The sequence below is a fragment of the Zootoca vivipara genome, chromosome 6 (assembly GCF_965207765.1).
Source record: "Zootoca vivipara chromosome 6, rZooViv2.hap1.1, whole genome shotgun sequence".
Lineage (NCBI taxonomy): Eukaryota > Metazoa > Chordata > Lepidosauria > Squamata > Lacertidae > Zootoca > Zootoca vivipara.
In genome coordinates, this window is record NC_142589.1 from 1928779 (window position 1) to 2000281 (window position 71503).

A 71503-nucleotide genomic window follows, 5' to 3' on the forward strand; every position below is an offset into this window, starting at 1 on the left:
CAGGCAAATTTGCCTCGAGCATGTCTTACCTCTCTACTCCCCGAGAGGAAATGCATTTATAGTATTCCTGCTCTTCATATTCTTGCCCCCCCCCCAATTTCCCAGAATTGCCACTGGCCAAAAGCTCCTCTCATTTCTGGCTTACCGGTTTTATGTTGGGGGATCTTAAATGCCATTTCCTTTTTTCTTCATAAAGCCACAATAAAAATGCAAAACTTTTAAATGTGACTCCAATATGAAAACTGGAAATATTTGCATATATTTAGCCAATTTGTAAATGTCTCATATTGCCTCTTATAACAAAGGATATTGTGCCTGTTTCCAACCTGGTGCCCCTCCCCCACATGCTATTGGACTACAACTCCTATCATCCCTGACTACTGGCCATGCTAGCTGGGGCTGATGGGAGTTAGAGTTCAAGGACACCTGGAGGGCACCAGGTTGGGGAAATCTGGGATATTATGCCAGCTCCGGTTTGGGACTGGTGGTGAGTCAAGGTACCTGCTGGGAGCCAGGGTTGTGCAGAATTTTGCTGCCCTGAGTGCAGAGGCCCCACCCAGGCCACCTGCTTTCTCGGCTTTGAATGATGGGCGTGTCTTCCTTCCCAGCATCCACAAGGAATCGATACCTGACCCGATTTTAAATGGTATTGGAAAAAGAAGTTTGTGTTTTGTGTTGGAGACCTTGCACAGAGAATCACGGGGCTGCTGGGCTTGGGCAAATGTTGAGACTGCCTCTCTCCATAGAGCCTTTACTGCAGGAGGGGGGGACCTGCAGCTCCCCCAAGGTTACTGGACTCCAACTCCCACCAGCTCCAGACAGCCTGCCAATGGCCAGGGGTGCCCCCACCCCTGTTTTTCAGAGTAATACAGACGTTTACAAGTAGCCTAAAAAGATTGCCATATGGCATTGGATGTATTTTTCTGCTTCTGGGGTTCTGTTATTTTTATGAAAATCAATATTAATAGAACAATGAAGAAAAAAGCACAAACAAACTCCATTCTTAAATGTATCCTCGATGTATCTCACATTTAACAACAAAATAGCTGAATTTAAGGGGGGTGGGGTTTAGGAAACAGGAAAATAGCATACTTTAAAACTAGAAAAAGCTACCAAAAACAAAATCCAAGGAAAGGGAACAGGGTTAAAATAATCATGTAACTTGTCTCTCCTGGGAAATAAACAGGAACCCAGCAAGGTCCAAGCACAGTTAAAATAACCTGACACATTAATTAGCAACAGTTCGTTAGATTACACTTTTCAGTAAATAACTAAAACAGGGATTGGCCACGGTCGGCCCCCAGAGCAATTTTCATCTAGCCTCTGCTGATGCTATCAAAATTGAAGTCAGTATGCAGTAAAAAGCTTCATTCATAAGGACGATAAAAAGGTTTTCAAGTTGCAATACATATTCCATACTTTAATGCTAGACATCTCTTTTGCTTTCCCTAGGCAATTTGTAAATGTAAAAATTATCGGTATGTAATATGCTGTTCCTGAGTGGTGTCCTCCATAATTGTGAGGCTGTGAATGCTGGATGGCACCTGGGACAGTTCAGTGGATAGCGCCAGTGGCGGAGGAAGGGGGCGGAGGGCGGTACACCCCGGGGGCCAAATCTGAGGAGGGTGACTAGAAGGCACCCCACGGGGGGGCTCACCACACTGCCCCCCGGCACAGCAGCGCAAGCCACCACCATCGTGCTGCCACCACATGTGGAGGATCCTACCGCCATGAGCAGAGGATCCCACCGCTGTCCATCCAACGCTCGAGTGTATCAGCGCCGCGCATGGGCTGCCGGGCAGTTTGCCCCGCCCCTTGACACCCCACCCTGGGTGCTGGAGAGCCTTCCTTCGCCCCTGGATAGCACATGAGACTTAACCTCAGGTTTCGGGGTTCAAGCCCCACATTAGGCAACGTTGGACAAAAGATTCCCACACTGGAGGGGGTTGATCCCTTCCAACCCTACAATTCTATGAACACTCCAGAAGGATCCGTTTCTGCAGCAAAATGCACTTCTTTCCCCTGAGCCTCCCCAACCCAGGTGGCAAATCCAATGGTCAGAAATTAGGGGAGCTGTAGTGTAAAACAAATGGTTGGGGGGGAAGGCTGATTTAAAGAATGCCCCCCCCAAAATACAGACACCAGTCATTTCTGAACTTATTAAACTTACTCTACCCCCATTCTGCCAGTTTAACAATTAACTCTTTCTCTGCTTAATCCTGTACCGTGGCAACACACAGGACAAATGGTTGGAGTGCAACCCAGGCTTCTCGAACTGTTTTGACCTTGGTTCTCCCCTCCCTTCGTCTGCCTTGAGGAGGCAACCAGAACCCAAGTGCTTCCATTTAGTCCACATGAGAGTGTACAGGCTGCACACAACCTTCTGCTGGTTCATGTGATGATCTGTGGACTGAAATACGAGCCGAGCTGTGGAAACAGAAGAGGAGCCACGTGGGGCATTGAGCTCCACCTTTCAACAACCACCTATGTGGAAATTTTGTCAGAAGAAAGCAGCTCTTCTGAATTTGCTTCTTTCAAAATTGAATTGATGAGCCAAAGGGGAGACATTTTTACCAATCTAATGTGAATTAATGAGGGTCCTCTGGCAGGGGACACTGAACTATGATTAGGGGAGAGATGCAATTCAGTTCCCATTTAAAGACAAACCTACCAAATCCATACTTTCCAAAATAAAACACAACCAGACCCTCGTTAGGAAGGACTTCCTGATGTTACAAGCTGTGGAACAGACTTGGAAGGGGGTGGAGACCCCTTGGTGAGGGGGTTCTTAAGCAGAGGCTGGATGGCCTTTCAGGGATGCTGCACTGGGAGGGGCTGAACTAGGGGGGGCTTCTAAGTTCACTTCCAACTCTATGATCCAATGAAATTATTTAAAAACCAGTAAGCATGACAGCATGCAGACACTCAGACTAAAGCTGAGTTTTTGGTTTTTTTTACAGACTACGGTAAAGCTGAGTTGAAATACCTGTTTTTTGTCGATGCTTTTTGCCTTGCCAATAAAAAAGAAAGAAAGAAAGAAAGAAAGAAAGAAAGAAAGAAAGAAAGAAAGAAAGAAAGAAAGAAAGAGATGCATTTCTATTCAGTTATACATTCCATTATACTGCCCTCAGTTACCTACAGTGACGTCATCACACAGCAAAATCTAACTGGCCACCTCCTGCTAAGACACTATCCCATTCACCACAGGATTCCTTACTGGGTAGGATCATCCATATGGATGATTAACAACACCTACCTGTAGAGGTGGTCACTGAAGAAACAGCCAGCAGAAATGACAGAATCAGAAAAATGAGGTTATTCAGAAATCTTACTTTTTTTAGTGAAAACCTACACCCCAGTGACCTTGAAGATTTCTCCCTGAAAACTGGAGAGCATCCAGCACAGCTCTGCTGAAAGTGCTTCCTTTCAAAATCACCTCAGCCAGGGGCTTATAGAATCATAGAATTATATATAAAGTTGGGAGGAACCAAGAGGGTCCTCTACTCCAAGTCCCTGCAATGCAGGAAGCTCAACTAGGTCATGTGTGGCAGGTGGCCATCCAACCTCTGCACCAGATTTAGGGCAGTGCCCTGAGCCAAGGGGGCACAACATTGAGAAGATCCATCAGTGAGAAGATTCATTTGGGGGTGCCAAATTTTAGCCTGGCTGAAAGATTACCCAAATCTGCCCTGGTCCACCCCCTCTCATGGGAGTCTGTTCCAGTGCTGAACAGCTCTTACTGTCAGAAAGTTCTTCCTTCCTGTTTAGTCAGAATCTCCTTTCTTGTAACTCGAATCCACTGGTTTGAGTCCTACCCTCTTCCATGTGACAGCCCTTGAGTTATTTGAAGATGGCTCTCCTATCTCCCCTCAGTCTCCTCGTTTCCAGGCTGAACACACCCAGGAGGATGGCCTGGGCAGGGGTGCATGGCTGAGGAGATGTCTCCCCGATGACAGACAGAGAGGCTTGGAGGGCTGCATTTGGACCTGGGCCTGAGGTTGCCCACCCCTACTCTAAAGGAACAAACATAAAGAAACACCAAGGGATCAAAGTTCAGTGTCCACCAGGGCAGAAGGAGCCATCAAGTCCAAAAGAAAGTCTGTGCAAGTTCAGGGCCAGCAACAAAACAAAAGAAAGAGGAGAAGAGAATAAATGTTCTAATTCTGGCACCATCGGATCATTTGAAGACGGAGTGAAATGTGGGGCACTCGGGACTTTTCATTTTCTTCATGAACTTTTTGAACTCTTTGTTTTTCTTATCCCACTTGTGGATGGCTGTCAGAAGGTACTGGGTCTTCACTTTGCGCCCCATGATGAGAAACTGGTGACTGAGGTTGTCCAGCTGGTGGCAAGGGCAGTCTGCCCCGTTCTTCAAATAGAGCACCAGCTTCTTGAGATCTTTCTTCTTGATGGTGCCCAACTTCAAGGGCTTCTTCTTCTGGGGGGTGATCTTCTTGTCTCCATTTTCTTTTTTTACCTCTTTTATTTTCATCTTTAAAGCTGGAAGTCAAAAGAAATGGGAAAAGGAATTTTTAAAACTCTTACCCATCAGGCCCATGTGATCATAGGGCAGGCGAAAGCGGGATCCCCTTTCACTGTATGGAATGACTTCATTTCTTATACCCCGAAAAGTAATAAGACATGAACACTGATAAAGCATGCATCAACTTGGAAAAAATAATCGTGGGAAAGGTCAAGAGATAAATGATTAAGAGGGTTTAATATATAGGTTGGCATTATGATTTGCAAGTCTTGGTGTCAGCGGTCAGGGAGTGGAATGTGGTCATCTGCTCTCTTCGTAACAAAAGTGGCGGGGGAGATAAAATGTTATTTTCCTGTTGCAACTTCCTGTTGTAGATAGTTTTCTATTGCAAAGCTTTATAATAAAAAGAAATAATTGAGAAATAAATGAGTGCTAGCCTCTTACAGAAAACAACAATAGCCAAGAGTCCTGTGGCCAAAGATGGAGGGATATTGCATATATGTGTGTACATACATTTCACACAATGGCACCTGAATTTAGCACAAACAAACATGTTCAAGTCTACGCTCATGGTCTCTTAAGTCATGATCTTCTGTCAAATGCATTGAGGCAGCAATCAAAAACCCAAGGCCTACCTTAGATCAGCCTGACTTTTGAGTAGGTGGGCATAGGATTGCACTGTGAGCGATCCTAGATATAGGCGCTTTAGTAGCACCCAATCCTTGCAGTTCTGCTTGCAACTTGAAACAGAAGAGCCAATGCCACTCCCAAAGCTCTGGAACCCAAGTGAACTTTTGCAGCCAGCCAGACAGGACTCCCCCTCTCCCTAGACCATAGCTGCCAAGTTATCCCTTTTTTTAAGGGATTTTCCCTTATGCTGAATAGGCTTCCTCACGAGAAAAGGGAAAACTTGGCAGCTGTGCCCTAGACCCAAGCGCTGTATGGGGTGTTTGTGCGCACGTGTGGTGGGGCCAAAAGGTCGAATGTTCCTCTCCATCTCACTGCAGATCTCTCATTTCCAACTGTGACTGCAATTTAGTGAAATTTTAGAGAAACAGATAGTGGCCAACCAAATGCCTGTGGGAAACCCACGTGCAGGACATGAGCACAGGATCACTTTCTCCACCTGCAGTTGCCAGCAATCCAGAAGCATGAAGTAGAGCAGTTGCAGATATTGTCACCCCCAGGTTAGAGACCTTTGGCTTTTGCAGGTTAAGACGAGTCACACCCCCTACTCCACTCATATTTGCCTCCCCCAAAATGCAAGTGGTTCTTGGAAGGTTGTCTTTGAGGTCATGTGTCCCTCTGGCTGATAAGGTTGGTGCCCCGCTCCTGACCTACACAGGGCCACACCTCACCTTCCCCCCCCCCGTTTAAATGCCGGTCAAAATCCACCATTTCTGTGAAGCCCTTAGATTAACTCATTTGTCCCTCACTCCTTTTAGAAACTAAACCTAAGTATGTGGAACTGGGTGTGTCTCATGTTGACAATGCAACAGCAGAGATCATTCAGTGTATAACTCAGGGATTAATTCTGTTGGTGTTAAAGTCAACTAGCCAAGAAGGGGAATGGTGGAGATGTTGCTTAGAAACCAGGCAGAATGGCTTAATCTTTGCTGAGGTGCTGATTGGCTTTATAGTTCTGTAAAAGCTTTTCTTCTGTATGTTTGGTTATATGTCTGCCTGCTATAAACAAGGTCTGCTCCTTGACACCTGGCTTGAGAGCAGTACATGTGAAAAGGATCTAGGAGTCTTGGTAGACCACAAACTTGACATGAGTCAACAGTGTGATGCAGCAGCTAAAAAAGCCAATGCAATTCTGGGCTGCATCAACAGGAGTATAGCATCTGGATCAAGGGAAGTAATAGTACCACTGTATTCTGCTCTGGTCAGACCTCACCTGGAGTACTGTGTCCAGTTCTGGACACCACAGTTCAAGAAGGATACTGACAAACTGGAACGTGTCCAGAGGAGGGCAACCAAAATGGTCAAAGGCCTGGAAACGATGCCTTATGAGGAACGGCTTAGGGAACTGGGTATGTTTAGCCTGGAGAAGAGAAGGTTAAGGGGTGATATGATAGCCATGTTCAAATATATGAAAGGATGTCATATAGAGGAGGGAGAAAGGTTGTTTTCTGCTGCTCCAGAGAAGTGGACACGGAGCAATGGATTCAAACTACAAGAAAGAAGATTCCACCTAAACATTAGGAAGAACTTCCTGACAGTAAGAGCTGTTTGGCAGTGGAATTTGCTACCAAGGAGTGTGGTGGAGTCTCCTTCTTTGGAGGTCTTTAAGCAGAGGCTTGACAGGCATATGTCAAGGATGCTTTGATGGTGTTTCCTGCTTGGCAGGGGGTTGGACTGGATGGCCCTTGTGGTCTCTTCCAACTCTATGATTCTATGATTCTATGATTCTTTCTTCTCAAATTATAGACTGTTTTAGTTCAGTTTGCTCAGTAAAGTGTTTATCGAGGCGTTTCTCTCTGGAGTCTGCCTGTATTAGTTAAGTGACTTTGCTAAACTCCAATCCAGTTGTCTGTTACTCCTCCCTCTGTCTCTCCCCACCCATCCCTGCTGTTCCTTTCTTCCATCATCTGTGAACTCTCCTCAGGGCAGGTCTTTCCCTTTGCTTCCTTTACTCTGCAGAGCACCATGTACAACCAGAAAAGAGTGCACAGGTGATCATGTTTCCAGTTTCCAGCGTGGTGCAATCTGCAGACTGACTAGTCCTGGGGCTGAAGGGCCATATGTGCTTGAGCAACAAACGGAGCCAAGTGGGAGAGAGATTAATGTGCAACACATTGGCATCATTTTTGCCCTATTAAACTGAATTCCATCACACCATCACCCGCAAAGGAACATTCACTGTGGGCTGAAGCTGCAATCAATAACTCAGAGAAAGCACTGTGCCCAGCTGAGAATATTTTCCGTTTAAGTCACAGCAAATTAGCTTCTCTCCCCCCTGCTCCCCCCGCTCAACACACACAAGTCTGGGGCTGGGCCTGCAGTGGCAAACTGTCCCGAGCACCTTCACTCTTGAGGTGCAGAGCAGGGAGGCACAAACGGCATCTTCCCGAGACAGCAGCACCACAGGATGCCTGGCTGTCATCCACACAGCTTTGCCGCTGGCTTGTCAACAAAGCCCAGGCAAAACGGGACCCAAGAGTTGCAGCACCTTAAGCACAAACAACATTTAGGGTTGCATAAGCTTTCATGGGCCAAAGCCCCCCCCCCCCCCGGTCATATGCCTGGAGAACATCAGCCACAGATTGGATCCTCCAGGGCCACATGCAACTCAAGCAACAGAAAAAGCTTAAGCGGTCGAACATCTTGTTCCGTTCATGGTACAATCTGCACTCCCAGCTGTATATATTTCTCTTGCCTTGACCTGGTCCTGGCTTGGGGGGGGGGGAGGCAGATGCCCAGGGCAGGGTTAAGATAGCAAAAGGCCCGTCAGGGTAGGGAGCCAAAGCAGGAAGCTGCCTTACACAGAGCCAAGTAACTAACAACTGGCAATGGAGAGCTTATGTACCTTCATCAGCCAGACTCCGTCAAGTTGAAATGGGTTAGCCCAGCCCTCTTGGCCTCCTGCTTCCCAAAAGCACTTTGCAGAGGGTGAACGGCCTGGCCTGGCCACAGTGGCACCATACCCTGGGTGCAATGGGAACATGCTCCACCGCTGCTCCTACCTGAAACTGCTGCCAGTCAGCGTAGAACAGGGACAGCCGCATGGTGGACTCCAACTCCCATCAGCCCCAGACGGCAGGTCAGGGATGGTGGGAATTGTAGTCCAAAAACATTTGGAGAGCATTACATTGGCTTTCCCTGGCACAGTCTGACTCAATATCAGGCAGCTTCCTATGCTCCTATTGGTGGGATTTCTGCCAGATTTCAGGGGAGGAACTTACATTTTTAGTTTTAGTTTTATTGAATTTATAGTCCGCCCTATACCCAGAGGGACGGGCATGGCGCTGTGGTCTAAACCACTGAGCCTCTTGGGCTTGCCGATCAGAAGGTTGGCGGTTTGAATCCCTGTGACGGGATGAGCTCCCATTGCTCTGTCTCAGCTCCTGCCAACCCAGCAGTTTGAAAGCACACCAAAAGTACAGGTAGATAAATAGGTAGTGCTCCGGTGGGAAGGTAAACGGCGTCTCTGTGCGCTGCTCTGGTGTTGGTGTTCCATTGCGCCAGAAGCAGCTTAGTCATGCTGGCCACATGACCCAGAAAAACTGTCTTCCTTCAGTCTTCAAAAACTGAAGGAAGAATGGGAAATTGTAGAAGTGTAAATGGCAAAATATGGAAAGGAAAATTAAATCAGTGTGAACAGAAATGAGTAATACTCGCAAGGAGAAAAAAGTAAAATAGAAAGAAAAATTATATTAACGCAACAGGAAAATTTAAACATTAAGATTAAAGGAGATGGGTGAGGGAAGTTAGGAGAGGGAGGGGGAGGCAGGTTAAGAAGGGGAGGAGGGAAAGGGGGGAAAGAGTCAGGTTGTTATAAAGTGGTAGGGTTCTTTTGATTTGCATTTATCGACGGCTGTATATTATATTGTGGAACATTCTGTTTATTATATTTTGGAACACTTTGGAATATTTTGGAAGATTTTGTAAAATTATTAAAACTGCAATAAAAAGAATAAAAAGAAAAACTGGACAAATGCCAGCTCCCTTGGCCTGTAAAGTGAGCTGAGTGCCACCACCCCAGAGTCATCTGCGACTGGATTTAACGGTCAGGGGTCCTTTACCTTTACCTTTATACCTGGAGGTGTCAGGGCAGTTTACAGAATAATTTTTTTAAAAAAAGAACTGTTTGCTGCCCCCCCTGCAGTGGAGGAAGGAGAGCTCCAGGCCCTTCCCAACATTTGCCCACCTAGCTTTTCTGTATTTCCAAATGTAGTTGTTTTCCATCCACTCTTGAGGCAAGGCCACTGTCCTGCATGGCCCTCATCCTGCCCAGGTGTTGGTCTGGCTGCTGCAAAGACTCCCGTTATCGTTTTTGCCTGCAGAAGTCATTGGACAAATGGCCAGAGGAGAACACTGGCTTCACTCTCCTCTGGAAAAAAGCCTTCACCCCCCTAACCCTGCACTGCAAGCGCCACAAGGGAAAGAGGAGAGTGGAAATACAGCCACTTCTCATCACAGATGGAATCTCAGCTTTTGGCCTCCAGTGGAGCTGCCAAAGTCAATATCCCATCAGCTCAGCACCCGCTTGAGCATCCTATCCCAGGTGGGATCCCTGAGGTGCAAATTACTGAGAAACTGGAATCCCGTCCAGATGGAGGGGCCTTCAGCCACTCCACTGAACCCTGCACCATTCAGTCATCCTTCATCACGGCCATTATTCACCCAGAAAAGAGCTCAGCAAGAACTTAATTTTAGCATCAGCGTGTACAGGAAATACCCAGGTGGCTGCAGCTGGACAAAAGAAAGAAGAATGTAGGAATGCAATGATTTGCAGTAGGCTATAGGCATCAGAGGACCAGGCAAGAAAGGGATGCTTAACTGTCAGCAGGACTGGCCTGAGACATTTTGCTGCCTTCCCATTCCACATACAGAAACAGATCAAACTAACGGCTGAATCAGGACAGGGTCCGATTCTGCACCTCAGGGCACCAGGCATCTTAAGGGGTGCAGGGTGGTCCCGACGGCACACACAGCCCTGTCCTCCAGCATTTCATCTCACTCACTCTTCCACCTGATGCCTGCTTCCCACTCACTCAAGTAGCAGAGGCTGCTGTGATGCGCAGCCCACTCCGGCAGCCTGGGGGCTTTCCTGGCAGTACTGCCCGTGGTTACCATCCACAGCAGGTAACCCAGGAGGGGGGGTGAGGGGGTGGCATCATCATGTGACCTCCATGTGAGCAGCTCTTTCTACAAGAAGGGATGGGGGTGAACAGCAGCCTTGTGAGCCCCCAACAAGCCTATACCTCCGCAGTTCGCCACACTGCCGGAAGAACCCCTAAGAGGCCAACCTCCAGGCTGAAACTCAGCCCTTTCATAGAATCATAGAGTTGGAAGAGACCACAAGGGACATCCAGTCCAACCCCCTGCCAAGCAGGAAACACCATCAAAGCATTCTTGATCCTCCTGCTTTGCTCGTTTTACTGAAATCTATGCAAAAACGTTATCAACCCCCTTTTATTAAATCTGCAAATGATCATTGGATGAATTTTACGACCTTTTACTGTTCTCAGTTCAAAATGCATCTATCGTTCTTGGAGGAGCCAAGCACTGAGCTACAGCAAGCAAAACCCTTCTAATATTTTTTCATTTTTCTTTTCAGAGTTTGTACCATGATTATCACTTTTTAAATGCTGGTGTCCATTTTTATTTCATGTTCTGCTACTTTTATTTTTTATTTATCCCTATTATACACATCTGTAAAATATGTGCTATGGGCCTCTTTTTGCTTCTTTGATGCTGGTCATTAGCTGTAACAATAAATATTTGATTTGATTCATCCATATTGTTAATATGATGGCTGGCAATGTTTTTATCTTTTTTTTCCCCTTTCCGTCTTATATTTGAAAAATGAATCTTTATTTTAAAACAACAACAACAACCAGAAATAGGCTGATCTGCCCATCCCCCAGCTACTGCCGAGAAATGGGCTCCTTTCATTGGAATCCCTTTCCTCTCAAAAGACTGTGGGGTGGAGGCATCAAGGGGAGGAAACAGAAAGCCCACTTCACTCTTCCATCTCAAGAGAAGGAAAGCTGCCAAGACATCCATTAGATCTGTAAGACAAGAAGGCTTTAGGCAACGACCCGCCAGTCAGAGGGGTAAGAAAACAAAACAGGGTATTGATTTAATTTTAGTTTCCACTGCAATTCATAAGGACAGTACTTCTTTCTGGGTGGCACAGGGGTACACATACCACTAAACATTTTGTGAATTGTACTTTTGTCCATTTACTGTATTTATTTTTCCCAATTTGAACTATGTAATGGTGATTTTCTTGAGTCAAAATGAGAGTACCCCTAAAAAAAAATTTGGGGGAAAAAACCTGCATAAGGACCTAAGAAAAGCGCTGCTGGATCGGGCCAAAGATCCATCAAGTCCGCCCTTTTCTTCTGACATTAGCTGAGCAGATGCCTGTGGGAAGCTTCCAAGCAGAAAAGTGGACAGAGAGATACATTTTCCGTCAGCATCTCCCTCTCCCATCCTCTCTCTCCCTGCGTTATTAATGACATGAGTGCAGTTGCACTCTTGTGAAACCCAGCAACTGCGTGTAGCCATATAGATGTCTAATCTGCTCTTAAAGCTGTCCAAGCTGGCTATCGTTATCATTACATTTTGTGGGAGTGAGTTCCACAGTTTAACTATGTGTTGTGTGAAGAAGTATTTCGAGAATGACTTGCAGCTAAAGGGTAGGATCAAAATGAAAAGGTAGGTAAAAGGTAACGGTAAATGACCCCCTGGACAGTTAAGTCTAGTCAAAGGTGACTATGGGCTTATGGTGCTCATCTCACTTTCAGGCCAAGGGTGTTTGTCCACAGACAGCTTTCCAGGTCATGTGGCCAGGATGACTAAACCACTTCTGGTGCAACGGGACACCGTGACGGAAACCAGAGCCCATGGAAATGCCGTTTACCTTCCCGCCAGAGCGGTACCTATTTATCTACTTGCACTTTGACATGCTTTCAAACTGCCAGGTTGGCAGAAGCTGGGACAGAGCAACAGGAGCTCACCCCATCGCGAAGATTCAAACCACTGACCTTATGAGCCAATAGCAGAAGGAGTGAATTCTGAAAGTTGTAGAGATGGACAGAATATGTGAGAAAGTGTTTAGTAGGTTTCTTGATATTCTGAAGGAGAACCAAGATGCAGAAAAGATGAAGGTGGCAGACCTGGGACACTGCTGGTGGCAGCAGAGTAACAGGTAAATGGATCTGACCAATGAAATACCACCACTGCCTGGAGCTTATCAGGTCACTTTAGTAGGTTTTTTGCCACTAGAACAAAAATATCTCAAGCTGGTTCTGACAGATGAGCTGCTGCAGAAGATCTCCTTTCATTTCTTCCCATGAGTTGCGTAGCCCAGCACCACAGAGCCCAGAGCAGCAAGGACCCTGAGTCTGTGTCCACACTGAATACACAAGGACAGATTCACTAGAATCAGGGGGAAGTTATGGATGTAGTGTATCTGGGTTTCAGGAAGGCTTTTGACAAGTTCCCCCACGGTATTATCGTGAAGAAGCGGGTGACATGTAGGTTGAAGGAGGTAACGGTTAGGTGATTTGTAGCTGGTTGACTGACCACACCCAAAGAGGACTCATTAAAGGTTCCTCGTCATCCTGGGGGAAAGTGACAAATGGGGTGTCGCAGGGTTTTGTCCTGGGCCTGTTACTGTTCAACATCTCTATAAACAACTTGGATGAAGGAATTGGGGTACCCAGGCCCCCAGGGCCGCCAGGAATTAGTGCCAGTGCTCAGAGTTCTTCCAGCTTTACACTTCTATGGTTCCACGATGAGCTGACTTGGCAAACAAACATCTTCTGCTTGCACTGCTTGGCTGCCGTCTCCCCTTGAGGCTTCATTAGATCAGCACCCTGGTGCCCAGAGTATTATAGGCACCAGGAACCCTGGGCCATGTACTTAGTTGCCCTGGAAATGTCCTGCTCCCCCTTCTCCACTCTAGACACTCTGGACAAGGCAAAGGCACTGCAACATTTAGTCTGGAAGGTGCCTCTGGACAATCCACAAACACCCAATGCAGAGCTCAAATGGAAGGGTTCAGAGGATGCCAAGCCCATCTCCTCCCCCTGCTGTCCGTGTGTGTGTGTGTGTGTGTGTGTGTGTGTGTGTGTGTGTGTGTAAGACAAACTGAACACCCTCCCCCCTCAATTCACATATCATAACAATGCAAGCTTTCATTGTATAGACCTGGCTTTCTCCCCAGAAACTGTTACCGGTACCTGCCAGTTAACAGTGTTTACCTTGGTGGAAATTCATGAGAATTTTGAGTCTGGCTAGATTAGAGTTTGTGTTAAGTGCCAGGCATATGGCTTTGCCTGATAAGACACCCACTGGGGAACACTTACCTTCCAAAGAGCTAGCCAGGCTTTTCCAAGCGCTTTCCAAGTGTGGAGCCTGTCCTAGGAGATAGTATTCTTCATGTCCCTTTCTTGCCAATCTGCAATTAGGCATTGAGACCTGTGCAAGTTGACAGGTGCTGAGGGTTTCATTGGTATATGTTGAATAACTTCTCCTTGTCCATTCTGAGAACGAGATGGTTGGACAATGTTCTTGAAGCTACAAACATGAGTTTGACCAAACTGCGGGAGGCAGTGGAAGACAGGAGTGCCTGGCGTGCTCTGGTCCATGGGGTCACGAAGAGTCGGACACGACTAAACGACTTAACTAAACAACAACAATAAGATTGTGCCAAACTTCCAAATAATCTTTTTTTTTGCATTTGAGAGGCAGTGGGGATGAAGTGAGCCTGCATCTATGTCTGCAAGGGAGGAGGGCGTCCTGGGAGTGGCCTTCTCTGTGGCAGCCCCCAAGGGATGGACTCCCCTCCTCACACGGCTGCATCTAGGCAGCTTTGAGCAGAAGAAACCTCTCTTGACCTTGGCCTGCAACACTGAAGCTGTGCGCTTTCGGAGCCCACCATATTGTGAATGTAATATGTTTAACTGTTCTTAACTGTGAATTTTGCATTGTTGCCTGCTGGTGAAAAGCCGGTAATGTATTCATATTATTATTATTATTATTATTATTATTATTATTATTATTATTATTATTATTAATGTTTCTAGTAGCATTGGGTAAATCTGTCAATTTCTGTTTCCCTCATTTTCTCATTTTTTCCAATCTTTAGCTCAATGCTCTACTTTGCCACAGCTTGGGATCATTATTTTTTAAAGTCCTCATAAAAAGTCACCAGCATTCCAGTGTGATTTTCTTCTAAGATACACATGTATCTATGCAATTTCCCCTAAAATAATACATTTTGTATGTCATCCTTACAAATATATGAATTTTTAAGCAGGCTCACATTACTTGGCTGGAGAACTGCGTTGCGGGATTTTGAAAAGCGTGAACTGAGAAGGGCGGCTGTGTTTTGGTTCTTGCCTAGTTTCATAATGTGTATGAAACTATAGGTTCACCTTTAAACGCTACCTAAATCAAACTTCTCCTCTGCCTCTATCTACACAACCTGCCGATGAGCTGCCTATACTTTACAAGGGTGGATCTGGTGACATAATCCCAGGATTACAAACTAGCCACATTTAGCTGCTGTAAATCAATTAAAAAAGCATTTCCAGAGTTGTAGTCAGGTTGGTGTGCCTGAGGCGAGATATGACTCCTGGCCAACAGCGAAGGGAGGAAGGTCCGTTGACTGAGGCCTGGCTTGGCAGGGGTCTTTTGATTCTCCCTTCCAAAAATCAATAGAAGCTATCAAAAGAAAAACAATACGCATAATTGCCAAATAATTCCTAACAGCCCTGTCTGGAAGAAGCCTGAGCCAAGTGCAATTAGGAACGGAAGACGGGGAAAAGCAGCAGCAGACTCTGCCAAGCAAAGGGACTCATAATTTGGTTGCAAACACACACACACCCCAGCTGCTCACCCTGAAGTCATCCCACTGCAGCAGGACTACTCGAGAGGAACTGCTCTCCCAACCATCGCATTCAAAGCAGCTGTTAATCTAAAACATTGCCTTTGGGCCAAACAAAACATGATATGGGACATTTCTTGAGAAACAGCCAGAGTGGGGAGTGAATCTGGTTCAAGCAGCAGCATTGGGGGAGGGGGGACTAACCCGGATCCCCCACATTGATTCTCCCACTGAAAATTTCTCTGATACTTCTATTAGCCCCAGAGGGAGCACCATTTCCGCCCTAAGGCTTCCTCAGGTGTAAGGCTTCCTACAGGAAGAAGTGACTTGGATCAGGGCTGCAACCAGGTTGGGGGGGTTTATACCCTTCTCCTTTGTGCCATGAGGCCATCTCAAATTGACCCCCCACCAGTTGTTTTTGTTTGGGAGTTTTAAAGCAAGAAAAATCATAAAGCTGGGAACATTGGAAGCTGCCTTAGACAGAGACTGAGCGTGGGTCCAGCTAGCTCAGGATTGTCTACACTGATTGGCAGCAACTCTCTGGAGCACGGGTGTCAAACACAAGGCCCGGGGGCCTAATCCGGCCCGCCAGACCTCGTCATGTGGCCCGCATAGCCGCCGCCGACAATAGCCGCTGACAGTAGTTCTGGAGCCTGCGATTGGCCGAGGGTCAAAACCGGGGGCGGGGCTGCAGGCGGAGGCCGGGGCGCTGGAGCCGCGCTGACGGCCTTGGCCAGGGAATTTCAATTTCGAATGAGGCTGAGGGAGGCGGTGGCACAGCGGCCAGACGGGGAAGTGAGATGCAGGAGGAGGAAGCCCGCCGAGGAGGTAGGAAAGCCCTACAGGCGCCGCCGGCAAAGTTGGTGCCGGGAGGTGGGCGAGCGAGCGGGCGAAAGGGATGCGGAGTGAGCCTGAGGGGGAAGTAGGCGAAGCGCAACAGTCGCTCTTTTGATGGAGCCGGGTTTCTCTTCCCTCTTCCCCCATTTTCTCCTCATAGACACTCGGGAGGGTGCCTGGCTTTTGCTCTGCCCCCCACCCCCGGGCCGCCCTTTGGCTTCTCAGTTCCGGCGGAGCTGCTCCCCGGGGGGCGGCCGGGAGGGAGGCGGTGACAACGGCACAGGTTCCTGCTCTTCCCGCTCTGCCGCCGCCTCCTCTCAGCCCCTCGTGATGTAGGGCTCCAGATGGAGTCGCCTCGCGGTTTGAGTAGGTGGGAGGGGATTTGGGGGGGGGAGGTTTTCAAGCCTCCTCTGTCTGCAGTCCCGGTAGGGAGAGGCGGCGGCGAAGACGACAACAGCGCGGGTGGGGGGAAGAGCAGCTCTGAGGTGAAGATGCACGTCTGCTGGGGCTGCCGCCGCCTTCCTCCTCGGGAAATCCGCTGCCCTCCCTCAGCGCGAGGGGAAGGGACTCTGGCGCTGAGGAGGGAGGATGCAAAAGCAAAGCAGGGAGTTGGCGCTGCACCGCATGTTGCTGCCCCTCTCCAAAGCACGGGGTGGGTTGCAGCGTGTGGCATCCTGCCTAGCGGGGTTTGGGTGTGCGCAGGGCGGGAGAGGGAAGCCCTCTTTCCATCTGCAGGTTTTTAATCCCAGCAGTGGCTTTCTCCTTCCTGCTGAAGGTTTAGTTGAGCCCCCCCCCCCGGAAGCTGTCGATCCCCACCTTTTGCTCAAATTTCCCTCGTTTACATCCCCTCCCACACACGCGCCATGACGCAGGAATGTGATCCGCGTGGGGGCGGGAATGAGCTTACATTATTGCAAAAAACAGTAATAATTGAATGCAGTGACAATAATTTATGATAATAAAGAGTGGACACATAGTCCTACAGACACAACCGGCCCTTTGAGGGTGACCAAACTGCTGATGCGGCCCCCGATGAATTTGAGTTTGACACCCCTGCTCTGGAGTTTTCTGCCAGGAGTCTCTCCCAGCCTGACCTAGAGATGCTGGGGGTGGAAAAGTTTCCCCTTTTTTTAAGGGAAATTCCCTTACGCCGAATAGGATTCCTTGTGAGAAAAGGGAAAACTTGACAGCTATGGTAGAAACTGGGACCTTCTGCATGGAAAGCAGGTGCTCTACTACTGAGCTGTGGCACTCCATGTATTCTTTAGTTGTGATTCCTGCATCACAGGGGGTTGGACTAAATGACCCTTAGGGTCCCTTCTAACTTCACAATTCCATGATAAAGCACTTTTTTCTTTTTTCTTTCTTTTTGCATGAAGAAGGTTCCAGGAGCAATCCAACAGGCCTCTCCTTATTGTTCTTAAAAACAGAGTATGTGCCTGATTCATATCTTTTAAAATATGCATTTATTTTATTTTTATTTGCATTACTTTTTATCACACCAGTGTTTGCCACCATGGGCTCCTTTGGGAAGAAGTATGGGAGATAAATTTAAATAAATAAAATCTGTGCCATCTCCAGCATATTTTTTTAAAAAAAAGGATTTGGAAGCAAGTGATGTGAAATACCTTTCTCAGGATCTGTGAAGTGCTGCCCCAGGTGGCTATCTGCTGAACTGCAGGGGGCAGACTGTCTGGGAAGGGCCCTCAGGTGCTGGAGTGGCTCTGGACTTGGCCACACCTTTGCAGTGTGGTTCCGCATTTGCCCTGCCGCTTTCCCCCAGAAAACCCGCTCTTTAGTGCTAAATCAGACCAAACAGCAGTCTGTGGAAAACCCAGTTGCTGTTTGTTCCAGTTCAGCACTGAAGATTGGGTTTCCCTGGCGGCAGGGAGTGGCAGGGCAAATGGAGGTGTGGAAAAGCCCTCTCTCTGCCGATTCAGAGTGGGAAGGAGACTGAGAGGGCTTCCTTCCCCAGCTGACTCCTGAGGTGCACCTGTATGCTTGCATCTTCCCAAGGCACTGGCCTCCCAAGGCTTTGTCTTGGTTTGTTCTCTCAGCCCCACTCACCCCTTTGGTTCTTACTGCTGGCTTTGGACACATGCATGCCACACAACAAAACTGCTATAATCACACCTTAACCAGCCACGACTTTCCCCCTCAAAAACTTCTAGGAGCTGCAGTTTGTTCAGGATGCTGAGAGTTGTTAGGGAGCCCTCATTCTCCTCCCCCCCCCCCCGAGTTACAGTTCCCAGAGCGGTTTAACAGTCCATCCCTCTTCATGGCAAGCTCTTGACATTGTAGCTTTAGGAGGAGCACCAATTCCTCCTTGCCATTGCCCCTCACCTATCACTTCCCCTGCCCGCCCACCACCAGTCAGACTTATGTATGGACTCTAGAAAAGGTTTCCCCAACCAGGTGCCCTCTAGATGTTTTGGACTACAAAATAAAAACATTCCTTCAGTAGCACCTTAAAGACCAACTAAGTTTTTATTTTGGTATGAGCTGTCGTGTGCATGCACACTTCTTCAGATACTTCTTCAGATAGTGTGCATGCACATGACAGCTCATACCAAAATAAAAACTTAGTTAGTCTTTAAGGTGCTACTGAAGGAATGTTTTTATTTTGTTTTATTTTGTTTTGACTCAGACCAACACGGCTACCTACCTGTAACTTGGACTACAAACTCCACTAGCTGGGGATGGTGGGAGTCCTAGTCCAAAACACTTGCAGGCAGAAGGAGGTGCTCTTCACTGGCGGATGCTGGCAGGGCTTCCCCCCCCCCCTGGCTTGGAGCAAAGGGAGCTTAGTTTGCACAGTTAGCCTCCTCAGCTCACTCTTAAAGGGGAGGATGACAAGATGTTGGCAACAGGGCTGGCTCTATGGCAAGGCTCGGTGGCGCAATGCACCAGGGCGCTGCGGTGCCCGCCCACCAGCCGCAGCCTCCTGGCACCCGGCACACTCTATAGGCGCACTGTGCGCATGCATCCGGCAGAGTGCATAGGTGCGCTGTGCACCTGCGCCAGCCAGCCAGCAGCCCGGCGCCCGCCAGATTAAGCGTCAAGGGACTGAACAGCCAACATCAGTCCCTCTGGAAGGTTCTGCAGATTGCGTCCAGAAACAGAGGGCAAGTGGATGGGCAACAGCGACTGTGGGAAGAAGGAGGTAGGCCAACTAAGGCCACCTTGTGTGAGCCCCTCCCCTTCAAAAACCAGGAAGTGCCCAAATCTGAACGTGCTGTCATAGTAATGCTACACAGAAACCCCAGTCTGCCCTGCTACATATTTGGAATTAGGGTGGTGTGTTTTCAGACCAAAATCATAGAATAGAATCATAGAATCATAGAGTAGGAAGAGACCACGAGGGCCATCCAGTCCAACCCCCTGCCAAGCAGGAAACACCATCAAAGCATTCTTGACATATGGCTGTCAAGCCTCTGCTTAAAGACCTCCAAAGAAGGAGACTCCACCACACTCCTTGGTAGCAAATTCCACTGCCGAACAGCTCTTACTGTCAGGAAGTTCTTCCTAATGTTTAGGTGGAATCTTCTTTCTTGAAGTTTTAATCCATTGCTCCGTGTCCGCTTCTCTGGAGCAGCAGAAAACAACCTTTCTCCCTCCTCTATATGACATCCTTTTATATATTTGAACATGGCTATCATATCACCCCTTAACCTTCTCTTCTCCAGGCTAAACATATCCAGCTCCCTAAGCCGTTCCTCATAAGGCATCGTTTCCAGGCCTTTGACCATTTTGGTTGCCCTCTTCTGGACACGTTCCAGCTTGTCAGTATGCTTCTTGAACTGTGGTGCCCAGAACTGGACACAGTACTCCAGGTGAGATCTAGATGCTATACTCCTATTGATGCAGCCCAGAATTGCATTGACTTTTTTAGCTGCTGCATCACACTGCTGACTCATGTCAAGTCTGTTATCTACCAAGACTCCTAAATCATTTTCACATGTACTGCTCTCAAGCCAGGTGTCACCCATCCTGTATTTGTGCTTTTCATTTTTTCTGCCCAAGTGTAGTACCTTACATTTCTCCTTGTTAAAATTCATCTTGTTTGCTTTGGCCCAATTGTCTAATCTGTTCAGGTCATTTTGAAGTGTGATCCTGTCCTCTGGGGTATTAGCCACTGCTCCCAATTTGGTGTCATCTGCAAACTTGCTCAGGATGCCCTCAAGCCCATCATCCAGGTCATTGATAAAGATGTTGAATAAGACTGGGCCCAAGACAGAACCCTGTGGCACCCCACTAGTCACTACTCTCCAGGATGAGGAGGAGCCATTGATGAGCACCCTTGGGGTTCGGTCAGTCAGCCAGTTACAAATCCACTGAATGGTAGCATTGTCTAGCTCGCATTATACCAGCTTCTTTACAAGAATATCATGGGGCACCTTGTCAAAGGCCTTGCTGAAATCAAGATAGGCTACATCCACAGCGTTCCCTTCATCTACCAGGCTTGTAATTCTGTCAAGAAATGAGATCAGATTAGTCTGACATGACCTATTTTTCAGAAACCCATGCTGACTTTTAGTGATCACAGAGTTTCTTTCTAGGTGCTCACAGACTGTTTGCTTAATGATCTGCTCTAGAATCTTTCCTGGTATTGATGTCAGGCTGACTGGGCGGTAATTGTTTGGGTCCTCTCTTTTCCCCTTTTTGAAAATAGGGACAACATTTGCCCTCCTCCAGTCTGCTGGAACTTCGCCTGTTCTCCAGGAATTCTCAAAGATTATTGCCAGTGGTTCTGAAATCACCTCTGCCAGTTCTTTTAATACTCTTGGATGTAGTTCATCTGGCCCTGGAGACTTGAATACATCTAAACTAGCCAAGTATTCTTGTACTACCTCCTTACTTGTTCTGGGCTGTGTTTCCCCTGCTGTATCATCTGCTCCATATTCTTCAGGTCGGGCATTGTTTTCTTTTTTGGAGAAGACTGAGGCAAAGAAGGTATTGAGGAGTTCTGGCCTTTCTCTGTCCCCTGTTCGCATTTCACCATCTTCTCCTCTAAGTGACCCCACTGTTTCCTTGTTCTTCCTTTTGCTACGGACATACCCATAAAAGCCCTTTTTGTTGCTTTTAACCTCTCTGGCGAGCCTGAGTTCATTCTGTGCTTTAGCTTTTCTGACTTTGTCTCTACACGTGCTGGCTATGTGTTTGAATTCCTCTCTGGTGATTTCCCCCTTTTCCATTTTTTGTACATATCCCTTTTAAATCTTAACTCAGTTAAAAGTTCTTTAGATAGCCACCCTGGCTTCTTTAGGCACCTTCCATGTTTCCGTCTCATTGGTATTGCCTGAAGTTGTGCTTTTAATATCTCTCTTTTAACAAACTCCCAACCATCATGAACTCCCTTCCCTTTTAGTATTTCTGTCCATGGGATCTCACCTAGCGTTTCCCTAACTTTTCTGAAGTCGGCTTTCTTAAAGTCTAGGATTTGAGTCTTAGTATTCTTGGTTGCTCCTTTCCGCCGTATAATTAAACTCCAGAAGAGCATGATTATTCCCACCTAATGATCCTGCCACATCTACCCCACTAACCAGGTCATCACTATTGGTTAGGACCAGATCTAAAATGGCTGATCCTCTTGTTGCTTCTCCCACTGAGTAAATTCAGTTCATAGACCTGCAAACCTATGGTGCTTCTGTTTTTAATCTTCTTATTACTTTTCCTCCACCCCTCTCTCCTTTAAAAGAGGTTATTAATGAAACTGTGTATTCGTTCAAAGTTACACTTTTTTCTGAAAGACAAACCTTTGAAACATATCTTCAGTTGTAGGGCCGTCTTAAGCATCCCTGGCGCCGTGGTGCAGCGGATCCCAATGGGGCGGGCAGGCGGGCTCAGCGTGCAGCGCGGCTGCCGCACCACTGCTGCATGGTGGGTGGGCGGGCTCATTATACCAGCTGCCTATTACCCAGCCTGGTGCCCTGGCCTAAAACTCCCACCATCCCCTGACAGCACATTTGTGCTAGCCAAAAACATGTGGGCGGCATCAGGTTGGGGAAGACTGGTCAAGTGGCCCAGCTAACTCCAAAGGCAGCAGCTCTCCACAATCTTGGACTGAACTGTTTCCCCACCTCCTGTAATAATAATATTTGTTTTTATTGTTACCCTGTCCATATGACTGGGCTGCCACTCTGATATCCTTTAGCTAGAAAGTGAACTTGAGACTTATGTAGTCAAATTATAAGTTCTGTCACTAAGTTATCACAGGGCGATAGATAGCTTAGTGATAAAACTTTAGAAAATCCTGTACCAATGGTATTTAACTCCATACAAAGTTGAATGTACCCAACAGCAGAACTTTAACTGCTAGAAATGCAATGTACGTCAGGCCGGTTTTTGCATCTATTTGGGCACTGCCTTTTTATGTTCAATAATCTAGATTATTAAGGACCCAGGTGGCGCTGTGGGTTAAACCACTGAGCCTAGGGCTTGCTGATCAGAAGGTCAGCGGTTCGAATCCCTGTGATGGGGTGAGCTCCCATTGCTTGGTCCCAGCTCCTGCCAACCTAGCAGTTCGAAAGCACGTCAAAATGCAAGTAGATAAATAGGAACTGCTACAGCGGGAAGGTAAACGGCGTTTCCATGTGCTGCTCTGGTTTGCCAGAAGCGGCTTTGTCATGCTGGCCACATGACCTGGAAGCTATACGCCGGCTCCCTCGGCCAATAATGCGAGATGAGCGCGCAACCCCAGAGTCGGTCATGACTGGACCTAATGGTCAGGGGTCCCTTTACCTTTACCTAATCTAGATTTACTGGAGCACAGCCTGTAATTTTATTGCAAGAATCATTAGATAGTCATTGCCATAAAGCTCCAAAATATTACCATGAAATTGTTTAAAAGACAGGGGAAGACTTGGGAGTACAGTATTATTAAATTTAGTCTCTGCTGCTTAAGCTTGGGGCAAGGAAGACAGCAGCTCAAGTTTCAGATAGGTTTTAAAATATCTAGGTTTAAAAATATTCCTGTGGTTTCCCCCAACTGGTCTTCGGAAGCATTGCCCCTTCCGACTGTGGAGGCAGAGCAGAGCCAGGGTTACCAGTAGCCACTGAGAAGCCTTACCCTCCACAAATCTGCCCAATGCTCTTCTAAAGCTGTCCGAGTTGGTGGCCGCTTCTGCCTCCAGTGGGAGGTAGTTCCACAGTTTACCTGTGTCCTGGCGCCTCCTTTGGGAAGCAGCAGTTGTGGTGTGTCCTGCCCGGGGCCCGAGTGACGTTCAAAGGTTCAGCAATTTGTTGCTTTCTCAGTAAACAGTTTATTGCCTTTGTAATTACTGTGATTAAGCGGCTGCCCAGCGGTGGCAGGCTGCTTTTTCTGGTGTGGCAAGTGAGTTCCCTGCCACAACAAAGGGTGGGTTGCCATCTGCCCCCCCCCATTCCACTGCCCTCCTACTTTCTCCCAGATCCTTGCATGCCCTCCTGGTTGTTGTGTTATTGTGGGTGAGGAGTTCTTTAAGATTGGGTGGCTGTCTGTAGGCAATGAAAGGTCTTCCTCCCAGAGCTTGAGAAAGAGAACTGTCATTGTCTAGGAGAGGTTGTAGATCTCTGATGATGCGTTGTACTGTTTTAGCTTGGGGGCTGTATGTGATTACTAGTGGTGTTCTGTTATTTTCTTTTTGGGGTCTGTCTTGCAGCAAGTTCTCTCTGGGTATCAGTCTGGCTCTGTTGATCTGTTGTTTAACTTCATCAGGTGGATATTTTAGTTCTAAAAAGGTTTGCTGTAGATCTCTTGGGTGAGAGCCTCTGTCTGTAGAGTTGGAACAGATGCGGTTGTAACGTAGGGCCTGGCTGTATACGATGGATTGTTTGGTATGTTTGGGATGGTAGCTAGAAGCATGTAAAATAAAAAAAATTCCTTCAGTAGCACCTTAAAGACCAACTAAGTTTTTATTTTGGTATGAGCTTTCGTGTGCATGCACACTTCTTCAGAAAGCTCATACCAAAATAAAAACTTAGTTGGTCTTTAAGGTGCTACTGAAGGAATTTTTTTTATTTTACTTCGATCCAGACCAACACGGCTACCTACCTGTAACTAGAAGCATGTAGATATGTTTGTCGGTCAGTTGCTTTTCGGTATAAGGTGGTGTCTATACACCCATCCTGTATTTTTATAGTACAGTAGTGTCCAAAAAACGTATTTCTTGCATAGATTGGTTCATTTGTTAGGTTGATGGTGGGGTGAAAGTCATTGAATGTCTGGTGGAAGGTTTCCAGGGTCTGTTGACCATGTGTCCAGATAATAAAAATATCGTCAATGTATCGCAGGTACAAGAGAGGTTTGAGTGGGTAGGAGTTTAGGAAACATTGTTCTAAATCTGCCATGAAGATGTTGGCATACTGTGGGGCCATGCGGGTGCCCATGGCTGTGCCGCTGATCTGGAGGAACAGGTCATCACCAAATTTGAAGTGGTTGTGGGTAAGGACAAAATGGCAGAGTTTGGTAGCAAAGTCTGCTGTGGTTTTATCTGAAATGGTGTTCCTTACGGCTTGTAAACCATGTGTAAATCGCAGGCTTGTATGTGTGGAGTGTGTTTTACTTTGAGGGGTGGTTTGGGGACCTCGGCACACAATAAACGGGCAACAAAAACAGTTTGTTTATGTTTCCTGTTTTCTTTCCCCAAGCAGAGATAATATGTAAGTGTGGTGTCATCTCCCTAAAAAGGTCCACAACTCTTGGAAAGGGGGGGGGCGCCAGAGGGATCTTCGCACCACGGCACCGGATATGCTCAAGACAGCCCTGGTTGGCAAGGAATCAAAGACTTGAGCCAAGAAATCTCAATGTCTGAGGTTGGTTACCCAGAGCTATTGGTTCAAGAAAATCCATAAGAACATTGGAAGGGCTGTGCTGGATCAGGTCAAAGGCCCCACTTGTCCAGCCCCTTCCTGTTTAGCACAGGGGCTGACAGGGACAGGAGAGCAGCAGCACTCTCTCATTCATGCTGCTTCCAGTCATGCACAAACAGCATGACTAGGTGTCAGGGACTGGGCAAAGGAGGAGGAATGGTGGAGACGGCCTCCCCTCCTGACCCTTCCAGGGAAGAGGAAGAGGAAGACAATATAGGTTTGCAACAGAGGTTTGAGGGAGATCGCAGCTCAGAGGCGGATGAGGAGGAAAGTTGGGAAATCATGGGAGAGCCAGAGCATCACCCAGCTGACATGTTATCAATAGAAAGCATTTCAGACCCTCCATTACCCAGAACCTGGAGAGCCTTAAAAGTAGGAGAGCAAAGATCTCAAAGGCATGGCAGCACCCATAGAGGAGGTGACTTAAGAAACATTTCCTTGTCTTTATACTTTTCTGGGCAACCAGCCGGGAGCCGCTGACAGCATCCTGACACTAGGAGCCATTGATTAATCCATCATGGGTGTTTATCGTCTCTTTTAAAAGCCATTCAAGGGGGTGGCCATCCCTACCTCTTCGAGTTTGCTTTGCACTGTGTGAAGAACCTGGCTGCTGGCTCCCTCGGGTCCACCATCGATTCTCCTGGTGGCCAACCAGATGCCTGTGGGAACCTGCAGGCAGGATCTGAACCCAGCAGCAACACTCTCCCCACTTGGGCTCCCTAGCAACTGCTGTACAATAAATGCACCAAAAGAAAAGAAAAGAAAAGAAACAACAGCACTTGAAGAACTCAACAAAACTAGTTCAGCAAAGCCAGGGAACCAGTCACAGCAATATTCAGGGATTTATTTTAGCCCTTCTTTAAGTAAGTGCTTTATGAGCCTTGGGGAATCCTCAGAAATCAATCACAGAGCCACCACTGAGAAGGCTCTTCTCCTTGTCATTGCTCATCTCATTGCTTGAGCAAGGTTTTAAACTGCGGCTGCAGCAACCTTCTGCAGGGATCTTACTGCCCTGTTTAAAGACTTGCACAGTATTTCTGGAGCAGATAGGAACTCTGCCCACCAGTAACAGCTCAGCCTTGTTCCAATGACCGTAAAGTACAGCAAGCACACGCGGAGAGGAGAGCATTCAAAGAAGTCATGGTCTCTTTAGAATGCAAGTACTGGGAACCTGCAATAGTCCCAAGTGTCCTGGTCCCTTCTCGCTCCTCTCTTCACATACAGACAGGGGCTCCATCCCCAGACCCCGTGCGCATCAGTGGAATGTATAAAAGCACACCCCACCCCGTTTCTCCCTCATTCCACCCCTGCTCAGCCTCCCTCCGGTCCAAAAGGACCCATGTGTCAAAAGACAGGCCTAAAACAGTTGCAGCCTGTACTGAGTTACTCAGAAGGGGGGGGGGTCCTCTCAGTTCCCACTGGTTGAGGGAACTCACCACAAGCATTGTTGCATTTCTCCCAACAAGCACATCCTGTGCCAAAGACCTCCAATGCTTTCAAATCAGGGACAGGAAAAAACACAGACAGATATTTGCAGCATCCTTATTCTACAACTAGAAGCCAGCCTCCGGGACAAGGATTGCCAGCCTTTTGGGGCGCCCATGGGCACATTTGCAAACCAGGAAAACTGGTTGGCACCACACAAACATCCCAGCCAAACTCACCTCTCCAGCAACAGCAATCATAATAATAATAATAATAATAATAATAATAATAATAATAATAATACATTTTTATTTATACCCTGCCCTCCCCAGTCAAAACCGGGCTCAGGGTGGCTCACACCAATAAAATTACAATAAAACATAAAAAGCAATTGATTAAAATACAGTATTGAAATTTAAAATGCAGCCTGATTTTAAGTAGTCCATAAATCCAAACCATGAGGGAGGAAAACACAGGGGTCAGACTGAATCCAACCCAAAGGCCAGGCGGAACAGCTCTGTCTTGCAGGCCCTGTGGAAAGATGACAAATCCCGCAGGGCCCTCGTCTCCTGTGAAAGAGTGTTCCACCAAGTTGGGGCCAATACTGAAAAGGCCCTGGCCCTAGATGAGGCCAATCTAGCCACCTTATGGCTCGGGATCTCCAGAATATTGTTGTTTGTGGACTTTAAGGTCCTCTGTGGGGCATACCAGGAGAGGCGGTCCCATAGGTACAAGGGTCCCAAGCTGCATAGGGCTTTAAAGGTCAAAACCAGCACCTTAAACCTGATCCTGTACTCCACCGGGAGCCAGTGCAGCTGGTAAAGCACTGGATGAATGTGATCCCGCGGCCGGGGCAGTGCTTCTTTCAAGCCTGATTTCTGTGGGGGGGGGGCAGAGAAATGGCACCCTGGGGTGCACCCACTGGAGCCACGTTAGTGAGCCAGGCTCTAAGTTAAGAGATTTGCAAAGCTCTAACCTTGTTTCAAGAGAGCTAAAGCTTTTCTACAATAAAAGTTTGTAACTTTTATTGTTTTTGGTTTTTGTTTATCGTTTAGTTTGTTAGTTTGTTTTCTGTATTGGTTTTAAATTTGATTTTAAGGGGAGGGGTCAATTTTAGTTTGTAACTTTCTGTCTTTGTATTGTTTTACTGTATTTTTTGATTTACATAGGTTTTAGGGAGGGATTTTTAGTTGGGTGTGGGAATCTATTAAATTTTAGTGTATTTGTAATTTTTATTGTTTTTGGTTTTATTGTTTTATTGTGTTTTTGTGTTTTTCTTTTGTTCTGTTTTTTGCTGTTTTTTACAGAGGTTTTATTTTGTTTTTAAGGGGAGGGGTCAGGGCTGCCCGGGAGGGGGTCCCAGCAAGCAAAATGGCTGGGGCAGATTCCACAGGGGGTGATGCACTGGGACAACCGATCTCAGTGGTCACGGGTAGGAGGAGGAGTTACGCTAAGACCAGACCATGTCATTACCGAGGAGGCAGACTTAGTCGTTGTCTGAGGACTATCCCTGCCTCTGGGTCTGGTCCTGACCGGACGGATATTGGAATCAGCAAGGGATACCCACATGGCCTGAAGGTGCTGCTGTGCAATGCCAGGTTGATGATGAATAAGACCACTGCCATTCACGACCTGATTGTGGATGGAGGATTTGACCTGGCATGTGTGACAGAGACCTGGTTGGATGAAGCCGATGGGCCCATTCTTGGCGCTGCTTGTCCACCAGGTTTCTCTTATGCACAGCAACCCAGGCCATCTGGGCGGGGAGGGGGGGGTTGCAGTGATTTTTAGGAAGTCATTAGTTTGCACCAGGCGTCCTATTGGTAAGACTGAGTTTTCTGAGTGCATGTTCTGGAAGTTGGGCAATAGGGGCAGTACAGGATTCCTTTTGGTGTACCGACCTCCCCGCTGCACCAAGGATTCCCTGCCCGAGCTGCTTCAGGTCGTGTCGGATGTGCTCCTGGAGACACCTAGCTTGGTTGTCTTAGGGGATTTTAACATCCATGCCGACACGACCTTACAAGAAGCCGCTCGGGACTTCGTGGAAAGCATGGCCACCATGGGGCTGTCCCTGAATAAGTCTGGCCCAACTCATAGCTGCGGACATGCCTTGGACTTGGTGTTTACTTCTATGGATGTTGGTGATCTGTCATTAAGTAAAAGCGAAACAAAAGAAGTGCCATGGTCAGATCACTTTCTGGTGCAACTGGACTTCTCCGCAACCCTTCCCCTCTGCAGGGAGGTGGGACCGATTCGGATGGTCCGCCCCCGCTACTTAATGGATCCAATTGGCTTCCAAAGAGTGGTAGGGGATGTTTTATCCCATGTCGATGGCCTTTCAGCTGATTCCCTGGTGGCCCACTGGAATGCGGAGTTAACCAGCGCTATTGACTGTCTGGCTCCGAAGCGCCCTCTCAGATTGCATGGAGCCCGGACAGCCCCGTGGTTTTCCCCGGCGCTGAGGGCAATGAAACAGTCGTTGAGACGGCTAGAGCGCCGGTGGCGGAAAACTCATTTTGAATCAGACCGGACACGGGCTAGAGCTCAACTTTGAGCCTACCAAGTGGCAATGGCGACGGCGAAGAGGACCTTCTTCACCGTCTCCATCGCATCTGCAGAAAACAGCAGCAGGAGACTCTTCCAGGTGGTTCGCAATTTAGCGGAACCACCTGCTCCATCCGGGCCCAGTACGGGCCACATGATCTCCTGCAATGATTTTGCAAAGTTTTTTGCAGATAAAGTCGCTCAGATTCGGGAAGAGGTAGACTCCACCGTGGGAGCAGGGCCAGGGCGGGGGAGTGCTAGAGTCCTGTCTAGTCAAGTTTTGTGGGATCAATTTCAATCTGTTACCTCCGAGGATGTGGACAGGCTGCTTCGACGAGTGAAACCAACCACCTGTCTCCTTGATCCTTGCCCATCCTGGCTTATAAAAGCTAGCCGGGAAGGGCTGGGCGATGGGCTTCGCGGGTTGGTAAATGCTTCTCTCCATGAAGGAGCCTTCCCAGACCCGCTGAAAGAGGCGGTTATTAAACCGCTTCTTAAAAAACCATCTTTAGATCCGGCCAATATGGCCAACTATCGCCCAGTCTCAAATCTTCCATTCTTGGGCAAGGTGATTGAGCGAGTGGTTGCTGAACAACTTCAGGCACGCCTGGAAGAAGCGGACCATTTGGATCCCTTCCAGTCAGGATTCAGGCCTCATCATGGGACTGAAACTGCCTTGGTCGCACTGGTCGATGATCTCCGGCGGGCTAGGGACAAAGGTAAGAGCTGTTTCCTTGTTCTGCTGGATCTCTCAGCGGCTTTTGACACCATCGACCATAACATCCTTCTGGACCGTCTAGAGGGCTTGGGAGCTGGGGGCACTGTCATGCAGTGGTTCCGCTCCTTCCTCCTGAGCCGTGTTCAGAAAGTGGTGGTGGGGGATGAGTGTTCAGACCCCTGGGCTCTCACTTGTGGGGTGCCTCAGGGTTCTGTCCTCTCCCCCGTGCTTTTTAACATCTATATGCAGCCGCTGGGAGAGATCATCAGGGGGTTTGGGCTGGGTGTTCATCAGTATGCTGATGATACCCAGCTCTACCTCTCTTTTAAATCAGAACCAGTGAAGGCGGTGAAGGTCCTGTGAGTGCTTGGAGGCGGTTGGAGGATGGATGGCGGCTAACAGATTGAGATTGAATCCTGACAAGACAGAAGTACTGTCTGTGGGGGACAGGAGGCGGGCGGGTGTGGAGGACTCCCTGGTCCTGAATGGGGTAACTGTGCCCCTGAAAGACCAGGTGCGCAGCCTGGGAGTCATCTTAGACTCACAGCTGTCCATGGAGGCACAGGTCAACTCTGTGTCCAAGGCAGCTGTTTATCAGCTCCATCTGGTACGCAGGCTGAGTCCCTACCTGCCCACTGACTGTCTCTCCAGAGTGGTGCATGCTCTAGTTATCTCTCGCTTGGACTACTGCAATGCGCTCTACGTGGGGCTACCTTTGAAGGTGACCCGGAAACTACAACTAATCCAGAATGCGGCAGCTAGACTGGTGACTGGGAGCGGCCGCCGAGACCATATAACACCGGTCTTGAAAGACCTGCATTGGCTCCCAGTACGTTTCCGAGCACAATTCAAAGTGTTCGTACTGACCTTTAAAGCCCTAAACGGCCTCGGTCCGGTATACCTGAAGGAGCGTCTCCACCCCCATCGTTCTGCCCGGACACTGAGGTCCAGCTCCGAGGGCCTTCTGGCGGTTCCCTCACTACGAGAAGCCAAGTTACAGGGAACCAGGCAGAGGGCCTTCTCGGTAGTGGCACCCACCCTGTGGAATGCCCTCCCACTAGAGGTCAAAGAGAACAACAATTACCAGACCTTTAGAAGGCATCTCAAGGCAGCCCTGTTTAGGGAAGCTTTTAATGTTTGATGGATTTCTGTATTTTAATGTTTGATGGATTTCTGTATTTTAGAATTTCTGTTTTGTTGGAAGCCGCCCAGAGTGGCTGGGGGAACCCGGCCAGATGGGCGGGGTATAAATAATAAATTATTATTATTATTATTATTATTATTATTATTATTATTATTATTATTATTATTATTTAACAGACAGACAGGCTTGTAAGTGGATATTGCCCTTGTCAAGCATTGCTTCCAGCCAACTGGGCAGTCAGGAAGAACAAAGTTTCCAAGGTCCAGCCTGTGTGGTGTAGTGGTTCACATGTCAGGCTAGGACCTGGGAGACAAGCACTCCAATCTCCACTCAGCCCTAAAGCTCACTGGGTGCCCTTGAGCCAGACATTCCCTCTCAGCCTAAAGTACATGGCATGGTTGCTGTGAGTAGAAGGTTGGGTGGGGGGTAGGAAGGAAAATTAAGTAGGCCACTTTGAGCTCCTTGGAGGAAAGGTGGGGTATTAGTATAATAAATAAGATGGGATGGGATAGGATAGGATGGGATGGGATGGGATGGGATGATCCACTTCTTCTGACCACTATTATGTGAGACTACAGCTGCATCAATGGATTCTCAGTCTAGCACAGGCATTCCCAAACTGCGGCCCTCCAGATGTTTTGGTCTACAACTCCCATGATCCCTAGCTAACAGGACCAGTGGTCAGGGCAGATGGGAATTGTAGTCCAAAACATCTGGAGGGCTGAAGTTTGGGGATGCCTGGTCTAGCATGTTCCACTTAAAAGCAAACATCTCATACAACAAACTTGGAAAGACAAGAACCCTCAGCATCACCTCTGAAATGTCAACCATTTTACTTTCATGTATACCCCACCATTCTTCCTTCCATGGAGCTCAGTGCAATAGACCCAAGGTCTATTATAGACCCAGCAATCTCCCATCCAGGAACGGACCAGAACTGGACCTACTTAGTTTCAGCAAGGCTCTTGCCTCACATGCCTTCAGCCTGTGACCCAGGAAATAGGAACCTGCATGGTTGGGATGAGGAATTTGGCTAAGGATCAGAATGTTTACAAAAGGAGTCAACCTTGACAAACATTTTTTAGTGGAAGCGAGGAATCTGGAATATATATTTTCTCTACTGATGAACCTGACTGTGTATTTCATTTAGTCTTTCTGGTTCTCACTTTCCTGGATACATGGGAAAGTGTATATGTGTATACTTATATTTCCTTATAAGTACGTCTCAGTAATCCCAATTAGAAAATTACCACCTTGTGCATTGGTGGGGGGGGGGGGGAGACCTCAGGCCTGGGAGCCATGTGGCCCTCCAGGCCTCTCTCCTTGGCCCTTGGGACTCTCCCCAGGCCACGCCTCCTCTCCTCAGGTGACATCCCAATTTCTGCTTGTCTTCTGCCCTATCAGTCACCAGTGCCAGCAACTTGAGGAAACCATCTTGGCAATCCCTAGGATCAAGGAATCCATTGAAGGTGCTGCCCTGAGGGGCTTGGAGAGAGAGTTACTTCACAAGTGGGGATCACGTTTCATGCATCTGGTGAAGAGGACTTGAGTTCACAAAAGCGTCTGCCACATTGAATCTCCTTGTCTTTCTTGTTCATACTGCAGCAAACTATCAGTTAGGGAACATTATTTATAACATCCCTCCCCAACCTGTTGCACCTCAGATGTTTTGGACTACAACTCCCAATGACTTCTGCAGGGTGAAGCTGGACATTACTTGAATCTGTTTTGCCATCCAGGCTGAACCAGGAATGCCCTGGCCAAGCCAGGACTCAAGAGTGGCCGTTGATATTATTTTCCTGGTATAAAATGTTCCAAATAACCACTCCGGACTTGGAAAGATTTGGCAAAGCAGCTGTGTTGGAGAGTCAAGAATTTGTTAAAAAGAGAATTCCACTCCCTGCTTGGACAAAACGTGGCACACCCAAGCGCTAATCCCAGAGGAATGCCCACGTTCTTCAACAGGCCTTTCATTCGTTTCCTGGAAAATTAAGCTTTGCCAAATACCCGAGCCAGTCTTGGTTCCAGGGGCATCCTGGATGGATACTCCTTGCCACAGCCCCCCCCCCCAATTTACCCCATGCTTGAGCTTCCTTTTCCAAGGAGAACTAGGGCAAGACCAAGCAGAGGCCAAGGGAGTCCTTCTTTTCTGAAACTAGGCTTGCCATCCAGCCAGATAATAATGCCACCCTGACTGGAGTTTGTTTTGGGGGGGGGTGGGGCATGATGTTGTTTGTTTGTTTTTGCTTTGTTGCTTTCAGAGCAGTAGCCAAGAATAAGATTTTTTTTCGTCCCCTGCCCTGCTCTGACTTCTTGTAAGGTTTAAATAGACAGCTTTAACATTAAGCTCTGTCCCCAAATCCACCAAGAAGGTCTACCTTCCTCTGGGTTCCCCCCTCTGGGTTCAGTCCCCAACTTGATTCTAGTCACTGAGTAACTGTAGACATACAAATAGAGCGCTTACAGACTGCTGTTATTCCAGCATGCAACTCAAGGCACTGTCTATGGCCTCTGCATCATAAGAAGATGAGAGCAGTGGAAACACACGACGGGGGGGGGGGGTTAGGTCAGCTACTGTCTTGACACCTCACTGGCCTTGCCACTTCTCCCCTGCAGCATAAACTCACCTGCTGGGAAGTCAGGTAACTGCCTGCCCTCCACCCCACTGTTTCCTAGTGCTGGTAGTTCCAAATGTAATGAGCAGGGAGGGAGGCATCAAAGACCGCAAAATCTTCCGCACCAAGCTACGGATTACTTCCTACCGTCCCAGCCCACCCATTCCCTGGGTATGAAGCCCCTTCCTGTAAAGCAATGCCGCCATCATTTCTGAGCTGGAAGAGAAGGGTTGGGTTGTTCTAGTTCCTGAGAAAGCAAGTGGCCGCCATCCCTGGCCTAGGGCAGTGAAGCTCAGAAAAAGGAGGATCTCCTTACCAAATTCACTCGCACACAGGTGCTCCAGGATGGCGTCTGACTTCATCTCATTGTCGCAAGGAGGGCACACTGCCGTGCCTGCCAAGAAAAGGGGCAGCAGAGGATTAGTATGAAGGAAAGTGGTGGTGGCCACAAAAAGGTGCAAAATAATTATTTGGGGCGACTACCCCTAGAAGGGCCGCAATGCAGCCCCTGGGATGCCAGGGGTTCTGTGATGGAGCATCAGCGTTGAATGCAGAAGGTCCCAGGTTCTAGGAAATTTAGACTACCTGACCCCTGGAGGGGTCAATGCTGGGTGTGCTCCTTCGGCACAGCCAGAATTTTTTTCAGGCTCATTGGCAAACCTGGAGAAAGCATGATGGCTCTATTCTCCCTCTCCCTTTGGAGGCAGTGATGCTTCTGAATCCCAGTTGCTGGAAACCACAGGATGGAGGAGCACCCTGACCTCTTTGGAGAAGCATAAATGAAATCAACAAGTGTATGCATCATATGAAGCCAATCCAAAGCTGCAGTGTAGAAATGTTATTGGACTTGCCCAGCTAAGCCTGTGTTTCATAAGGTTTTCTTCCCATCTCTTTGCAGCAGCAGCAGCAGCAGCAGCAGCAGCAGCATCCCTCCTCTGCCCCCTTGCGCAGCACAGGGCTGCTCAAAGCAAAACCTTCCTCCAGGGGGAGGGAGAGGATGTGCAATGCTCTACTAACCGGCAACTCCCACCCAGTGCATCCAGCAGGTCTGTAGGCTTTGCCATCGCTGTGCCTAAAGCAAAAGGAATTCAGGCAAGTCAGCATTTCAGAGGCAGGGACAAATCCCACTTCTCAGGCATTAATAGAGGAAAAACTGGAAATGGTTTTGAATGTCTATATAGGATCTTCTGGAGGAACACCAAGAAACTTACACAAGCACAAGTCACCTTTGTGGGTCTGATATATTACAATACTTTTAAATGTGAACAGTGGTGGGGAATCTCAGCTCCAGGGGCTTAATACAGCCCTCTAGGCCTCCATCCATACCCCTCACAACTTTTCCCAGGCCACCCCCTCTCTGTATAGGCCATGCCACTCCTTCCCCCACCTCGGGTCAGAATGGAAGAGGGGCACCCAGGCTCAGCTGGGGAGAAGAAGAGGTGCAACAAAAGGGGGGCAATGTCTGGACTGGGGAAGGGCAGGGCACTCTGCAAGCGTAAACCAATCCAAGGCTGATAAATTTCTGCTGCCAGGAAACACAAAATCCCAGCTATTCCACGAGATCCAAGAGCTACAACAGACAAAGGAACCTTTGCACTCCAAATCCACCTTTGCCTTGCTCTTCAAAATGGGGCAGTCAGGTGTGGACACATTCTAGCTTATGCCCAGTCATGTACTATACATGTATATCTTAAAGTCCTGCTTCAGTTTCCATATCTTGATCTGTGTTTAAACGGTGTCCTAACTCTTGGAATACAGCTTTTGGGAATTCTCTAGCTAGGAGTCTGTGTACTTTGTCTGAGAGTGGGAGCCAGGACACTCACAGGCCAACCAAATATGAGAGCCATAAAGTCCCTATGTCATGAGAGCCATACTTTTGATATACATCGTATGAAACATGTACCACTGACGAAGCCCAGGAGGGCGAAACAGGGTTATTATTCCGGAAATCCTTGTCATGGAACTGCAACAAGCTCCCATTGGGATTCTTTGAATCTTTTGAATACACAGAGGCATATGTGGATTAGAAACAGCTCATATTTGGGACTTTATGAATGAACTGGTTTATTGGGACTTTTATTTACTTTGCCAATCTATACACACTAATTATGTATGAGACAAACTTTTGATATTGTGAAAAATACATTGAAGAGTATCATTTATGTGCAGCCGGTTACGTTGTGTGTGTTTGTGGACATGTTGAAGGGCATAATAATATGCAAACTGAAACACAAGCCCTCCTTTAAAATTGCAGTTCTGCAGCTATGTAATGTGTACAAAAAAACACAAAACCATATACTAGGGTAAAGTGTCCATCTAAATGTATATGTTGATGAAAATAACATACAAAAGCACATTATATTAGGGAAAATTCCTTTCAAAAATGTCTATATTAGGAGAAATTTGCACTAAGATGTTGATAAAATTTCATGACAGCTTTTTACAAAAAGAATTGTTATTGTAAAAATGTGGAGAACAAAACTTAATATCAGAAAAATGAGAAGCACTCGTTTCAAAAGCCAACGAAGTGAGTCATGGGACCGAGACGGCTCTGGTCACCCTAACAGACGATTTCCATAGGCAGCTGGATTGAGGCAGGTCAGGGCTGTTAATTCTCTTAGATCTGTCAGCAGCATTTGACATGGTTGATCATGAACTTTTAGACCGCTGCCTCGCTGACATGGGGATTTGGGGCACAGTCCTTCAATGGCTGCGTTCGTTCCTTTCTGAACGGGGGGAAAGGGTGGCGCTGGGGGGGAGCTGTTGCCCCGCTACTCCTTGGTGTGTGGAATACTGTGGGGCACAATTCTCTCCCTGACGCTTTTCAACATCTCCCAGCTTGTCCGGAATTTTGGTTTGCGTTGCCATCAGTATGCTGATGACACCCAGCTCTGTTGATGGACGGGCATCCCGGCTCGGCCCCAGAAACACTGATCAGATGTTTGGAAGCTGTGGCTGTATAGCTACGTGGGAGCCGGTTGAATTTAAATCCTTTGAAGACAGAGGTCCTTTGGCTGGGAGGGACGATATGGGGTTGGGGGGGCCAACTCCCATCCCTTGTGAGCTTGTTTGGAGGTTCTAGCAGGGGAGCGCAGCTATCGTATACCCTTGACCGAAGAACGGTACACTCCTTCTATCTGGGAAGGTCGTCCTCTTCCACCGAGCGCGCAGCTTCGGGAGGGACGCACATGGAGCGGTTAGGGAGGAAGGGGACACCCGCCTAGCCAGCCAGATCAGCCGAATCAACCCTGGCGATCAATGGGGTGACAGATGTCGCAGCCAGATCGCCCTCACATCCCAACTCCCATCCCTTGTGGTGGCACAATTAGTGCCAGCGCCTTTCGTCAAGAGTTTGGGTGTAATCTTTGACGCTTTCCATTCTATGGAGGCGCAGGTTACAGCTACAACAAAGGCAGCATTTTTTCATCTCCACTGAGCTAAGCAGTTGGTCCCTTACCTCTCTTGCTCTACGTGAGGCTGCCCTTGAAACTAACCCAGAAACTCCATCGGGTGCAGAATGCCGTGGTGAGACTCCTTACGGTGCCCCCCCCCCCCCGCGCAGGATCACATTCACCCAGTGCTATACCAGCTGGCTCCTGGTGGAGTACAGGATCAGGTTTAAGGTGCTGGTTTTAACCTTTAAAGCCCTATACGGCCTAGGACCCTCGTACCTAAGGGACCACCTCTTCTGGTATGTTCCACAGAGAACCTTACAGTCTGCTAACAACAACACCTTGAAGATCCCGGGCCACAGGGAAATTACACTGGCCTCAACTAAAGCCAGGGCCTTTTCGGATGTGGCCCCAGTCTGGTGGAACGCTCTCCCACAAGAGACCAGGGCCCTGCGGGATTTGACATCTTTCCACAGGGCCTGCAAGACAGAGCTGTTCCGCCAGGCCTTTGGGCAGGATGCAGTTTGACTTACTTTCCTTTGTATAAAACAAGCCCCCAACCTGCTCCCAGGTCCTTGTATGACCAGTGGAAACAGTTGGTCCTGGCAAGTATTAACCACTCTCAATTCCAACCTGATAATTGCCACATGCCCAGATTTTAACTTGTCCAAAATAATTTTATGATGTATTTTAACTAGTTGATGTCTGTCTTTATGCATATTGTGTTGTTTTTATGATGTTAGCCGCTCTGAGCCTGGCCTCGGCCGGGGAGGGTGGGATACAAATAAAAATTATTATTATTATTGTTATTGTTATTGTTATTAACTGAGAAAGTAGCCCAGTCTTCTCCACATTTACTCAGAGGTAAGATCCATTGAGAGAAATGGGACTCCCTCCCAGGAAACTGTGTGCAAGATTGAAAAAGCTCACGGGATGCTTTCTTTTCCCTAAATCAACAGCAATGAAGAATATATCAGCTACCCTGGGATCCTTTGGCAAGAAGAGCAAGATATAAATTTAATAAATAGATAAAGATTCTACTAGCACCAAAATGATTCAGGGGGTTGGCGCAACTCCCTCAAACATCGTTCCCATCAGCCCTGACTGTTGTCCATGCTGGCTGCGGGTGGTGGGATTTGGAGTCCAACATCTGGAAGGCCACCAATTCCCTGTCATTCCCCTGCAAGGATAGGTTACAAAATTTGGGGCTTTTTTAGTTCAGAGAAGAAGACGAGTAGGGAGGGTGTATAAAATTATTAGTGTGGTGGAGAGAATGGGTAGGCCTTTTTCACGAGACTAGAATACAGTGTGTTTGGTCACCCAAGTGTAGCCGAATGTTGGGGAGATTTAGGATGGACAAGAGAGGAAGCAATTCTTCACACAGCATATAGTTGCTAAACAATGGATTTAGGCTACAAAAGGCCCCTTATGATAATGGCCACCTTACCTCCTGCATCAGAGAAAGGATGCCTCAGAATATCAGTGGCAAAGAAGCATCACCCGGAGAGGACCATTGCCCTCCTGTCCCGTTGGCAGGCTTCCCAGAGGCATTGGGTTGGCCAGGTAGGAAACCGGATGTTGGAGAAGCTTTCTTTGCCTCACGGAAGAGCCTCCATCGTTGAGTTTGGGACAGGAGCCAAGGCAGGCGGTGTGACCCCTGGCAGGCAGGTGGATGTTGGCTGAGAGCAGGTAGATGTTGGTGGGGCAGAGCCTCATTGGCCCCATGGAGCAGTGTCTGCTGTGCCAATCCCAGGAGAACATCAGAACCATCACAACAGTTTGACTGTCCAGAGGTCCAGTGGGAAGGGAAAGGTGCACACGGCTGGCTAGCACAGATTGCCTCTCTCACATACATGGATTGCTTTGTGAATCAACCCAAAAGACGTCCCCGGATTACTCAAGCAGCAAATACCATGCCCGTTACGACATATGCAAGCCCACGATCTACAGCAGGGATGAGAGTCATGAAGACTTCCAGATGCTGTTGGACTCCAACTCTCACCGGCCCCAGCCAGCAAGGCCAATGGCCAGCTGTGGGGACAGAGGATAAATTCAATTCAGCTCACATTTAAAGGCAAATATACCAAATTTGTACTTTCAAAAGTAATACGTGAAACACCTTTTGAAATTCGCACACATTGGGCAAAGTGCATTTACTAGTGAAAATAACATACAAAACTTTGTATTGTGGAAATTGCTTTGCAGAAATGTGTGCACTGAGCAAAAATGCATATAAAAATGTGTATATTAGAAGAAATTTGCACTAAAATGCTGGTGAATTTCATCATTGCATGCAGTCTCCACACTTATTTCTTTTCTCCTATTGTATTATTGAAGCACTAAAGGAACTCTGTCAAACCTGTCTGACTAGCGTTTGACCAGGTATGGGTTTGCCAGCAAGCGGTTCTGAGGCAAAACTTCCCAGGCCTACTGGAAACTGAACCTTCGGCCTTCGGCATTCAGCACACACTCTAAAATTGACCTCCTTTGATGTCCTCGTGAGCCAGCCTGCTCTCTCCATTGCTCTTGGTAAGGCCTTGTGTCTGAGCCAGGTGTAAGGAATCTTATTCAGCTGGAGGGACACATTCCCTTCTGAGCAACTTTCCAGCAACCACCATCCAGTACTGGGTGAGGCCAGGGGCAAATGTGGGCTGAGCAAGGACTGACACCTTTGCACAGAAGTCTCATTTATCATTTCACACTCCCACCATGGTGAAGCCAGAACCATGGACGCCTTCCAGCCAAGCCAAAACACTCAAAGAGGGTGTGAATTGGAGCAGCAAGAAGCCTGGTCTGGGAAGGGGAGGTGCGGCCTGGGCAGAGTCCAGGGGCCAGACAGAGAGGACAAAAGGGTCAAGCCCAACTGCTGGGCTGAGGTTCCCCAACCGCAACCTGAGGAAAGGTGGGCCTTCTCAGTGGAATAACCTCCCAAGGAAGCCTCTCTGTGAAGTCTGTTAAAACCTTCCTCTTGCAGATGTTGTTCTTGCATTTTCTTACTCACATTAATGTTTCGTGGCTATTCTGTGCCATCACATGATTCTGCTGGGGTTTAATGTTTTTATTTCAATGCAAGTTCCTTTTCACTGGGAAAGCAGAATGTACAGCAATGTACACAGTGGCTCCAAGGCCAGTTCAAGTGAGCTTGTGGAGGAAAAACCAAATGGTTTTCCAAGTTCTGCAGTCTCTCTGCATTGGAAGAGGCCTACGCAGAAGCAATCAAGGCCTTTTCCAAGGGGGTTGCACAAGAGAACGAGGCACTCCTTGGCACTTCCAAAGTGCTCCAGGTGCTTCAAACACACTACCCTGGTAAACTTCATAACAACCCTGCATTCCTAACATGTAGGGATTAAAGACAGCAGCTTGCTTAAGTCTGAGTACTTACCATACATTTAAAGCACATGACTTCCCACAAAGAATCCTCAGAACTGTAGTTTGCCCCCTCACAGAGCTACAGTCCCCAGCAGCCTTAAACTACAGTTCCCAGGGTTCTCTGGGAGAAGTCCTATGCTTTAAATGTATGGTGTGGATCTGCCTTCAGTGTGTGTTAAGGGCCACACCCCTGCATTCCTCATGGCAGAGACGAGATTTGGACCAGGCCTCCACAGTATACCAGCTCTTGGTAGACCTGCCCACCCAACCTGGTGAGGCAGGCTTTACTTTATGAAGCAAACTCCATGGGGAGGAGAAGGTTCTCACCATTGGTGGGTTTCCCAGAAGCATCTGGCTGGCCAGAGTGGGAAACAGGACGTTGGGATACCTCAGCCTTTGCCAACCCAACATCCGTCCCAGTCAGCAGCCCATCAAGTTGGCAAAGTCTGGTCTAGCTGAATCTTAGATTTGATCCCCCACAGCTCTTAGCAAGCCACATTATGCCATGCCAAACCATTGATCCATATATTTTAATTGTCTTCCATGATTGGCAGCTGCTCTCCAGGATCTCAAACAGGAATCTTTCCCATCCCAACCTAGATGCCAGGGATTGAACCTGGGATCCTTTGGCTGCAAGGCAGGTGCCTCGGCCATGGAGCTGCAGCCCTCCCCTCTTACGTCCTCCTTAACGTCACACAGGAGCCTGCCTTCTACGGGCTCCTCTATCCCAGGATCGTCTGTTCCGGGGGGGGGGGCCAACATGATGCTCTATCTACAGGGTCAGGGATGATGGGAACTTCAGGGTAGCCCATTGCCGGCCCCAGATCTGCTCCAACTGGAAGAGGCTTTCCACCATAAAGAGTTCTTTCTTGGCCCAACTACAGGTACCAGAGATCTTTAACAAAAAAAAGGAGGGGGATTAAGCTGGGACCTTCTGTGTGGAAGCTAAGGCCCTCTCCCTGAACATCCACAAGACCTTCCCAAGAGAACATGCCCCAGGCGGGCCTGAAGTGCCTGCCTCCCCCCTGCCATCCCTAATCTGCCACCTGAAGCAACTATCTCACCTGGCTTCACAGCAGGGCCATCACAGACTGGCTTGGCCCTAAGGTGGTAATGGGCACCTGTTCCAACTTTGCCTGCCTGCCTGCTTATCACCAAAAGAGAAGGGTGCTACGCATGGCAGACCCTTACCTTGTGGTCTGGACGCCTCCGTGGCATTTGGGGCGGTCATAGCAATGCACACATCATCCTGCGGGAACTGGTCACACTTGAGCATCTCGGGCCAGTAGAAGCCAAAGAACTGCATGACAGGCTCACAGGAGTCGCGGACAGCCTCGCAGAGCCAGCGGCAGGGGTAGATGGGCCTGTCCAGGCAGACGGGGGCAAAGAGGGAGCAGAGGAAGACCTGGGTGCCAATGTGGCAGTTCTTGTTGAGCAAAGGCACCCAGCTGCTGGCTTGCTGCTTCACCTCCGCCATGGTCTCGTGGTCCAGGAGGTTGGGCAAGACCATCTTGTCGTAGCCCACGCTATGGCACAGGCGGAGGTCAGCCGGGATGGCCACGCACTGAGGGGGCTTGGTGTAGAAGCGCCCGCTCTGGTAGGCGCTGATGTCCGACTGGAAGCTGACGTAGTCATACTCGTTGCCCTTGGCCAGGCCGGCCAGGAGAAGAAGCCCAAAGGCCACTAGGAGTCGGACCAGCACCCCGGGCCCCTTCCGGGAGTCCGAGGCTGCGCCCATTCTCGGAAGGAAGCCCAAGCCGATCAGCCGCCTGCTCTTTCCTCCTCGGTTGGGAGGTGGGCAAAGGAGGACGGTGGGAGCCCGAAGATGGACGTGACTCCCTCCCGCAGGCGAGACCCCCATCAGCTCCTGCCCGGCCGGCGGCTGCAGCTGCTTCTGCGCAGCTCTTCCCCCACTTGCTCCACGGATCCCCTTCCAGATCCCAAGCAGCAGCGGCACCAAAGAGCACTTTCTTGCGAAGAGTTTGGGAGCCCCTTTCCCCCCGCAGCCAATCAGTGCCGGCCTGCGCCCCTCCCCTTTTCTCTGCCCCTCCCTCCCTCCCCCCAGCTGTCACTCAAGGGCTGCGTTAGCCAATGGCTCGTTTCCAGGCTGCGCGGATTCCCTCCCCTCTTCGCGGCGCTTTGGCGCGGCGGGGAAGGTGAGCTGAGGAGTCGCTTGCCTTGCGCCCGGAGGGAGGCGCGGATCTCGGGCGCGTTTCCTGGCCAGCATCCCCCGCGGGTGCGCATCTGGCTCGCTCGCGCTGGCAGCCGGGTAGCGCCATCCTGGGCACGATTTGCCTCGGCGAGCCCGACGAGACTGACTAACTCCTTCGAAAGGGGTTTCGTTTCGTTTTGGGGGGTTTCGCATAGAATCGCAACTGGAAGTTGCGCGTGCCATGCCATGGCAAGGAAGGGCAGCGCCTCAGCCCAACAGGATTTTCCTCCAGACCCTGTAATGGGCGCAAAAGGTGCGCAACGCGGCTTCAGTAAGCACTCTCGCACGGAAGTAAAGCCCCGTTGGTTTTCAACATGGCTTACTTCCAAGTAAGTATGCACTCGAGGGGGGGGGTGTATTTGTGGAGCCCGGTATTGTGTAGGTTTACCCCGAAGTTAATTAACAGCGCGAGCCTAGCCACGCCTACTCAGAAGGAAGTCCTTTTGAATTCAAGGGGGCTTGCTCCCAGCAGGTACTGTAAGTGGGGTTAGGATTGCAGCCTACGTTCCGCGGTGTTCAAGAGAACATTGGATTTTCTACAGGTCTACGGGTGGGGATGGATAAGACATCCCACTCCGGACCCCTTTTGTGCGTGGCCCCTCCTGGAGTCATCGATGTGTTTAGGGATGCAGCCTTCAAGCCAGACCCGCTGCCCAGCTAACCCGCAGTCTTACTCTGTAGGTCTGTAGGAGAGCAAGCGCTGGTTTTGCCTTTTAAGAGGGTCACAGTGTAGCCTCCCCAATAAAGCAAGGAAACCTAGTTAGCTGGTAGTTGCGAAGAGCCAGGCAAGGGCAAGGGCAACCTCCTGGACCACAAGACTAGAGTGTGGTGCTGATAACGCCAAGGTTGCAGGTTTGATCCCCATATGGGACAGCTACATATGCATTGCAGGGGGCTGGACCTCAGGGTCACTTCCAGCCCTATGATTCTATATGTAAGAGACTCATTTATAATTGTATTTTGGAAATTATTGGAGCTCTTATGTATCTGCCTTGTTTTATGCTTTCTGGATGTCCCATGATCATATTATAAAGTAATTGTGTTCTATGTCATAAATAAAGAACAGCTATGAGTTGTTTCTTTTTGTTTTCCAATGTATTTCTTATCAAGAAAAAAATCGATGTGGCATGAGCAAATTTTTATTCTGAAAGTGTGGGCCAGAGAAGAAAGTATGAGAACCACTGGCTTATAGGATTGCAGCCTAAAAGGAACTAAGAGATATCAATCAATCTTCCCATTTTTCAGAATAGAGACAGATTTTTTTTGGGGGGGGGGAGTACCAGTCCAAGAAAACTGATGCTAGGAGGGCCACTGGATTCCGAAACCATTTTACATATAATCACAGTAGCACACCCTCCTGGGAGTATTTTTAGTCTGTCTTTCTGGAGGGGAGGCACAAGACGTCAGCACATGATGAATGTCGCCACCTACCAGCTTTCAACAAATTTCTGCCTCTGCTTCTTTAATGGGCAATAATACAATCATAAGCTACCACATTCAACATTGTTGAAATGAGTTTCAACAAGTAAAATACTTATCTGCCCTTACTACAACAGCACTTAAAAAAATAAAAAATGCTTAGACATCATTGCAGGGTGGGGTGTGTGCAATGGGCTCTGCCCCAGTTGCTCAAAGGGTCCCTGCAGAGGAAGGCTGTTGTTAAGTAGATGGAAGGGGGTAATGTTGTTCCTGCTCTCAGAGACATCAATCATTCCAGGGTTGAGTTCTGACCCTGGCAAGTTCAAGGGTTCAACGTGAGCCCATATAGCATGACTAGACAGGACTCCAGCACTCTCCCGCCCCAGCCCTGCTCCCATGGTGGAGTCTACTTCCTTTCGAATCTGAGCGGCTTTATCTGCAAAAAAAACTTTGCAAAAGCATTGCAGGAGATCTTGGGGTCCCTACCAGGCCCCAGTGACAAAGGTGGTTCTGATGCATTGCAAACCACCTGAAAGAGTCTCCTGCTGCTGTTTTCTGCAGATGCAATAGAGGCGGTAAAGAAGGTCCTCTTCGCCGTCGCTATTGGCACTTGGTAGGCTCAATGTTGAGCTCTAACCAGTGTCCGGTCCAATTCCGAATGTGTTTTCCACCACTGGTGCTCTACCCATCTCAGCAAATGTTTCATCACCTACAGCAGGCATCCCCAAACTCCGGCCCTCCAGATGTTTTGGACTACAATTCCCATCTTCCCCGACCACTGATCCTGTTAGCTAGGGATCATGGGAGTTGTAGACCAAAACATCTGGAGGGCAGCAGTTTGTGGATGCCTGACCTACAGCTCTGGGGAAAACCACATGGCTGTCGGAGAGGGCCTTCAGAGTGACACAGTCGATAGCCCTGGTTAACTCCGCATTCCAGCAGGTCACTAGGGAATCGGGATGGCTGGGTAACTTCTTAGGAAATCCACCTGTCTCACCAAGGTTTGTTTGTGCTAGTTAGCTGAATCCCCCTCCTTCTCCATCTGTGATAAATGTTTAGTTTGTTTGCTTGGAGAAAAAGAAGATCCATTTCCAGCTCTGCCTGCGCCACCTTCCCAAAACCCTCTGTGAGGTCCTGAATCTCAGCCAGGCTATGGAACATTATGAAGAGGCTCTTGTTAGGCCTTCCGGGAGGTCCTTCCCCCCAGCCCCCGCCACTCAGCATTTCTGCTCTGCTCCTGCACTGAGCACTGATATAGAACACAGCTGGGAAAGTTGGCTTCTGTGGACATGCATTCAAAATCTGAGCATTGGCTAGGTCTACAGAGCACACCGGCTGTTGTTCATAAGACAGAAGCAGGATCCCAAGTGAGACGGCAGGAAGGGAACTCTCCATCCCCACTTAGACCTTGAAGTGCCCTCTGCAGAAATTCAGTCCAGAGCAGGGGCTGCTCATCGGCAGGCAATGTCTAGAACAGGGGAGGCCAACCTGGTGCCCTCCAAATGTTGAGAGCTATGGCTCCCATTGTCTCTGACGATTGGCCATGCTGGTTGGGGTTCCTGGGCATGTGGCCTATGACACCTTGGTGGCTGGCTACCGCTGCTCCGGAGCACACACATGCTGTTCGACTGTGGAACAATCTCCCTCAGGAGGTGATGGACTCTCCTTCCTTACAGGTTTTTAAGTAGAGGCTGGATAGCCATCTGTCATGGATGCTTTGGCTGAGATTCCTGCATTGCAGAAGATTGGACTAGATGACCCTCGGTATCTGTCAGGGCGCCTGGGTGGCTTCACAAGAGTAAAAGGCTCCAAACTCCGTAACTGTTTTTTTACAGAGTTTTATTATATACATATGTACAAGGTAGAGCAAAAAAGTCCATGACCATTTCAGTCAGAGTCAGAATCCAGAAGTGGCAGTCAGCGGGACTGCCTCCAACAAAGTAGCCTGGGGCCCTAAATCTCCTCCTCTGCTCCCGACGCTTTCCCCCTCTGCATAACGGGGGGGGGGATGGAGGGATAACGTTCCCCTCCCCTCCTGAGCTGCTCAATTGCTTCTCCCCAGAAACCTCCCCTTCCATAGCGCTGCAGTCTGACGCTCCCGACCTCCCCTGTGGATGTTCTGAGCTGTCAGCACCCCTCTCCTCCTGCACCCTCTCGCTGGGGTCTTCCCTGTCCGAGAGCCTCGGCGCCGCTAGGGTGGGCTCTCTGCTGACCCCTGGTGGTGGTCCCCTGGCAGTATCCCCTCCAACTCTACAATTCTGTGTTACTATGCCCTGGGTCCTGCTGTCATTTTAATTTGCTGTCATTTTAATTTGCCACAAGGTTGCTCACATAAGTTGCTCTGGGGCATTGTGGGAAACTTCAATGTAAATGGTGGCCACTAGTGGGGACTTGGCAGCTGCCATTTTAATTTCCCTCAATGCCTTGGAGCTGCACCACATCAGGGGCATTGTGGGAAATGAGCATGGCGGCCTCCAGACATGCCTATGTCCACACAAACATATGGGTCACGTCTGCACCATACATGCGCAGCACTCTTGTGCCACTTTACGAGTCATGGCTTCTTTCAAGGAATCCTGGGAACTGCAGTTTGTGAAGAGTGCTAAAAGTTGTTTGTCCCTTCACTAGAATCCCCTGTGAAGGGAATGAGGCCTCCTAACAACCCTCAGCACTTTTGATGAACTATAATTCCCAGGATTATTTGAGGGGAAACATGACTGTGAAAACAATAGGGTTTAAGTATGGTGTCAAAGCAGCCAAAATGAAGTCGCCTGGCGCTCGCCAGAGGGCAGCTGCTGTTTCTGCTGCCACTCCAGAACAAAGTGGTAAAATCCTGGACTGGACTACTGCAAGCTGGGGGGAAGGGAGGGTGGCTTTTTTTCTTTTTCTTTTTTAATGCTCACAGACAAGGCGTGCATGTAGAAAATGAGTCCAGCAAGATGTTTTTTGTTGTTGATGCTTTCTAATGTGGGAAAACATTATCAAATATTGCTCACCCTCCCACCTCTGTAGGTGGTGCAGTCCACAATTCTGCCACTTCATTTTGCTTCATGAACAGCCATTAAAATAAATCCATATTTTCCTTGCTACTGGCTCTCTGAACTACACTTTGCAGAGTCTCCAACAGACCCAACCCAAAATGATGAAACCTAGTTGCTCATGAAAGAGGGAGAGAGGGAAGAGAGAGGCAAAATGAATAGTTTCTCCAATACAAATGCCATTCAACCTTTGTTTATAGAGCCCTGTGTCCCCTCCCCTCCCCCTCCCCACCCCAAGAAGAATGCGCAGGGGCGCTCTCTCTCCTCCATTGAGAGCACTGTTACAGCAAATATTACCATTAATTTGAAACAGATGAGGGAAAGGCTCCAATTCTATAGAGCTAGTATCGCAGAAAGACCTGACCTTTCCAACTTGCTGAAAGTCCTGCTGAAATTCACAAGAACACATTGCAACTTCTACAAAGAATTTATTTATTGCAAGCCCATAAATAATATTTGTGATGGATTTTCCCTGCTAATCTAGAAAATGAATTGGATTGGGGGGATGTGTGGAATTGCTTGAACATCAGGCAGATGTCTTGAGTTAGACCTGTTGGGTGATTGCTCATTTCTTCCTCAGTTGGCTAGATATATTAAGTTGCATCTGTGGGGAAGGAGAGATTTTTAATCAAACCCTTTCTAACTCTTTCTAGCTGGGTCTGTGTCGATTGGAAAGCAAAGTCCTCTCCCCTCTGTTTTAAAATTCAGACTTGGATATTAAGAATGCAATACTGGTTTCTAGAAAATGCAGAATCACTAATTCCGTTTTGGCCTCTCTAAAACACAGACAGAGAGAAAGAGAGGGCATTATTTGGTTTGTTCAAAAGCAACTGATCTCCAAGAGGAGTCATGGAATTAAGCAGTCAGTGATGAGTGGATTCCCCAAATTCACTCTGGAAATAATCTGGGAAAAGCAGAAAAATTTCCTGAATGCCTAGGAAATTAATCTGGACCACAGACTGAAGTCATTCCCAGATGGTCTGCTCTTTGAGTATTCATTCTGATTTGTTTGTGGGGTGCATCAAGTGTTTTTCCACACTTTCCACAGCATTTCCTCATCACAGACCCTCCAAGTGTTCCTATTTTCCAGGGATGTCCCTGATTTAGAGAAGCTGTCCCAATTTCTCATTTGATCCAGGAATGTCCCACTTTTCCTTAGGAGGCCCCTATTTTAATTGGAGAAATGTTGGGGGTATAAAATTATCTGACCCTTGAGCCTTCTGTTTAATGTTTTATTATGTTTTTATATATGTTGGAAGCTGCCCAGAGTAGCTGGGGCAACCCAGTCAGATGCGTGGGATATAAATAGTAAAATTATCATTATTGAACGGGATGTCCCTATTTTCATTGGAGAAATGTTGGAAGGAATGCCATCACTCACCTTATCACAAAACGTTCAGGCGGCCTTTATTGACATCAAGCAGGCATCTTCACTACACTCTTTTCGGCACCTGCTTAAAGCATTTTTAGGAAAGCCTACCCAGATACATAAATCTTGAAATGTTTTACTTTTTCTTCTTTTATTTTTAATAATTTTTAAATGTTTGCAACTGTTTTTAGTGAAAACATTTATTGTAAAGTGGCTAGAGGCTTTTAATACAGCCAAGCAGTATAAAGGTAAAGAGACCCCTGACCATTAGGTCCAGTTGTGGACGACTCTGGGGTTGCGGCACTCATCTCACTTTATTGGCCAAGGGAGCCGGCGCACAGCTTTCAGGTCATGTGGCCAACATGACTAAGCCGCTTCTGGCGAACCAGAGCAGCGCACGGAAACGGCGTTTACCTTCCTGCTGGAGCGGTACCTATTTATTTACTTGCACTTTGATGTGCTTTCGAACTGCTAGATTGGCAGGAGCAGGGACCGAACAACGGGAGCTCACCCCGTCATGGGGATTTGAACCACCGATTTTCTGATCAGCAAGCCCTACGCTCTGTGGTTTAACCCATTTTGTTAAAATAATCACTTGAATTAGATGCAGATAATTTTATACACTTGTTTTGTGTACCTTTCAGATATCTCAAAATTCGCTTCACAGCAGCCCAGTCATTTAAACTCGGTTTACTCACTTTCCTGCTTAGAAAACCTACACAAAATGAAATATCAGGCCTTGACTATTGGCGCAGGTACAGAAGAGATCCTATTACTGATTGGTATAAGTCTGGTTGATCAAACAAAACATCACTCTCAGTCTTTTGAAAATTTAGTCATAGGGGTTTGCACAGCATTACAATTCTGCATTTCTAGCTGTTCAAGCAGACCTTTAATCTTTTGCTCTTGACATATTAAGAAACTTCCATCTGCTTCTCTGCATTTTGGACTCCTAAATAGTGACTTATTGGTCCTAGGTCTTTCAGCTTGAAGTGTTTTTTTCAGCTGATTTGCTATCCTTTGAATTTTACCTTTGGAACTACCTGCCACCATCAAATCATCTACAAAGATCAAAACCATTATATAATCACCACCTGATCCCTTTGTATACAAGCAAGGGTCAGCGATACTTCTTTTGAATCCAAGGTTTAAGAGTTGTGTGTTTATACAATCGTTCCAGCATTTAGCACTTTGCTTAAGACCATAGACAGCTTTGTCTAATTTCCATACCAAATCATTTCCTTCCTCAAACCCGGGGGGTTGTCACAGGTATATCACCTGGTCCAGAGGAGCATTCAGATATGCAGAAGTAATACAATGACTCACTTTCAATTTCTTGTCAGCTGCAACAGACAAGACAAGCCTCTTGGCCGTGGGCTCAAAAAGCTCATCATAGTGAATTCCTGGCTTTTGTGCAAAACCTTTTGCTACCAGTCTAGCTTTAAAGCGTGTATCACCAGATACCTGAGTCTTTCTTTTAAAGACCCACCTGCTAGACTTTTCACCTGGTGGCAATTTGCTTATTGTGTAAACCTTATTTTCTTTGAATGATTCCAACTCTTCCTTCATGGCATCAATAGGGTTGCCAGACTCAATAGAGGACAGGACTTCTGTGCCTTTAATTGCCCTGCTCTCTTTTGAGTCTGGAAACCTTAAAGAGAAACCAGCAGACCCTTTGTTTAATTTCCAAGCAAAGGGTCTGCTGGTTTCTCTTTAAGGTTTCCGGACTCAAAAGAGAGCAGGGCAATTAAAGACACAGAAGTCCTGTCCTCTATTGAGTCTGGCAACCCTAGGCATCAAACCACTGGGTTTGTTCCTTAGAAGGTAACTTAAGAACTTGAGCAAAATCCTGCGGCTCTGTACAATTAATATGACACACGTTTGTTGCACCAAGAGTCAATTTATCAGGGGGGGATGCCCTTAGTAGTCCTTGTGGATCTCCAAGGAATAACCACTGGACTTTCCTTCTGCTGTTGCTCCTCCGGTTCATTATTTTGTTGTTCCTCTGGCTCACTGTTTGTGGTATTTTGTAAAGTGTCAGTGTCTGAGGGCAAATTTACCCCACTTTCTAGCCTTTCCTCAGCAGTTGAATGCCTGAGAGGCTCCTGTGGTTGAACTGATAGAGGAACTAAAATACTAGGATTGGCATAAACTTGTTCCCACCTATCCTGTTTGGCAAACTCGGCATTTTGTGAAATGACTACTCGGCCATGTCCAAAGCAAAACGATAATGCCTGGTAGAATAACCCTGATAGTCAATGAAATGTAGTTTTCTGGTTTTAGGCTTACCTTTACATCTCATAGACCTGGGGATATGAACAAAAGCCCAACTCCCACACACATGTAAACCTGCATAATCCAGTTCCTTCCCAAAGAGCATTCTATAGGGAATATCACCTGTAGCAGTAGTGAAAGTACGGTTCACTAGAAAATTTGCAGCCAGAAGAGCTTCTCCCCAGAGCTTTGCGTCATTTTGCAATCCAGCATCAGTTAACAGGCTGTCCTTTACTATTTGTATGATACCCACTCGTCTCTCTGCAACTCCATTTTGCCAAGGACTATTTGGGCATGTGAGGCGATGCATTATTCCATGGCGTTTAAGCCATGCCTGGAAAATTCTTCAACAAATAACACATCGCTCAATTCTGCATGGCAGATAACATGTACCTATACCTGAAATTGGGCAATGCTGTCCATCTGCAAGACAAATGCTGTCTTTGCCTTTTGGTAATTTGCTGAGTGTTGTAAAACAGTCAGGGCTGTTCATTATGATTCTGGCAGAGCCAGAGTCCAAAAATGTAGCTGTCTGGGGAAATGTTCTTTTCTTTTCTTGTGGTGGCCAAGACGAAATGCGTCCGCTTTTCTGTCTCACCTGACTCACTCACTTTTCCTGGGATTTTCACATGGCAGTCTTTCTTCATGTGTTCAAACTTGTTACATCGATAGCATTTCTTTGCCAACATGGCATGATCCGTGGAGCGTTCTTTGGTCCCATCTCCTCCTGGGAATCTGGGTCTCTGGTTAGCAGGGTGACTGGAATTTCCCCGATTGGGTTTCTCACTCAGCTTTTCCACACACTTTTCAGATTCCTCCTGTAGACAGGTTGTTACATACGCCATTGATAAATCTTCTTGCCTCATACTTTCAAGAGAGGTTATCACAATATTATAACTTGGTGGGAGACTGGATAGTAAGATATAGACTTGATCCAGATCTGGAAATCTTTTACCTCTCCTTTGCAACTGGAGGAATAACATGCACGAAGTCTGGAGGTGCGTGGTTAAACATCCACATTCAGGTAGTACAGTTCTGTACAGTCTCCTAGTTAGTCTAAGTATTGAACCAGCGGTTTTAGACAGGTGTATCTGACGTAGACGATCCCAATATTGTTTGGCAGAGTCTAAATCTGCAATGTGTAGAACCTGTGGTTCCTCAGGAGGCAACAAAATTTACTCTCTGGCTCTATCATCTTCTTCACAATCTTTATCAGAGGGTAGTGCCCCCAAACCGGTTTCCACACAGTGCCAAAGTTTATCACGTTTTAGAACTAATTCGAGCGCCCAAGTCAAATAGTTCTTATCATTCAGACGTTCCATCTGGGCAGTGTTGTCAAGATTAATAAACTGTGCAGGTTGCTGAGCTGACATGGCTTCTGCTCCTTGCTGCACTGGGTCTGTTTCTTCGGTACACGGCCTCACCACTGGACTTTGAGTCCTCTCGAGGTCCTCACCAACAGCACCCTGATCCTCCAGCTTTAGCAATTTGCCATCCATAAGACTCTGGGCACCATAACCTTTCAAGCAGAGTTAATTAATGACACAGAGTTCTTCATTGAAGCAACGAAATCTTTACTAAGTTTAAAATAAACATCTTCATAACATACCAGTAGTTCCAAAAATGTTTAAGAGATCACACACTGAGTACAGGCTCTGTTCCATACTAACACGACTCTGACTGAAACCTTACTGAGAACACAGAGAGAAAATGGCTGCTACTTATAAGGAGAATGAGTCACATGTCAGAGTGACTCAGCAGTTAGCAGTTAGGCCTGAATAACTTTAGTAGGCCTGAATGATTGTACAGTCTCAGCACTTCCCAGCCTGCTTTGCTGCTTCTGCTCTCATGTGCCTTTGTCACATGACAGGGGGAGAGTCATACTTTAACTCTGTGCTGCATGAAGTACCTTCATTTGTCTGTATTGAATCTTCCAACAAGATGCCATAAGTAGTTTGAGCCTGGCAGTGCCTATCCAAAGAGCCCACAAGATCCTGGCACCTGCCCTGAAAAGCAGCAGCCGTTTCATTATTTTTAACAATCCTTGAGTCCATCCACTTATATTTATCCTGACTGATTTTCATCATCCTTGATTGATTCTGCCCACCCTCAAGGGCATCTTCCTGCAACTAAAGCTCGTTGCCTCCATAGCATTTTGACATCTTCCTGTTCAGTACATTGTGCCTGCTTGGCTGGGACTGCCCAGGTGACTGATGCAGAAGGTATTGTCCTTAAACTCAGTTATCTGCCTACCCTCAGTGATGTTATCACGTGGCCCAAAGGGATTGGTAATGTAGGATTATAATGTCCTCCCTTTCACAATGAGATCCCTGATTGTTTGGGGTGTGACTGATCCAGGAACAAGAAGAAAGAAGGAACAGTCCGTGAGAAAATGGTGCAAAAGCAGCAGCGGCAGTCAGAGAAAACAATGGCCCTGGTTGGTTGTCATTCACCTGCCTTGAGAGACAGTGGAAGACTGCGCCTTGCAGGTGAAGTCAAAGTGTTGGAGAATTACGCCTGTTGCAGCTGCAGAGACGGATATGGGAAAGACCTGTTTTGTTGCAGCCGGGGCAGATGAATAATCAAAAAAGAATATTTGTGCACAATGTACTGTAGTTTGGGAAATATTAGCACCCTGCTGAAATTGCAATTTTTGAAATTTTGAAGAAAATCACCCCTTAAAAATATTCATCTCGGACTTCCGGTCTACCGCCAGCGCTGATCGGCAAGGAATCATCGAGCTCCAAGGTTCCTGGCACTGTGAGGGAGGGGGGAGCTGCGAGAGTGCCATGGACCCACAATAAAAAAACCCAGATTGAGCTTTCTGGGGACGTGAGAGCTCGGCTGCGCCCAAAAGTGACTCCTCTGCTCCCCAGTAAGCTCTTTTAAGAGCCCTGAGAGCAAGCGGAGTGCAGAGTCGCAGGCGCCATTTTCGAGCAAATCGCTACCCTCACAGAGCAAAGCGGTGGATTTTTCCCAAAACAAAGGATTGGAAGACATTGGACACTGTGGGTAAGGGAAAGAAAATTTTCTTTAAAAAAATTAATTGAAAGGAATTGGCCATGGGAGGAGATTAAAAAAGGAAATCGGTCTTCCCCCATTGAGAGAACGGTGATGCAGTTAACTTGCCTGCAGCCAGAAAGTTTGACAGGAATTTATTAACTTCCAAGGATTGGACTTAAAACCTTCCCCCTGAGGCAGGGTAAAGGGGTGAAGGGTTGAATACCTTAAAATCCCTGTAAAATCTTTAAGTTGGACTGGGGAAAGTCCCCCGGGAATTGGAGTCGGGTCCCTGGAGGGATCAGCCAGCTGCCATTATGACATCACAATAGGAAGGAATTTGTTTACCTCTTTGAGGAAGAGAACTGTTAACTTTGAAGAGAGCGCAAAATATAAGGCTGTGTACAAGACGTTTGATAAATGCTCTTTTCAGAAATGGACAGAAGATTTTAAAAATATGAACAAGAATTAAAAATGAGAGTTGGTAACCAGATCCGACGTAAACTTTGTTTCTGAGGTTTGGAAATATGAACTGCGCCACTTCCTGCATTGTAATTATGTGCAGTTCCCATGGAATATGAGACGAGCAGGATGTCAGTAGACACAACATCAACTGGCTCTTTAGACTTTTTGGACTTTGAAAAGGAACTTCTGAAACTCCTTTTAGACTTTAAAAATGAATTGGCCAGAATAATATACAGATTTGCAAAATTAGACAGAACTGTGTGGAAAGTGAAAATGGATTCATTCCAATAGAGAATGAAGAGAAGCAAGATGAACAAGCACCAGCCGGGGACAATGTAATTGACCTTAAAGAAGAGGAGGAAGATCCATCAGTCCTGGACAATATAATTGAACTTAAAAAAGAGGAGGAAGAAGTATGGAACATTGTTCCACAAGACTCATGTTCGATTCAAGGAGTCCTCAAAGAAGAACCAGCATGGAATAATGTCCTCCCAGTGAGAGAGAGAGGGCAGGATCCATACTGGGGCCAGAGCTTAAGTGGAATAAAAATTGAGATAGGGCTGAAAAGTGGAAACATAGCTGGATGGTACAGTGCTACAGTTAGAAAATTGGTGGGGAGCAGCAGGGGACAAAGAAGGGAGAGTGGTGGATAGGTGGTGAAAGAGTAGGGTGAGGAGTAACAATGGGTTATTTTCTGATTAAGATGGTCCGAAACTGGAACGTTTTATGGAGCTGGCTGATGCATTTGGGAGATCTGGAATCCAGGGGAAGGGGGGTAGAATTAGATAAAAGTGGTTAAAGGATATTATGATAGAAGAAATAATATTTGAATGTATGAAAAAAATTTGGGGTATAAATTGTGAGGCTAAGGGAAGAAATAGAGACGGATGGGGGGAATTAGATTTGGATTAATTAATGAATTATAGGTTGAGGGTAGTTGATTTTTTTCCTTTTTTTATATTAGAATTGGTTGTGAGATAATGGAAAAAATGTGTTAAAATGATTTAAGATGATAAAGGAAAATTGCTTAATTTAGATTTAAAAATTGACCCAGTGGGGGGGGAATCGAGAAAATCCACAATGTCAAGTTAATGTAAGAATTGATATGTTTTTTCTTTCTTTTTCTCTTTTGTTTATGTTTTATATTTATTTATTTATTTTGCTTTTTGCTTTTGCTTTTGTGAATTTTTGTATTTTGAAATGTTTGAAAATCAATAAATATTGATTTCATCTCAGCCCTTTATTGGGGTGTACAGTGGTGCCTCGCTTAACGAATGCCCTTCTTAATGAAATTTCCACTTAACGAAAGGATTTTTCGAGCGGAGGTTGCCTCGCTAGACGAATTCGTTTTATGAAAAATTCGTCTAGCGAATCGCGGTTTTGCCTATGGGCAAAAAAAAATTCAATGCATTCCTATGTGATTCGCTAGACGAATTTTTTGTTATAAGAAAAGACCCGTGGAACGAATTAAATTCGTCTAGCGAGGCACCACTGTAATGGCCTGTGAGGGAGCCCTGAAGCCAGAGGCACCACTGACTACTCTTTGCACCAGGCTTCCAGGAAGCAGTGGAGGTCAGTGGCAAAGCCGTTGGGCACATAGTCAATGGTACCCACCCTCCATGTTGTAAACTGGGCCCCAGCAAATATATGGAAAGTGTCAGACGTGGGCTATCTAATAAAAGTGAAGTCAGCTTTACCAAAAGCAGCAGTTTGGGACACCACTATTGTTTGCAGGAGTTGATCAGAGGGAGTTTGCCACTGGGTTATTTAATTTGAACTTGTGTCTTGTTGCAGTTAAGGAAGCGTTTCCAGTAGAATAAGCCCTAATTAATATTAAAAAAATTAAAAACGGCAGCGGGTGGTTTGAAGCCACTTGGATTTCCCATGAGGGGCACAGAATGTCTTCAGCCAGCTCAGCGTGAACACACAACTCCCCCTGCTTTCTAGTTGCATGTGTGACAAAGGCAGGCAGGCAGGCAGGCAGCTGATCCATACAGGCCTGAACAATCGCCGCTGCTCTCCTGTGTCTCTCCGTCCAAGGCCTGGAGTGCTCCTGAAAAAAACTTGACATGAATGATTTGATGTGGCTCTCTTCTGTTATCAGACCTTGCCCTTTCCCCTCTGACCTTTGCACAGCTCCAAGGGCAACAGAGCAGGGCTCAGGCCACAGTGCAGGCTCAACTCCCATGGGAACAGAGGCATCTTTCTCAGCTATCTTCCACTGGGAAGCAGAATCTGGACTGGCTCAATTTCCCCCGCCCAGCAACTGGAACAGGCAGAGACTCCTCTCCAGAGAATTCCGCCACTAAGACCAGCATCCTCTCGGGAGATCTTCCTGTGAGGGTGCTTCCCTGCGTTGCTTTCTCCTGTTCTAGGTGGTAAAGCAGCCTGTGAAGGAACGGTGAGCTACAGAGTAGGGCAGAAATTCACATGTGTGTATTAATGCAAAACTTCCTGAAACTATATGCTAACCAAAATGCACCTCTCCTTTGAAATTTGGGGGGAAGAGTACAAACATGCATATTTTATGGGGAGATGTGCATTAAAATGCATATATTAGTGAAAGTAGTAGACAAAATACATTCTATTAGGGGAAATTGCTTTGCAGAAAATGCAACAAAATTGCTGACAAAAATGCATATATTAAGAGAAATGTGTGCTAAAAATAAATGGTAAATGATTTTTAGCGAGGACTTTGAAAACCCTGATGTGAAAATGTGGCAAACAGAATTGATGATTGGGAAAATTCAAAACTTGCTGCATTCATCCACCCTGTGCTGAGCCTTTTTTTCTATGCTGCACATACTTTCAAAATGTACAAAGTCAATTACAGAATCCATTCTGGTTCTCCTCGATTCTGTAACCCTTGATTTCCATCTTTAAAGAAAGGGAAATGATGCTATGCTACAGTAGTCAAAGTAATTTATTCCTAATTCAGCATTCTTTTCCTTTTGCAATAGATTTCCATTATTGACTTGAGATTCATGAAAGGGTCATATATCTGAGTCACACACGCATCCACAGGCTTGGTTAGGGGACTCCATCAGCCTTGGTTGTCCTGATGAATCTCAGTGCCTAGCAGTGCCTTCTCCCGGATTCAGCTGGTAAGACACTGTTGTCCATGTGTTGCTAACCTCCAGGATGGACTGCTGCAATACACTCTGTGTGGGGCTGCTCTTGAGGATGTCCCAGAGGTTGAAGCTGCTGCAAAATGTGGCTGCTCGTCTGCTCACTGGGGCAGGATATTGCCAACATGTTATGTTGCTGTTGAAAGATTTGCCCCAGCTGCCAGTCAGCTACATGGCTAAGTTCAAGGTGCTTGTTTTGGTATACAAAGTCCTGCACAGCTTGGAACCAAGATGCATGAAAGATCATCTCACCCCTTATTCACCGAGCCGATCACTGCACTGTACAGGTGTGGGTCTGCTGCAGATATCACCTTATCAGGAGACCCCTTCCACTGAGAGCTGGGGCACGTGCCCTTTGGAAGGCCCTCCCATTGCATTTCAGACAGGAGCCATCTCCACCATCTGTGCCTCACCTGCTTAAGACCTTCCTCTTTCAACAAGCCTTTGAAGTTGAGATCTTTCCCAATCTTCATCTGTATCAGAATTGTTTCTAATGTGTTTTAAAGATGCTTTTATTGTTTTATCAATTGTTGTTTGCAATCTAGGGCTCCTTTGGCAGGAAGAGCAGGTAATAATAATAATTTATTATTTATACCCCACCCATCTGGCTGGGTTTCCCCAGCCACTCTGGGTGGCTTCCAACAAAATACAGTGGACCCTCTGAATACAAACTTAATTCATTCTGGGGGTCCATAGGCACCCCGAAAAGTCTGCATCCAGAGGCACAGCTTCTGCGCACAAGCACAGCGCAGTAGAGCACTTCTGCGCATCCGTGCAGCACACAGAGGCAAAACCCAAAAGTATACACTTCAGGGTTGGCTGCATTCACAACCTAAAAGTTACGTTACCCGAAGGCAACGTAACCTGAGGGTCCACTGTAATTAAAATACAATATGTGTGCCATGCCCTTGTGGGCAGTGTACCACACCCCCGGGGCGCACCAGCCCCACCCCTACCTGCTCTCCGCACCTACCCCCCCCCCCCCCGGTGCCGGAGCATGAAGCTCCGCCACTGCTTCTGGTATACTGCCGTTTAGGGCTTTAAAGATCAGCACCAACACTTTGAATTCTGCTTGGAAACATACTGGGAGCCAATGTAGGTCTTTCAGGACCGGTCAGAAAAGCTAAAGCACAGAATGAACTCAGGCTTGCTAGAGAGGTTAAAAACAACAAAAAGGCATTTTATGGGTATGTCCGTAGCAAAAGGAAGAACAAGGAAACAGTGGGGTCACTTAGAGGAGAAGATGGTGAAATGCGAACAGAGGACAGAGAAAGGGCAGAACTCCTCAATGCCTTCTTTGCCTCAGTCTTCTCCAAGAAAGAAAACAATACCTAACCTGAAGAATGTGGAACAGATGATTCAGCAGGGAAAACACAGCCCCAAACAAGTAAGGAGGTAGTACAAGAATACTTGGCTAGTTTAGATGTATTCAAGTCTCCAGGGCCAGATGAACTACATCCAAGAGTATTAAAAGAACTGGCAGAGGTGATTTCAGAACCACTGGCAGTAATCATTGAGAATTCCTGGAGAACTGGCGAAGTCCCAGCAGACTGGAGGAGGGCAAATGTTGTCCCTATATTCAAAAGGGGGGAAAGAGAGGACCCAAACAATTACCGCCCAGTCAGTGTCAGGAGTATGGGCAGGAGTCAGGCTCTGGGGCCTGTAGTGCCTTGCAGGACTGGGGCCTGCCTCAGCTTGTGCTGGGGAAGCAAGGCGTGGCCACACAGGTGAAGACATCAGCTTGTGCTGGAGAGGCAAGGAGTAGTCACCCAGGTGAGGCCACTTGAGATCTCACTGCACCTGGTGGCAGGAGCTGGGAGGGATAAAAGCCCAGCATTTCCCTTCAGCTCTTTGCCACAGCAACGCCATCCCTGCCTGGTTGCCTCTGGCCTCTTGCTCCTGGAACTCTTGCCTTGTCGTCGCCTTGCTCCTTGACCCTTGGACCTTCGCCTTGCTTCTTGCTCCTGGATCCTTCACCTTGCTCCTTGCTCCTTGGACCCTTGCCTTGCCGACGCCTGGATCCTCGACCCTTGCTTTGCCTTCGCCTTGCTCCTCGACCCTTGGACCTTCGCCTTGCTTCTTGTTCCTTGAGTCTTCGCCTTGCTTCTTGTTCCTTGAGCTTTCGCCTTGCTTCTTGCTCCTTGGACCTTCGTTTCTGCCTTGCTCCTTGACCCTGCGACTGCCTGCTACTGGACCCTCAGCCCTGCACCTGTTCCTGCTTCTGCACCTCCATCTTGCCTCTGGTCCTGACGCCCGCCGACCGGACCGTGACAGTCAGCCTGACATCAATACCAGGAAAGATTATAGAGCAGATCATTAAGCAAATGGTCTGTGAGCACCAGAAAGGAACGCTGTGATCACTAAAAGTCAGCATGGGTTTCTGAAAAATAAGTCATGTCAGACTAATCTGATCTCATTTTTTGACAGAATTGCAAGCCTGGTAGATGAAGGGAAAGCTGTGGATGTAGCCAATCTTGATTTCAGCAAGGCCTTTGACAAGGTGCCCAATGATATTCTTGTAAAGAAGCTGGTAAAATGCGGGCTAGACAATGCTACCATTCAGTGGATTTGTAACTGGCTGGCTGGCTGATTGAACCCAAAGGGTTCCTCTTCAATGGCTCCTCTTCATCCTGGATAGAAGTGACTAGTGGGGTGCCACAGGGTTCTTTCTTGGGCCCAGTCTTATTCAACATCTTTATCAATGACTTGGATGATGGGCTTGAGGGCATCCTGAGCAAGTTTGCAGGTGACACCAAATTGGGAGGGCTGGCTAATACCCCAGAGGACAGGATCACACTTCAAAATGACCTTAACAGATTAGACAACTGGGCCAAAGCAAACAAGATGAATTTTAACAGGGAGAAATGTAAAGTACTACACTTGGGCAAAAGAAAATGAAAGGCACAAATACAGAATGGGTGACACCTGGCTTGAGAGCAGTACATGTGAAAAGGATCTAGGACCACAAACTTGACATGAGTCAACAGTGTGATGCAGCAGCTAAAAATGCCAATGCAATTCTGTGCTGCATCTAGATCAAGGGAAGTAATAGTACCACTGTATTCTGCTCTGGTCAGACCTCACCTGGAGTACTGTGTCCAGTTCTGGGCACCACAGTGTCAGGAGTATGGGCAGGAGTCAGGCTCTGGGGCCTGTAGTGCTTTGCAGGACTGGGGCCTGCCTAAGCTTGTGCTGGAGAAGCAAGGAGTGGCCACACAGGTGAAGACCTCAGCTTGTGCTGGAGAGGCAAGGAGTGGTCACTCAGGTGTCGCCACTTGATAACTCACTGCACCTGGTGGCAGGAGCTGGGAGGGATAAAAGCTCAGCATTTCCCTTCAGCTCTTTGCCACAGCAACGCTACCCCTGCCTTATTGCATCTGGCCTCTTGATCCTTGCTCCTTGGACCCTTGCCTTGCCGACGCCTTGATTCTTGCTCCGTGGACCCTTGCCTTGCCGATGTCTTGATCCTTGCTCCGTGGACCCTTGCCTTGCCGACGCCTTGATCCTCGATCCTTGAACCTTCGCCTTGCTTCTTGTTCCTTGAACCTTCGCCTTGCTTCTTGTTCCTTGAGCCTTCGCCTTGTTCCTTGCTCCTTGGACCTTCGCCTTGCCGACGCCTTGCTCCTTGACTCCCAGACCTTCACGTCTGCCTTGCTCCTTGACCCTGCGACTGCCTGCTGCTGGACCCTCAGCCCTGCACCTGTTCGGGCTTCTACACCACCATCTTGCCTCTGGTCCTGACGCCCGCCGACCGGACCGTGACAGTTTGCTGTGGCCTACCCACGTCCCGGCCAGGGTGCGAGATGGACAGAGCCCAGCCTATGGACCTCGCCACTGTGCTGCAGCACTTCTGCATGCAGGTAGCTACGCTCCAGGGGGAGGTGTGAGCACTTCGAGCAGCCCCTGCTGCGGCCCCAGCCCAACGGACTCTCCCCGTCCCAGTGCCAGATAAATTCAGGGGGGAGCGTGGGGCTCCTCCAGCCACTACCCCCCCATCGGACTTATGATTGTCCCATTGACCTGCAGCTGGGAGCAGAGATACCCTTTGGCCGCATTTATGCCTTGTCGGCCCCTGATCTTGGGGCCCCCCGAGAGTACCACCCACACAATCATCCCTGCACCCCCGTGGCTTCTCTCGTGCCTTCCGCCAATGATCGGGTCTCCCACATCCAGGAGACACAAGCCGACCTGGTACAGCACCTAGAGAGGGCCAAAGCGGACTATAAGGCGCAAGCGGATCGATGGCGGTGGCAAGGGCCTGCGTTCCAGGTTGGGGATAAGGTTCGGTTGTCCCTGGAACGTCACTGCACCGGACGTCCCTTGACTAAGGGAGCATTCCCCATCCCGCAGCAGATAAACCCGGGCACCTACAAGCTAGAGCTTCCCCCCTTCCTGAAGATCCACCCCGTGTTCCATGTATCCCTGCTGAAACCTTGCCACACAGACCATTTTCCAGGTCGCACCACCCCACCGCCATCCCGGTCCAGGTGGACAGCCATGAGGAGTTCCAGTTTCGCCCAGGTTCTCGACTCGAGATGGCTCCGGGGCAAGCTCCACTACCTAATTGACTGGGTGGGCTACGGGTCGGAGGAGCGATCTTGGGAACCAGCTGACTTCGTGCACGCGCCCGCCAAGGTTCGGGCCTTCCATCGGAAGTTCCCAGATATGCCTGGGCCATGACCGGGGGTGGAACCCCATTTCCCTATGGGGGGGGAGTACGGTCAGGAGTATGGGCAGGAGTCAGGCTCTGGGGCCTGTAGTGCTTTGCAGGACTGGGGCCTGCCTCAGCTTGTGCTGGAGAAGCAAGGAGTGGCCACACAGGTGAAGACCTCAGCTTGTGCTGGAGAGGCAAGGAGTGGCCACTCAGGTGAGGCCACTTGATAACTCACTGCACCTGGTGGCAGGAGCTGGGAGGGATAAAAGCTCAGCATTTCCCTTCAGCTCTTTGCCACAGCAACGCTATCCCTGCCTGGTTGCATCTGGTCTCTTGATCCTTGCTCCTTGGACCCTTGCCTTGCCGACGCCTTGATTCTTGCTCCGTGGACCCTTGCCTTGCCAATGTCTTGATCCTTGCTCCGTGGACCCTTGCCTTGCCGACGCCTTGATCCTCGATCCTTGAACCTTCGCCTTGCTTCTTGTTCCTTGAACCTTCACCTTGCTTCTTGTTCCTTGAACCTTCGCCTTGCTCCTTGCTCCTTGGACCTTCGCCTTGCTCCTTGCTCCTTGGACTTTCACCTTGCCAACGCCTTGCTCCTTGACTCCCAGACCTTCACCTCTGCCTTGCTCCTTGACCCTGCGACTGCCTGCTGCTGGACCCTCAGCCCTGCACCTGTTCGGGCTTCTACACCACCATCTTGCCTCTGGTCCTGACGCCCGCCGACCGGACCGTGACACACAGTTCAAGAAGGATCCTGACAAGCTGGAATGTGCACAGAGGAGGGCAACCAAAATGGTCAATGGCCTGGAAACAATGCCTTATGAGGAACGGCTTAGGGAGCTGGGTATGTTTAGCCTGGAGAAGAGAAGGTTAAGGGGTGATATGATAGCCATGTTCAAATATATAAAAGGATGTCAAATAGAGGAGGGTGAAAGGTTGTTTTCTGCTGCTCCAGAGAAGCAGACATGGAGCAATGGATTCAAACTGCAAGAAAGAAGATTTCACCTAATGTTCCACTTCCTAATGTTTATTAGGAAGAACTTTCTGACAGTAAGAGCTGTTTGGCAGTGGAATTTGCTGCCAAGGAGTGTGGTGGAGTCGCCTTCTTTGGAGGTCTTTAACTTGACAGCCATATGTCATAAATTGTTTGATGGTGTTTCCTGCTTAGCAGGGGGTTGGACTGGATGGCCCTTGTGGTGTCTTCCAACTCCATGATTCTATGGTTTTATGATTCTATGGTGTTATGTGCTCTCGGTGGCCACTCCCAATCACTAGTCTAGCTGACGCATTCTGGATTAGTTGTAGTTTCCGGGTCACATTCAAAGGTAACCCCCCGTAGAGTGAATTGCAGTTGTCCAAGCGGGAGATAACTAGAGCATACACCACTCTTGCGAGAGTGTGCGGGCTAGTACGGTCTCAGCCTGCGTACCAAATGGAGCTGATAGAGTCTACCACTTTCCAAATCTGAGTGACTTTATCTGCAAAGAACTTTGCAAAATCATTCCAGGATTGGATGGCGCAGGTGGTTCCGTTAAACTGCGAACCACCTGAAAGAGTCTCCTGCTGCTGTTTTCTGCAGATGCAATAAAGGTGGTGAAGAAGGTCCTCTTCTCCATCGCTATCACCACTTGGTAGGCTCAACATTGAGTTCTAACTCATGTCCGGTCAGATTCAGAATGACTTTTCCGCCACCGGCGCTCTAGCCATCTCAGCAATTGTTTCATCACCCTCAGGCTCCGGGGGAAACCATGGGGCTGTCCGGCCCCCCTGCAACCGGGGAGGGCGCTTTGGAGCCAGACAGTTGGTGCCCCTGGTTTACTCCACATTCCAGCAGGCCACCAGGGAATCAGCTGCAAGGCCATCAACATGGGATAAAACATCCCCTACCACTCTCTGGAAACCATTATCACAATCTCTGGCAGGCGAGCATCCTGAAAAGCAGTAAAGACGCTTCATCAGTTTTAGTTAAGTTTATTTAAAAGAAACAACATATCCAGAGCATGGCATTCTGCCTGTCACATTAATCTTAGTTGTTCAGTCTGACTCATCATCCCTCCCCCAACAGGAAGAACGCCAAAATTCCGCCTTTTGTCTCCCTCTCTTCCATTGCTCTTTGAGCTTCTTCAATCTCCTCGGTCGAGGACTGGGCTACCTCCTCCCCAGAAGACTCAGCCTCTGACACTGACTTATCTGCTGGTTGCCTGGCAACACTTTGGCTCACTTTCAACTCTTCCTTCCCTTGGAAGCAGAGGTTCCGGTTTCCGCCGGCAGGAATGGCGGACCTGTTTTCCATCCCTCTGACCTTCGTAAGGAATTTGGCGGTTGCTAGGGGAGTAAATGGCAACCCCCTACCCTCTCCGGGGGTTACGGAGAGGGGCCGCTGGCCCGCGATGCCCCCAGACCCACTCCGACTGTTTATGGAGTGGGGGGAGCTTGGGCTGAAGCACTTACGAGGGCCAGGACTCCCGGACGCTAATCTGCATGGCGGGGATTTCCATGGTTAAAGAAGATAATTAGGCTTAAATCTATGGACATACTTCAGAAGGAGGGGAAGAAGCGCTGTTTACTGCTGAGAAATTTATGCTGCTGAGGGAGAGGAGTCAAAGGCTGTATTTCATCTGGAAGAAGGATTGATGGGGACGGAGCGATAAGGGAAGTGAGTTTTTTTTTCTTCTTCATATGAGTTACTTCGTACCTTCTCAGACGCGATGTCCTGGCTTGTTTGGAGTGAAAGAGAAGCAAAAGACTGTGTGAGTTGAACTTTATAAACTGTTGTTACTGAGCATATTTTTTAAAGATGTGGAGTTGCCGACGAGAAAAGCCCCCCTCTAGTTGGACGGAAGGAGTGCCTGGACGCGTTTGGAGGATTTATGAGCTGTGACGCACTTTGAATTGGAGCAGCGACCTGAAGCTAAGTTCAGCTATAGGGCAAGGAGATCCATTAATTTACCAAGAGTCTATGGTTTGATGTTTGGGTCTTCTGCCTGGAAAAGCTGTAAATTTTACAAAGATCGTTAATCTACATGGTTATGAGAGAAAACGAAAGTGATTTGAGCTTTTTAAGATGGCGCTGCTTCGTGTTGACGACGCAACAGGGAGCTCCAGACCAAGAAGATTTATGGGGAGGCTGGACTGATTAACCCACACAGGAGAAAGAACATCTGTGAAACCTTGTTTGATATTTATCTCAGCAGCTGGGAAACAATCGGTTGAAAGTGGAAAACATCTATGTGACTGTAAGGGAAAGATCTGGATTATTATGAATTCGGAGAGACGATTTGAACTTTAGAAAAAAGATGGCAGTGGACGGTTGCGAGGAATCCCCAATTTCTTGAAGCATGGGAACCCAAAAAAAATTTTTAGATGATTTGGCATAACATTCGGTTTGATTGATATATATGTGTATAATTTGAAATAATGAATGTGATATAATTGGTTTTAATTGGAAAATTAATAAAAATATATTTTTTTTTTAAAAAGGAAGCTAACAGCTTCTTCCCTGGAAAGGAGGGGCCCTGGGCTGTTCTCTCTAAAATCAGCCAGATAGCTCTCATCTGCAGAATCAGTCGCTTGCTCACTCAGCTCAATTTCTGAGGCTGACTCTTCCATTGCACTTGGGGGGCGCGTTTCTGACAACCATTTGGATCCATTAGGTGGCTGAGGCAGACCCTCCGAATCAGTCCCACCTCCCTGCAGTGGGGAAGGGTTGTGGATAAGTCCATAAATTTAATAGATCTAACACAGGCATCCCCAGACTTCGGCCCTCCAGATGTTTTGGACTACAATTCCCATCTTCCCCAACCACTGGTCCTCTTAGCTAGGGATCATGGGAGTTGTAGGCCAAAACATCTGGAGGGCCGCAGTTTGGGGATGCCTGATCTAACACATAAAAATATATATGAGTATTCAGATAATAGTGATTCCCATGCATCTGAGGATTCACAAGGCATTGTGCTGGGAGTAAAACCCACAGAGACTTCCTGGATTTCAATTTTTTTCCTGCAGTTTGGGAGATCCTCCTATTTTAGCAGATTAGCACAGTCCTAGCCTGGGTTTACCAAAACTAAGACCCAAAACCTATTTTCACTACTTGGCTCATTCATCTCTATAACATGTCAAGTAATAGTAAAGAAACACACCAATGAGCATGTACAAAGTACACAGTAGTAGCATTTACTACTGAGTAAATACAAAGTCCCCACTTATTACTTATTACTCCCCTTTTAAGTGATGAAAAGCCATCTATGTTCACCAGCTGCCTTTGTTGGGTGCCCTGTTTGAAACAGTAGTGGACTACTAGCTTGATTCCACAGCAGTAATTTAACCTTAAGGTCTTCCGTTGCTGCCTTAGACCCTATAGAAATCTTACAGGAGAATGTAGACATCCAGCAATAGGCTTAAATGTAAACAACAGTGAGGAGTTATTAGCTCCCTCCTTCACTGCTCTGCACTCCCAAGATGCCAAAGCATTTTGCCTAAAGTGAAACATGGAGGTGAAATTGGAGATCTCTGCTCCAGCAAAACATCTCAGGAATCCCGAGGAGAGAGCCAACCAACACTGTTCTGATGTTAGCTTGACCATTGGGATCCTTCCTTGCTAATCTTTCAAAGGAAGTAAAACAAAACCTGTTAGCCATTTCTTTCATGCTGGGGGGAGGGGTCCCCATGTCCCCCATTGTGTCCAGCCCTTAGCCCCAATGGCACACACAGCAGATTGGGCATGCTAGCCCCCAGGTGTGTTTGCATGCAGAGGGAGGCCTGGCTCTGATCCTGACCTGGAGAATAACACTCTGGTCAGAAGAAGGCAGCAGTGACCAACATTCATCCATTTTAGTCATGACATATCTACACACTACACACAATACAACCCAACAGGGACTACAGACTAATGTTCACAGTCACTTCAAATTAAAAACTGAGAGGCATCATGATACAGTGGTGCCTCGACTTACGAATTTAATCCGTTCCGAAGTCGTAAGTCGAAAAATGCCATTGGAAACACAATTTCCCATAGGAATGCATTGGAAACGGGAAAAGTCGTTAAGTCGAAGCAACCCTATCTAAAAATTCGTCAGTCGAAAAATCCCATCTAAAACCACCGCGGTATTTTTCCAGATGTCGAGACATTCGTAAGCACGCGGCCATTACCCCTATTCGTGAGTCAAAAAAATCGGTTGTGTTGTTCGTAAGTCGAGGTACCACTGTACAGAGAACATTCTCAAATCCTTAGAAAAGCCATGTTTCACACACTGCTAAAGCCATTGAGTCCTAGAGGCTTTTGCAGCAGTGTAAGAAATGAAGTCCTGCCACAGAGCATAGAAATGTCCTGGAGTTTCCAATCCCCCAGAAACATTCAAATTAGGCACAATTTTTGTCAGATTCACAATGGTCCGTGTGTTTTTTAAACTACAGGGAAATTTGCCACTCTTGCAATGTCTTCCATTTTTGTGCAGTACATATTCTAGCTGCTGCCAACAACCTGTCATGAATTCTTTTCAATGCCATTGTTGAGTCTGATCATTCTGTTGATTTAACAGCAAAAGAGCTGTAGAGTCATTTGAGGGGGAGCCTTACAGATAGCAGAAAACCTCAAACCAAAAGTTTTGTACAACATAAAGGGGGGGGGTGTCATCCACTCTTGTACTTCTCAGCCATGCTAACAACATAATGTCATTTGTGAAGTTGTCTCTGAAAGCTGGATCAGTGTGCAATACCGTCTACGGGAGATTTTCAGTTAACATTGCCATATATATTAACTGATGCACATTGATACGGCTTTTACGTCCGTGATTTCTTCCACTTACAGTCTGAGATGACTGTCCTCGTATCCAAGCCCCAGAGCATCTTACGTGTAGGAGAAGCACTGAAGCCAAATTTGATTGATGGAATACCTGGCCTCTAGTGGGCAGGGCTTCCATGTGGTGCTCTAGAATCGGCCTCTCCCTTCAGTTAAAAAGAGGCTAAATGCCACTTGCCTCAAGATGTGCCATTTCCCTCAGTCAATGTGTCACATTTCTCTTCCCCCCTCCACAACATCAAGCACTATAAGGGGTCCAGATCTAACCATTCCGCAAACTCTTTTCCAAACAACACTGGCAATGCACAGGGTGATAATCTGCTCCTCCAGTGATTTACCAGATATGTGCACACAGGGACTAATGGTTTCTAAACATTTTCTAATGACTGTCATAAAACCCATATCTGGAACACCAGAACAAAGCCAGGAAAGCCCCTCCTTTCCTAGATTCAAACTCTGTGTAAATCACAGCACAAATATATATCCTGGGGTCAAAAAAGATTTAAACACCGGAAGTGAAATTAAGAGAGGGACAATATTCTTCTTCTTCTTCTTCTTCTTCTTCTTCTTCTTCTTCTTCTTCTTCTTCTTCTTCTTCTTCTTTTCTCTCTCTCTCTCTCTCTCTCTCTCTCTCTCTCTCTCTCTCTTCCATTGTGGTTCCCTGCATTTCCTTATATTTAGTAAAAATTTGGCCCCAGAACATTTGATTTCCATTTGAGTGCCCCCAAAGTGGGTGCCTGTGTTTTCCTGACGGTCCTGGGAGCTTCTTTTGTAAATCACTGGAGCAGAGCATCATTAGTGAGAAGTGCAGAGAAGTTGTACAAAGAGGAACTTGCCAAATTACTAATAAGCAAAAACCCTCATCCATCTTAATGAGACAGGGTTAAGAAAATAGCAACCTAAGCTGCACACAATGAGGGCCTTCCCAAGCTGTTCATTTATTGTGTTCAAAAGTAGTTCAGAGCTGAGATGATGTGCTTGTGGGATCTCCCAGTGGTGCCCTTGCAAGCCACAACACTCACACAATGTGCAGAATGTGCAGAGCATCACAGCTCAAATCTGGAGGTTCCGGGATAAATCATTTGGGAACTCTGTGCAAGTTTGTAGCAAATGCCACAAGTGGGATATAAGCATGATGCACAATGTATACTTTCTGTCAGGAGATGCATGACAAGAATGGCCTTTCTCAGGATAGACAACTATCCAGTGTTCAACGCTGTCAAGCAAATGCAGCAATAATCTCCTATCCAATTATTCGTAAGTTTTATTTGGACACTTACAGCTGATGGTTGCTGAGAGGTGTTTCCATATCCATAAACATGCCCAAACCAGTAGCCGTTAGGTATGGGGCGTTGGGGAATCATTTTGTTCACACTGTGATGCAAAACTACCTAATCCACACTTTCTGAAACTATATACACACAAAAACTTACACTTTTCCAACTTTTGTGATATAGTCAATTCAACTAAAGGTTCAGGGATCGTACCTAAAACAAAATCGCATACAGTCAAACCACATTGGGTTCAATGGCAGGTGGAACTGTCAAGGTCTTTTTTCCTGGACACCTGCCCCCTTTCTGCCCCGTTAAACTTTTTTTTTGCCTAAAACTGAATGCAGACAAGATAAATGCACATAAGTTGGGGGGTTCCCTGTATAGCAAAATTGAAAGTGGTTTGGACGTGCAATATGCAAGAAGGGCTGTGCCACCTCAGCAACTGACAGGACTAAACTCAAAGACTAAGCTGAGTAAGAATAAAAAGGCCCAACTTCCCATCCCATGTAAAGATATAAAAAAGGCAAGTGTAGTCAAAACAGATAATACAGTACAGTCTTGGGAGGATGATACAATAACAAATTGACTCCTCTATTCAGGACAAAGCCTGATCAAAATCTTTATATTGCCAATAAATAACAACAAAATTTGTGAAAGGCCAATAGTCAAAATGAATAAGATCACAAAGATCTTATTGTCTTTGTGTCATAACAAATATGGAATAATATGACCAGAGTTCATATCCTTGCTGAGCCATGAAACTCCCCAGGAGGCACTGAGTCATTTGCAGTCTCTCAGCCTAACCTAAACTGGGGAGAAAGAGAACCAAATGCCCCAGCTGGAGGAAAGATGCAATCTCAATGCAATAACTAAAAGAATAAATAAGAAGACAGAACAATGCGCAAATGGCCAATGAACATTTTCCACTGAGAAATTGGGATGGGGGTGTGAAGACCAAATTTCTCCAGGGGGTGCATGAATTCCTGAAGGGTTTCCTGCTGCTCCCCATTAGCAGTGGGTGAGGCGTAGCTGCTCCTTCTTCTCCTGCTGGGGCAGAGCTGCGCTGCTCACTTCCTAGCAGGAGGGAGAAGCAGAGGGGCCAGGCAGTGGGAAGTTGGGTGCGGGTGCACCAGCGGAGCCCATCTGGTGTTTCTGCCACACTTTGACACCACGCAACCTCTCCACCTTTCCCTCCTGTTAAGCAGCAGGGACACTGCTGCTGGGAAGGAGAAACTTGTGCCTGGCTCTGCTCCACTGGGCAAGAGGGGGGGAACCCGTTTCTGAGTGGCAGCTACTTTGTTGATAGCACAGCCCCATTTTGTACCCTCTGCAATGTCCTGGACTTTGTGTCATTCTGAGGCATTGGGATCAGGAGAATAGCAGCCACCTCCCAAAATGGTGGGTAATATTTGGAGAAAATTCTGCAAAGTGGCCCCCTTTTTCTTGGAGGGGTGAGAAAAAGAAACCTATCAAAGAAAAGTATTCTGATCAATTTCAGCTGTGGTCTACTTCAAGAACTGGATCCCCCCCCCAGCTCTTGCATTCCCCCCCCCTCATTTCCCTTCTGCCTTCCATGCAGACAGCTGAGGTGCAAACCCTTCTGGGAAATTCCAATGTTTGGGAAACCTCTACATGCTAGAAACTCCTATGCGTCACTAGGCATTGAAGATCATTATGAAAAGGAATCCCTTGTAATGCAGCTGTTTCATTGGAATAAATATTTATAATTACAAGGCATCTATTTGTCATAGGTTTCCATCTGCTTTAGGTGACAAGGAGAAGAATTCTCCAGTAACTTTTGATGACAATGACGATGTTAAAAGGCCCACTCCCTGGGAGTTGAAACCAGAATGAAGAAAACGCCAAGGGAGCTAACAGGGCATGCTTTCTATTTTGCAGAGGACAGTCCTCAACTTAAAGGACCATCTAGTAGTCCCCTGATGGTCTGACACCCTGACACGCAGAGCCATTTTCAGTGACACGCGGAAGGGGTGCCAAACAGCTGACGTCAGAGGCAGGCAGCAGCAGAAGCAGGGAGAGGCGCCTCTCCTAACCGCAGCTAGCAAGCCTGTCCCGTTTGCTTTGCTGCGAGCCGGGCGGTGAGCGAAGAAAGGGTTGACTTTCAAGGAAGGAAATCAACTGTCCCCTCCCCCACACAATAAAGCTCCTTGAAATTAACCCACTGCGCTCTCCCAAAGCAAGCAAACACTGACAGACGCCCAGGAGGCAAAGCAAACTCCGTGGAGTTTCTCTCTGGTTGAGAGCAACTCACAGTCCGCTTAAAAGCTGAGACCGCGGCTCACAGCTGTTATCTCGGAGTCGGGGCTGAAGCAGGGATCCCAGCAGCCCCCCCCCTCTCTCTCTCTCTCACACACACACACACACACACAGAGAGAGAGAGAGAGAGAGAGAGAGAGAGAGAGAGAGAGAGAGAGAGAGAGAGAGAGAGAGAGAGAGAGAGAGAGAGGGAGCTGGGCAATCTTAGAGGGGTGTGTGTGTAATGATCACTACAATGGGCGGATGTCTCATTACCATCACAGCACTTTCCCTCCGCTTGCTTTTCTCTCTCTCTCTCTCTCTCTCTCTCTCTCTCTCTCTCTCTCTCTCTCTCTCTCTCTCTCTCTCTCTCCTTCCATCCGGCTGTCCTTCCTTCCTTCCTTCTCTCTCTCACACACACACACCAACCCCTTCCTTCCTTCCTTCCTTCCTTCCTGTTTGAGCATTTTGTAGTGAATTGGAACGTTCTGTGCCACCGCCAAATGGCTTTTACCAGTTGGCACTGCCAGGAAGTTCTTCCTAAGGTTGTGTTGGAATCTCCTTGCCATTGGAACCCATTGCTTCAGATCCTGCCCTCTGGATCTGCCCTCTGGATCTGGCTGGACAGGGGTCTCATTGCCATGCCCATAAAAAATCATGGGCAAAA

The 71503-nt window shown here is 47.7% G+C and overlaps 1 protein-coding gene across 2 annotated transcripts; it reads right to left on the bottom strand.

The window, feature by feature from the left end:
• Positions 1 to 890: 890 nt before the first annotated feature.
• On the bottom strand, positions 891 to 41896 carry SFRP1 (secreted frizzled related protein 1). 2 transcript variants are annotated; one of them, XM_035119637.3, is made up of 3 exons: positions 41139 to 41896; positions 33503 to 33580; positions 891 to 4500 (listed from the first exon to the last, which is right to left on the bottom strand). In XM_035119637.3, the coding sequence occupies exons 1-3, from the start codon at positions 41806 to 41808 to the stop codon at positions 4178 to 4180; spliced, it is 1071 nt and encodes a 356-aa protein (XP_034975528.1). In that variant the 5' UTR covers positions 41809 to 41896; the 3' UTR covers positions 891 to 4177. The 2 variants fall into 2 exon arrangements, with proteins under 2 accessions (XP_034975528.1, XP_088527531.1); XM_088671405.1 differs by lacking the exon at positions 891 to 4500 and adding an exon at positions 7447 to 13707.
• Positions 41897 to 71503: the final 29607 nt, after the last annotated feature.

Coding starts and splice junctions, on each gene's coding strand:
- SFRP1 (XM_035119637.3), bottom strand. CDS start 41,808: ATGGGGGTCTCGCCTGCGGGAGGGAGTCACGTCCATCTTCGGGCTCCC. Junction 33,581..41,138: donor GGAGGCGTCCAGACCACAAG/GTAAGGGTCTGC, acceptor TTTTCTTGGCAG/GCACGGCAGTGTGCCCTCCT. Junction 4,501..33,502: donor CCTGTGTGCGAGTGAATTTG/GTAAGGAGATCC, acceptor TTTGACTTCCAG/CTTTAAAGATGAAAATAAAA.